This window comes from Vigna angularis, chromosome 1 (genome assembly GCF_016808095.1).
Source record: "Vigna angularis cultivar LongXiaoDou No.4 chromosome 1, ASM1680809v1, whole genome shotgun sequence".
Taxonomy (NCBI): Eukaryota; Viridiplantae; Streptophyta; class Magnoliopsida; order Fabales; family Fabaceae; genus Vigna; species Vigna angularis.
Genome location: NC_068970.1, coordinates 36,640,068 through 36,712,156, shown reverse-complemented (window position 1 = coordinate 36,712,156; position 72,089 = coordinate 36,640,068). Strand labels below are relative to the sequence as shown.

General features: G+C 34.3%; 3 protein-coding genes across 6 annotated transcripts; 2 read left to right on the top strand and 1 right to left on the bottom strand.

The window, feature by feature from the left end:
* Positions 1-8,515: 8,515 nt before the first annotated feature.
* LOC108324649 (uncharacterized) lies at positions 8,516-19,487 on the bottom strand. Its single transcript, XM_017557591.2, is given in 11 exon segments — positions 8,516-9,381; positions 9,479-9,585; positions 12,031-12,122; positions 13,089-13,181; positions 13,472-13,503; positions 13,505-13,531; positions 13,660-13,793; positions 14,288-14,370; positions 18,239-18,346; positions 18,522-18,613; positions 19,138-19,487. Coding segments are annotated over 11 exon segments (1,017 nt in total). The 5' UTR covers positions 19,345-19,487; the 3' UTR covers positions 8,516-9,339.
* A 23,833-nt stretch (positions 19,488-43,320) lies between these two features.
* On the top strand, positions 43,321-47,664 carry LOC108321396 (probable methyltransferase PMT2). Of its 4 annotated transcripts, none has more exons than XM_017553149.2 (7): positions 43,321-43,454; positions 44,356-45,007; positions 45,143-45,353; positions 45,529-45,823; positions 46,069-46,440; positions 46,667-46,744; positions 47,132-47,664. In XM_017553149.2, the coding sequence occupies exons 2-7, from the start codon at positions 44,363-44,365 to the stop codon at positions 47,361-47,363; spliced, it is 1,833 nt and encodes a 610-aa protein (XP_017408638.1). In that variant the 5' UTR covers positions 43,321-43,454; positions 44,356-44,362; the 3' UTR covers positions 47,364-47,664. The 4 variants fall into 4 exon arrangements, with proteins under 4 accessions (XP_017408638.1, XP_017408635.1, XP_052734988.1 ...); XM_017553146.2 differs by lacking the exon at positions 43,321-43,454 and adding an exon at positions 43,469-43,636; XM_052879028.1 differs by lacking the exon at positions 43,321-43,454 and adding an exon at positions 43,845-43,865.
* A 13,749-nt stretch (positions 47,665-61,413) lies between these two features.
* On the top strand, positions 61,414-62,709 carry LOC108327014 (uncharacterized). Its single transcript, XM_017560675.2, has one exon. It carries the CDS (start codon positions 61,414-61,416, stop codon positions 62,707-62,709), a length of 1,296 nt encoding a protein of 431 aa, XP_017416164.2.
* Positions 62,710-72,089: the final 9,380 nt, after the last annotated feature.

Here is a 72,089-nt window from a genome sequence, read left to right as displayed (position 1 = left end):
TTGGAAGACTTGCACAATATACCGTGGATAAGTCGTTAAGGACAGTGAAACTACACACCTCAGGAAATTTTGTTTGTGATTTTGTTAGCTTACTACAACAATCTTAAGGACTTATGGTTGACATCAACAACATGCCTTTGGAGAGCCAAACCATTGTTTCCGGAACCCAAACAGTCTTCAAAAAATCACTTCCGGACGTGTCAAAAGTCGAGGTGTTCTCTGGACAGAACTTATGGTGCTGGCAAGAACGCGTGTCCACCCTTCTAGACATGTATGGAGTTGTTGCTACTCCCAAAAGGTACGTACACAAACCTGATCACAAAAAGGAAAATAATTTTCTTAAATCTCGTGCCAATGAATCTAAACCCACTTAGCGTAGAGTAAGAAACGACAATCCTCCTAGGGCAAATATAGTCAAAGGAGATGACATATTGTTGCAGTCGTTTCACAAGTAAATCTAATGACCAATATGAGCAAGTGGGTGGTAGACTCTGGTGCTACCAGACATATATGTGCAAACAGAAGTGCCTTTACCTCTTACACTAGTGTAGGGGATGGAGAAGAACATGTCTACCTCGATGATTCCAGTACCACTCTTGTTCTGGGAAAAGGAAAAGTTATTCTCAAACTCACATTTGGAAAGACTTTGGCCTTGAGTGATGTGCTACATGTGCCATCAATCAGAGTTAATTTAATCTATGTAGCACTATTGGGAAAGGTGGGGGTTAAAGTGTCATTTGAGTCTGACAAGATCATTATGACAAAAAAAAATGTTTTCGTGGGGAAGGGATATTGTGATCTAGGACTCTTCATTCTAAATGTTTCTGAAAATATTAATGAATAGTTCTTCTACTTATATTGTTGACTCATGTGATATATGACATGCTAGATTAGGACATGTGAATTCCTCGTATGATTTGAAATAGAAATGACTAGGATTGATTAATATGCACGATAAACAGAGTAGTAAATGTGATATATGTGTAGAATCTAAATTAACAAAGAAAACATGTTTTTCTGTAGAACACCAAACTGAACTATTAGGGTTAATTTATACTAATCTAGCTGATTTGAAACAAACCATGTCTAGAGGAGGTACAAATTATTTTGTGACCTTTATAGATGATTATTCTAGATAAACCAAAGTTTACTTAATCAAACATAAAGATGAAGCCTTTGATGTGTTTTTAACCTATAAAGCAGAAGTAGAAAATCAATTGAATAAGAAAATTAAGAGGATTAGATATCAGATAGAGGTGATGAGTATGTGTTGTTTAATGAATTTTGTGTTAAAGAAGGTATTATTCATGAAGTGACCCCACCATATTCACTTGAGTCTAATGATGTAGTTGAGAGAAAAAATAGAACCCTTAAGAAAATGATGAATGCTATGTTTGTTAGTTCTGGTGCACCTGATAACCTTTGGGGAGAAGCCTTGCTTACTGCATGTTTTTTACAAAATATAATACCCCATAAGAAAACCAGTAAAACTCCTTATGATTTGTGGAAAGGTTACCAACCTAACCTTAAAATCTAAGAGTGTGGGGGTGCTTAGCTAAGGTGATATTACCCGATCCTAAGAAAAGGAAAATAAGCTCTAAAACCTCTGATTATATGTTCTTAGGTTATGCTGAACATAGTGGTGCCTATAGATTTCTAGTTGTTAAAACTAACATACTTGAGAGAAATTCTATAATGGAGACGAAAAATGATGAATTTTTTGAACATGAGTTTCCCTTAAAGGTTAGTGAGATGTTTCAACCTGTTGATGATAATGATAATAGTAATACCATGAATGAGGATTTGAGAAGAAGTAAAAGACCGAGAAAGGAAACTTCCTTTGGAGATGACTTTTATACTTATCTTGTTGATAATGATCCAAGAAGCTTTATAGAAGCTACTAGTGCTCCTGATGCAAAACAATGAGATAAGGCCACTAAAATTGAATCAATTCAGACAAATAATACTTGGACTTTAGTAGATTTTCCTAAAGGAGAAAAACATATTGGTTGTAAATGGATCTTTAAGAAAAAGTATCACCCTGATGGATCCATAGAAAAGTATAAGGCAAGATTAGTAGCAAAAGACTTTACTCAAAATCCCAACATAAATTACTTTGATACTTTTGCTTCTGTGACTAGGATTTCCTTTATTCGAGCATTGTTAGCTCTAGCAGCTATCCATAAACTAGTGATACATCATATGGATGTTAAAATAGCCTTTTTGAATGGTCACTTAGAGGAAGAAATTTATATGACTCAACCTGAAGGGTGTGTTGTACCTGGTCAAGAGGATAAAGTATGTAAACTCTTAAAATCCTTGTGTGGGCTGAAACAGGCACCAAAACAATGACATAAAAACCTTGATAATGTGTTGCTTTGTGATGGGTTTTCACCTAATAATGCTGATAAATGTGTGTACTCTAAGTTTGAAAATGGTGATTGTGTCATTATATGCTTGTCTGTGGATGACATGTTAATATTTGGTACATGCAATGAGATTGTCGCTAGAACTAAATTTTTTCTAGGATCAAAATTTGAAATGAAAGATATGAGTGAAGTCAATGTGATTTTAGGTATTAGAATCATAAGGAAGGGAGATAGTATATTATTATCTCAAGAACAATACATTGAGAAACTTCTTAAGAAGTTTGGGTTTTATGACCTGAAATCAATGAGTACCACTTATGACGCTAATTCTAAGTTAATGAAAAATAAAGGAGAATCATTATCTCAGCCTCAGCATGCCCAGATAATTGGGAGCTTACTGCACTTGATGAGATTTTCTAGACCTGATATTGCTTATGTAGTAGGTAGACTGAGTAGGTACAATCAATGTCCAAATCAGGAACATTGAGATGCACTTGTTAGGCTTATGAGATACTTAAGAGGTTCAAAGGATTATGCCATTGAATATAGTGGATTTCCCGTTGTACTAGAAGGGTACAGTGATGCTAATTGGATATCTGATTCATATGAGACAAAATCTACTAGTGGTTATGTGTTCACACTTGGGGGTGGTGCGATTACATGGAGATCAGCCAGGCAAACAATTATTGCAAGATCAACAATGGAATCTGAGTTTGTTGCTCTTGAGATGACTGGTAATGAGGCTAAGTGGTTGAGAAACTTCTTAGCAAACATTCCACTAGGAATGAAACCAACCCCATTAGTATCAATATACTATGATTGCCAATAGCTATAGCTAAAAACAAGAATTACAATGGAAAGAATAGACATATACAATTGAAACACAATTTGGTGAAGCAACTGCTAAAGAGTGGAACTATTTCCATTGATTATGTGAAGTCAGAACAGAATCTAGCAGATCCTTTGACAAAACCCCTAGAAAGACAAATGATATTAGAAACATCGAGGGGAATGAGACTTAAGACACTTGCAAGCAAACAAGTGGTGGTAACTCAACCTTTGTGATTGAAGATCCCATGAATAAGGTTCATATGGGTAAAAACAAGTCACTTGTTAGTTCTGATAGCACTAAATTAATTTTAATCATTTATGTCATTTCCTATGGTGTGTGTGTGTAAAAGTGCTAGAGACTGCATTATTGAAAGGCTAAACTTTGTCATTAAAATTCTATGTAGTGAAAGAATTTTAGTTTAAACAAAGTTTTTAATGATTTTCATATCCCTTTTGGGTAGTGTATGATTTGCAGCATATATTTGATGAAATCACCTATATGAGTGTCAAGTAGGGCCGCTTGCATGAGATCTTGGCATGATCTCTAGAGCACTCATGAATACCGGGCATGTGCATGGCCTAGTAAGCGCAACACAATGATAACAGCAAGGATTGTGGGAGTGTATTGTGATTGATAAACCTCTAACACACGTCAAGTGTCTTTGGTTCATATAGCTTGTTATACCAACTACATTGTGTGTTAAGTATTTCAATCTAAGACTGGTTCATATAGCTTGCTATACCAGCTTTGATGCATTAATCCTATGAGACCCAGAATAAAAGTTTCTTATCTTTCTTTTAATGTTTGAACTATTTGAGTCAAAGACTTTTTCATTCAACTTCTTTTGCAATATGTGGGGGATTGTTATAATATATTAATTATTGCAAAAGAACGTTAGGTTAGTAACGTTCTCTCCAACGTTCAGAAGTGATTTATGGATGCAACGTTCAATTGTTTTAAAGCTGCAATGATCATTTTCTTTATTGCAAGGTGCTTTATATGTTCTATAAATAGAGCAATTATTTTCATTCCAAAATACATCAAACTATTTCTCTCATCATCTCATTTTCTCATTCTCTCCTCTCTCTGCCCTTCTAAGAAAAGTCTGGGTTATTTTTATACTCTTTTGAGATATCCTTGCTAGTTTTGAGATCCTCGAAAATATTCTGGAAAGTTTCTGTTGTATCTTGGGGGACTTGCACAATACACCGCGGATACGTCCTTAATGACAATGAAACTACACGCATTAGGAAATTTTGTTCGTGATTCTGTTAGCTTTTTACAACATCATTATATATGGATTTTCAGACATAAAAAGAAATATAATGGTCATTTTAAGTCTTAAAAAGCTTGTCTTATAGGTGATAGAAGGTTTCAAATTACAAATGTGGATTATGATGATACATTTAGTCTCATAGTAAAACCCACTACCACTTGCACGGTTCTCACCATTGTTATGTTCAAATCCTGACCCATTCATCAGCTACATGTTCATAATGCATTTATACATAGTGATCTTCATGAGATTGTATACATGGTGATCTTCACCTGATCATGTTTATTGACTAAGGAAATCTCTTTATGGTATAAAGCAAGAACCTTGTGCCTAGTACCATTTTGCTAACTATATTTCTATCGTTGGATTCCAGCATAGTACTTCAGATCACTCTTTCTTCATCTACCAATGAAGTTCTGACATCACATACATTCTTCTTTATTTTATGAAATCATTCTCATCACCTCATCCTTTGATCCTCTCAAATTTATGATGACATTCATCGCCTCTGAATTTTCTATGAAGGATCTTGGTCCTTTGATTTATTTTCTCGATATCATAGTAACTAGACATTCAAGTGATCTATTTTTCAGTTAGAGAACCTATGCTTGTGACATCATTGCATGTGCCGACATGGCCTCATGCAAACCTTTTGTCACTTTGGTTGATACCAAGTAGAAACTCAGTACATCTTTTGACACACCATTTGAGGATCCCACTATATATCACAGTCTTGTTGGCGAATTCTAGTATCTGACTTTCACTTGCCCTGACATTTCATATATTGTTCAATAAGTATGTCTTTATATGCATGCCCCTTGTACCAGACACATGCTAGCATTGAAATGGATTTTGCGTTATGTTCAAGGTACCATACAACATGGTTTACTCCTCTATTTGACCTCTATTGAGAAACTTCTTACTTATACTAATGTTGATTGAGGTGGATATACTAATAATAGACGCTCCACATCTGGTTATTATGTGTTTCTTGGTGACAACCTCAACTCCCGGTCTTTGAAGCGCCAACACACTCTTTCTTGTTTTAGTGTAGAGGCTAAATACAAAAGTGTTGCAAATGTTGTTGCTGAATTTTGTTGACTCCATAATCTCCTCCTAAAGTTTCATTTTTCTCTCTCATAGGCTACTTTGATATATTGTGATAATGTTAGTATCATTTATTTATCTAGTAACCTTATGCAACATCAACGCACAAAACATATTGAAATGAATATTCACTTTGTTCGAGAAAAGGTAACATCTTCTCAAACACAAGTTCTTCATGTCCCTTCCCATCACCAGTTGACATCTTCACCAAAGATCCACCTCAAATTCTTTTTTATAATTTTCAAACCAGTCTAAACATTTGTGAGTTTTCCACTTAAATTGCGAGAGAGTGTGACAAAATCTAAATTATTTTTCTGAAATTAAGTCAATTAGTAATTAATTTCATGTAACTAATCTAATTAAATTCTTATAACTTGGTTATTAAATCTCCTATAATTAAATTGTACATGATTTAGATTATAATTATTATTTAAATTATAATTGTTATGTATACATACATATCTCCACTAAATGATAATTCATACATTTAAATTATTTTTCTCTCTTACAAACATTATTTTAGTTATAAAATATTTTCCGTCAATAGCTACAAAAATATTGCTAATTTTAACTCCATTAGACTAATTATAACTCAACCATAATAACTTTAGTTTCACGTCAATTAAAATAACTTTAGTATGGTTTTAGAGTTTCATATTTTCAATTGAGTCTTAGTTAAACTATCATTATCTTAAATTAGGTTTACGTACTTAATTTGGAGTCACTTTAGCTTGGTCTGAGCTAAAATTATATCAGCTTTACCACAATTAAAGCAATTTAAACTTTATTTTAAGAGAAACTTCAACTCAACCTGAAATAGAGTAACTCAACTTAGTCTCGAAGATAGTAATTTTTATTAAACTTCTAGCAAAATATTTTTAACTGAAATTTAGTTAAAGTATCTTCAAATCGATTCTAATTAGAGCAATTTTATTTTAATCCCTATCAAAATATATTTTATTCAACCTCCATTAGATCATATTTGACTTGACATTCTTTTAGTACGGTCAGATTGATTTTATTCAATCTCATCCAGAGTAATTTAAAACTTGCCTCAACTAGAGTAATCTTACCTTGGTTAGTTAATCTTTGGCTAAGTCTCGAGAAGGACAATTTTAGCTTGTCATCCACTAAAACATATTGGAGTAATTGGCATCTAAAGTATTTTAACTCAATCTCATCCAAAACTTTTTTTTATCTTGTTCTTAGTCAAAGTGATTCTAATTTAGCATCAACGAATGTCTAAAATATTACGAACACAAGACAAGGTTGAATTCTATTTTAATAGTTTTTCATAACCTTAATGTAAAAATAGTCTATATTATTCATATATATATATATATATATATATATATATATATATATATATATATATATATATATATATATATATATATATATATATATATATATATATATATATATATATATATATATATATATATATAAAAGGAGAGAATAAAATTCAAATTCTTATATTTGACATATATGATAAGTTAGTTTTTTACCAAATTAGTCAAATTTTACTAATACAAGTATTGTTTAAGATTAGTCATAACTAAAATATGAGTATTATTTAAGAGTTTCTTTAAGATAACCACTAGATTATTCATTGAGAAATTTCTCCAACCTTTTACAATACTTTCTGAGACAAGTCATTCTTAGCTCACACATAGAGAAGTGTTTACAAAGAATAATGAAGGTTTTGCAAGTCTGGGTCATATAGGTGAATACAAATATTCCAAAACAATAAAAGACGAAAAAGTAAGCTAAAATTTACTTTTGATGAAGAATAAACAATAGCAAACAATAAAACATATAGAAATAAGCTAATTTTGTATTATACAAAAAGTTTATAAATGCTTATTCTGTTATAAAAAATATTTTTCAATTTTATTTACTAAAAAGATCTATTGACCGAAGGAAAGACAAATAAGAAGATATATCGAGAAAAACTCTAAAACTTCTTTCCTTCACTAAATTCCTAAACAAGGCATTGTCTACTTTGGAAGAACTCTCAACTTCGTATGACACAACAATTTAAGATGAATCAAGTAAATACATATTATCCAAAAAGAAAACAAGTATATCCAACTTTTGAGATGTTGAGAAAATGAAGAGCATTAATTGTTGCATGAATTGCATTCAATACATCCATTATTATCATACTCATCAGAGGAAGAAAGTCGTTAAAATAAACTACTCGATGGGTAGAAATTACTCCAATGGCTACTTTCTTCTACAATTTATATAAAGCCTTTACCAATTATATATGTGTATACTCTCTCTCTTAATTTCTTTATTTTACATGTTATTCTCACCTTTACCAATTGAGAAGGAGAGACATTATATAATAACTTAAGAAGAAAATTTTCTTTAACAAAGTATATAAGCATTTTTTATTGATTTCTTTAAAAATGTAAAACCATCATCTTAAACATAGCCATGAAGATACTTGCAAAAAGAGTTCAAAAAAATTCTTAAAACACAATTTAACCCTCTTTCATTGTGTTTCTTCCTATTTTCACCTAGAGTATGCTATTTTATGTACTTTGACTTTTGTCCGTTATAACTTTAAGATAGGACGCGAAAAGTCCTATGGGTACAATATTATTGGTTATGAACATTCTTTATAACAAGAATATATAAATGTAGTTTTCTAATTGTGCATTTAAGTTTAAATGTGTCAAATATTGTGTTTTAGAGAACAAATACAACAAATCATTACTATGATAACTTTAGAACACTTATCAAACACAACTTTTGCTAAGTAGAAAGATGCAAGGTCTATACATAATTAAGAAAATATAGACAGACAATGTAATTGGATAAGATATACGCATGAAGAGACTTCTTAACACGGACAACGTAACGTAATCTTTCAGACGAAAACCGACATTTGTTTGCACTTATTAATAAAAACAAAAAGTATAGTGTGCTAATGTTGGATCTAATAGAATCTGATTTTGAAATTGACCTTGCATAAACTAAATTCACCTTGACCAAAGCCTATATCACTCAACCTTAAGTATAACACTCAAATAGAGTAGATATAGGCACTGGAAGCTTAAACAACATATAAGCTTATAATAAAAGGAAAACTAGATCAAAAGTAGAATCTCATCCTTGCTTAAAGTTATGTTGACTCCATGAAAGATTTGATTCAATGATTCCATCAACACAATAGCTTATATGGATTAAGAAGAAGATAAGAAATTAAGAACAACAAAAGATTGAATTACTAAACACACGGTCAAATATAATGGAATAAAGGACATGAGAAGATAAGTAAACATTCCAATTGAAAATGAGAATCCACTTAAGTGTTTTGGAGGATCGTTACTTCTATCTTAGAATATTGAGACAAGACTAAGAAAACACTAAAAGAATGTGTTAATAATAATGATTTTAGTACAACGAATCTATGAAATTATCACTTTTAATTTATAATATGATGATTTTATGATTTTTAATTTTTTTTTAAAAATATGACATTGATTTATCATAATTGTAACCATTAAAATTATGTAAAATGACATTTCTAACCCTTATTTATTAAAAATTTTAGCTTGGAACTAGAATGTTTTTTATTGTTGCTATTGAGTTAAGTAATATTTCATACTTTAAACTCAAAAGACTTAAGACAAGGTAACCCACTGACAACCATTCTTCATTATTTGTAAACAAAGAAATGGTTATGTATTCTAAACTGTATACATATGCTCAACATCCATGCATGGGAGAGAAGGTTTCCATCAAGTTACCTGCAACAATTCTCTGATATCGTACCCTTGAAGCTATAATTACAAACAGAAGATGAAGCATTCATAATATTGAATAAAAGATGATTGTAAATACTAACACAATTTGTAAACAAGGAGTGATAATTAATACCTGCAGAAAAGTAAGAAATAATATCACTCCTGAGTTCCAAAAGGCATGAATAGTGATGGGAGTGAGAAGGTTGTGAGTTTGAGCATATGAAAACCCCAAAGCAGTCCCTGCGTATGCCAAAATTTCTGTTATTTTTTTCAGAGTATGTGGAGTCACAATCTTTCAACAGAAAGTAGACGTTGATATTTTCATTTCTTCTTCCACAAAAAGTTACATAAATGTTTTCACTTCATTTATATTTTAAATGTTTGTACAGAAAATAATGAAAACAACAGAAAATGCAAGTGAAAAAAATGATATTTTCTAAATTATTTGTGAAAGTGTTAACTGTAAAACCCCAGAAAAATGGTATTTTAGAAGTGATGGTAGTCTAAAAATATTGAGACTCGATTATTTTAATATTAAACGGTCTTATTATAAATAGTTTTGTTATAAACGAGTTTCATTATTTTAAAACGTATCATCTCTCTAGAAAACACTTTTCTAGAGTTCTCTGCCTTCTCTCTAGAATTTCTCACGATTGAGTTATATGTTCGACGATCAGGAAATGCCTAGACGGTCCTGGCGTCGAGGGCTACAATCTTAACCGATCAGTTTCTTGTTTTGAGTCGGTAAGTCGTTTCTCCTATTTTCCCATATGTCTTTAACCTTGATCATGCAACGTTTTTCTGTTTGCATGTATGGGGTTGCTTTCCTCATCAATTTATAGCTCCATCTAGGTTTTAAGAGTTGTTTCCTATCACCAATTGGTGATTTGTAGGCGTTTCTAGAAATTCCTTGCGGTGCAAGCAAGCGGTTGAGGTTTCTGTGAGCTGTGCTGTTGATCAGAGGTAAGGGAAGCTAGATAATTGCTTTAATTGAAGTATGTGGTGTGAATTGATGGAATATGAGGATTAAATTGTTAGCTGAAAAACTGTGGTTTTGTGTTAGTGATAATTTAAGTAATTGGGTGAAATTCATGTTTTGTATGTTGATGGATGTTGTGAACATGTGAAATTTGTTGTGTGTATGTTTATGATGTTGAAATAGATGTTGTTAAAGTGAATGGTGCTAATTGAACTGTTAAAGGAAAAGAGTAATCTTGGTTGTTGGTTATTTGGTCTAAAATAGGGTCTAAGGTAGTGAAATGGTGAGAAATGGTTGATGAACTAATTGGATGAACTTTGGGTTGCTTATGAACTGGTTTGAGTTATGTTCAATACTTTAATTGTGAGAGAATTGAGTTAGGAGTGTGTGGTGGTTAATGTGTAGAGTTCTTGTTGGCTTAGAACTTGTTTTAAGGAAGTGTAGTAGTGAAAACTTGAGTTTGGAGTTCTGTGTGTAAATGGTCGGTTTGAATAGTCTTGGTAAGTCATATGGGACTCGTTAGTTAATTCGCACAGCGAGTTGTGTCGTTGTGCGAGAAACTCCTAGTCTCGCTCTGCGAATGGGGTGCGTTGTGCGAAAGTTCTGAGTTTAGTTTACTATCTTTTTCTATCATCTTGTGTTGTACTATTGTTTGGTCTGTGAAATATGTTTGAGAGTGTATTGTATTATATAATAAAGGATAAACATGGATGTTAACTACACATAAAAGTATGTGATTCAAAGGTATGAATGGTGATTCAAAGTGAATGAAAGTATGTGGTTTTTGAGTATGGTTGATGGATGTAATTCCATGATCCTCACGGAGAGGTTACATGGAGTGCCCTATGTTGTGTTTCAAAGTAAAAGTATGTTCCAAAGTGAATGCTCTTGTTGAGATTCAAGTATGTTTAGAATAATGCAGGAGCTCAGTCTTGGGGGTTATCCTGAAACTCCAATGGTCTTTCATTTTCAAGTAGAGAGGATTGATTCATGTCGTGAGGAGTATCAGGAGGTCCTAGTCTTGGATGCTTCCAGTATGATCCAAGGTGAGCGATAACGGACTAACCTCGTGAGTGTGGTAGGGTGAAACCCATTGGCAATGGTTTTGCAAAGCAGTAGAAGCCACCACGAGTGCACAACCCGCTATAGCTCGGCAATCATTCTAAGTCCAGACAGTCTATTCATAATAAGTGTTTTGCTTAAAGTGTTTGATGATTTTGTAGTGATATGTTGGTTGTATATAACAAGTTTTAAATGAGTGTATATATATGTATCGTTTCTCAATTGTACACTAGCTTACTCTTACTTTTTTGTGGTTTGTGTTTGTTTGTTGTTTCTTTTTTGCAATGATCATCTTAATGGTGTGAGTTTAGGGATACAATCTTTCAGTTGTCTCAGCAAAAGGTTAGGAGTGAAGCTTGCAGTGTAGGTGATGTTTTTATTCTTTAGGTGAAGAATTTTATTCTTCGTAAAATGGTAGTTCTTGTTATATCATTATCTATGTAATGTTCATGTTGGTAATTTTATATTACTAGATCGGGATGTTACATTAACTCAAACAGAAACATTTTCTAAAATCAATAAATGGATTGAATTTTTTTGTTAACATAAAAAGTGACATTTTCCCTTGTTCAAATTAAATTATTTTATATTCAATTCATTATTTCCATGTCTGAAGATCATGTTGTCAAGTATTTGCACGATACCGAGAACAAACAGCTGTGGAAATTCTCCTGGTGTGAGATGTGCAAGGGCAAACACAGTGGCGCTAATGATAACAGCAACTGGTGTAGGAACCCTACAGTGAAAGTGGTGAATGAGAAAAATTGCACCAGTAACAATCAATTCACAAAACATACTTAAACAACTGAGTTGTGGCATCCATGATGCATCTAATTAAGTTAAATCTACAAATTATGCAAACAAGTATATTCACAGATATAGATTATTTTTCACAAAGAAAGCGCAAGAGAAAGTTTAAGTTTTGATTTAGCCTAACATTGCTAATCCAAATAACTCAGACCCACCCACACACTGCTAGATTACACATTAAAAATAAAAATAAAAACCAAATAATATTTCCTAAAGATCACTTATCTCTCATACATAACATCACACGAAGCAATAGATTGTTGTTTCTCTTACTTTCCAATTATCCCACTTTCATTGTCTATCTCTCTGGAGTTAGCAGTCTCATTTTAGAAACCTTCAAATTCTCTTATGTGAACAGTATTTTGGAAAGCTCAAGTTTGTGTATAAACGATTAGTGCACTAGTTGAAGTTTTATGAACTAGAAATTGAACCTTAAAAATATCTAAGACCAACCCTACCTTCAATGTATATATACATAAGATCTCCTAAAGGTAAAATTCCATATATTAAAGTTACCCAGGTTGATTGAAGAACTGCCACCTAAAGTATGAGTCCAAATACACCCATATGATCAGAAACCTAACTGGAAGGAAAAATAGCAACTAGCTAGCACAAGGCAAACTTCACTATACACTCTAATCAACTTTTCCATTTTATGTCAAGGATATAAGCTAACTACAGTATAGCTGAAGCTGCACTGGTTGAAACCTTCTCTGTTCAATTATCCTCCCAATGCATATCTAATTCAAAAAGCAGAAAGTCCCACTTTCAAGGCAAGCTGTAGCTTCTTTAACATGTATTATCATGATATATGGGAATAAAAGAATGCTAAAGTCAAAAAGAAAAACAAAAAACTTAAACAACAAATCAACGGGTATGAAGGCAACAATACCACTTGGTCAGAGAAGTCATAAAGAATACTCGAAATACAGTCTCCTCAAGGAGTGGAGCAAGAACACCTGTGATGCCCACTAAGCACGTAGTACTACAATGAAAATGAACACAATCAATCACTGGCTTAAGAATCCAGGACACAGAACCTAGATGGAAACTTTTGACAAATTCCCTTCATTAGCAGAAGGAGGGACTATGATCTGAAATTACAGTCCACGACTGCAATGTCAACACAATGTTATGGTTTTGGATACCTCTGTAACTGTAATTTGGCTGTATACGCCATATTTTACTGCAAATGTCTGCAATTTCTGTAATCAAAGCATAACACTGAAACTTCAATTTAAAATAAGGGAACGGATTATGAATATGTTAAATTACTTGAGATTTGAAGATCCAATTAACGGAAGCAAAGCGAACAAGAGCATCAGTGTTTCAATACTAATGCTATTTGAAAATCAGTGACCCTAAATTGCCTCCTCCCATGCTACAAAGAAAATAGTTTAACAAGTAGAAACCAATAATTACATCTGCATCTGCCAGTAAAATTTGAAAAATAGAGTATAAACCTCTCTTTGTGGGGTTTCTCCACTGAAGGAAGACACAGCAACTCCGGTCAATGCAGTGGCAATTATGGAACCAACAAGTCCAACTCCAGCCCATAAAAGCCAACCCTTCTGAAGATTGAAAGGCTCCCTCAAATCTGTAACAATGTTTTTACCATTGAATGGGAAAAGCATCAGTGCCTAACATGTTTTAATTCTTCTAAATAGAAGCCAATTGCAAACTAAACTATGGATTAAAAAGAGATTTAAACCAACCTGATGCAACAAGACAGAAATACAGCAAGCTCATCAAGTCACAAACTGGTTTGTATTGGTAGCAGTGAACCTCGTCAAATTAATAATACTTTAATAAGCCTTAAGGTTCGATGCCAATCATTAATATAAACATTGATGAATAACTCTTGCTTGAGCACAGTGTCTATGATTGCAGACAGTCAATTGCTCTAGATGTACTAAAATAATAATCCAGCTTGTATTAAAATTCACGCCGAAGTTATATTAATATCATTTTGAGCTCTAGATTGGTTGTTGTAGCTATAGGCACTATTCTCAGCCCCGTGCAAAAATTGCTCACGTTAAAAACCTTTTGCCTGTTTCCAGATATAACTGAAATGTTCTTAAATGATAATACCGTATTTGAAGAAGTCTTCAGGAAGTGGCTGGAAACTGTTGGCAACACTATAAATTATTCCAAGTACAACAGCAGTGGTCATACTGCCAAGACAATAGGAGAAAATAAGATAGTAATCGATAACTTTATGTACTTTGTCTTCAATAACAGAAAAAAAAATTGGAATAAATGTCAGGTATAGACAGTAGAAAGGCCAAAATGTGTTCCATACTTTTATTGTGTATAGATTGATCTGGTTGACTCTTATACTAAAGTTTAAAGCTATAGGAAATAATAATAATAATAATAGTTCATGCAATTAAGAAATAGTATGTTCACTTATAATATGATAAAATGCATTTAGTATCCTTGAGTATCAATGTCTACTGAGTTGCACACCATTAATATTTCCTAGAATTTTAGCTTAGACCTAGGTCAAACCCACACAATCAATTTGCAAGGTAGTAATTGTCCAAACTTTATATACTCCATTTAAGTTATATCTTTAGTTGATGTGACACTAAACAACTCTTTAGTTGCAACTAAGGCAACATGCAAAGAAGTGGCACAACTAAGGCAGGTTAGGGGTCACCTAAATTAAGGTATCCTCCCGACACTCTCACTCATGCACAAGGTTGCTAGAGCGTGGTGAATGCAAGTAATTAGTAATAAATCTAGAATAGGCTTTGATACATCATAAAATTTGTGCTTAGAACCTAATTCATCCCTACAAAATTAAATTGCAAAATGAAGATTGACCAAGCTTTATAATCTGTGTTTAAAGCATATTATCAGTACGGGACTAAACCACCACCCGTGAGCTATAATTAAGGAAACTCCAAAAGAAGTCACAACTAAGGTAGGGCTAGGGTGGACCGCAAGTAAGGTCTTTTCAAGTAGGAAAAATTTGACCTGCTACTAAATGTCCCCCTAGTTCATCAAGAGCCTATATTACATAGACTATACCATAACACTCTCTTTCCTTTCTAAATATCTATTAGAGATCACATATCTTACAACCTCATCTTACAATTTGATTTTGTGAGATTGAGATAAACTTAAATTCTGTAAAAGCCCAGAAAATGATATTTTAGTAGTGGTGGTAGTTTAAAAATAGTGAGACTCGGTTATTTCAATATTAAATGGTTTATTTATAAGTAGTTTTGTTATAAACAAGTTTCATTAACCATCTTTCTAGAAACCACTTTCCTAGAGTTCTCTGTCTTCTTTCTAAAAATTCTAATTCCTTGATCATTTGTTAGACAATTAGAAAGTGTCTAATTGATCACGACGACGAGGTCTACATTTCTAGCTGATCAATTTCTGTCACAGAGCAAGTAAGTTTCGACTCCTTTTTCCTTTCTCGTTCCTAATCTATTTTTGGAAGAAGCAAGTGTCATTGCATGTGTAATCTTGCTTCTTCTACTCATTCTTGGTTAACTAATGTTATAAGGACTCTGTCCGCTTCCAATTTGATGTTTTGTAGGTGTTTTTAGACTTTTCTTGTGTTTCAAGCAATCGGGGAGACGTTCGTAGAGCTTTATAATTTCTTGTGAGATAAGGGAAGCTAGACCTTGTCTTAGTTTGTGTTTGTGTTATAAATTTTGGTATCTCTGTAAATTATAGACAATTTTGAGAAATTGGTATGATTGTGTGTATACTATGTATGTCTAATTGATGATTAATAGTATGATGTTGTGTATAATTGGTATAGTACGACTGTGATGCTTGATACTGTTATGATTGGGTGTGATAATGATGTTTTAGTGTTGGAAACTGAATTCAAAGTAGTTGTGAGGTGAAAGGGTTAAATTCTTGAGTTTTAAGTCTAAAAGTGGGGTTTTCATGTGTGAGTTTGAGAAAATTGGGGACTGGGATGAGGAAATTACTGTGAAGGTATTGTCATGAGGTCAATTGGGACTTGTTGGATGTATATGGTGATTGAAATCTGATGTGTAATGGAAAAAGGTAGTTCCTAGTAGAAGTTTTGATGTGTTTAGTGTAGAAAAAAGGGGGTTTTGAGTAGTGAGAATTGAAGGTAAGAGGTGGGGGACTGTTTTGGACAATTGGGAGTTGATTAGGAAGACTATTATGACTTATCTGGGCTGTTAAATGAAGAAAATCTGATGTAGAATTTGTTATGGGCATGTTAGAGGGAGTTATTAGGTGTTTTTGGATAAAAATGAGGTTTTGCATTGTGAGATTTTGAAACAACAAGTCTGGGAGTAAACTGGGATGTTGGAGTGAACTATCTAGTGTATTATGACTTATACATAAGATTGGTTTGCTGATATGGAAGTTAGAAAAAGGTAGAATTGAGTTTGGGAAGCTTAGGTAAGTGAAATTGGGTTTTGGATGACCATTTTGATTTAGAGATATGTTTTCTAAGGTTTTTAAATGTTTGGAGGGTCTTAGGGGTATTTAGAAGTTGGGGCTAAAGTGTGCAAAGTGAGAAAAATAAGTGTTGTTTGTTCTGATAGCACCTGAGCGCCCAAACAGAGCATTGAGCGCCTATTTTTAGTGGCCAGGGCGCTCACTCCAGCCCCTGGGCGCCCAAGCGCCACTGGACAACCCCTAAGCGACACTGCATCAGTTTTCAGGGTTTTCAGGGTTCTGGATATCAATTTTGGACGTTCTTTAGGTCATTTTGGAGGTTTTGGTCCATTCCGGAGCTATTGGTGAGGGTTTCAAAGTTGTTTTCCTTGTCTAAGTGTGAGTATCAAGTTGCTATGAAGAAAATTGTTATTGTGTGATTTCTGATGACTTGTATGGGTGTTTCTATTTCTTTAATGTATGATCAGTAGTCTCATGTATTGGTATACTATGTGAATGTGAAGTGATCTCTATGGTTTCAAAGGTATGGTATGGAAGAGAGTTCCAAGGAGGAACTTCTCAGTGGTGGTTTTAAGTAGTATAAGTATGAATATGGAATACTCAGTCTTGGAGTTCATCCTGACATTCTAATGGTCATCCATTCTCAAGTAGAGAGGGGTGAGGCATGTGGTGAGAATAGCAGGAGGTCCTAATCTAGAAGCTTTACCTGGGCCTAAGGCGAGTGATAACGGACTAACACTTGTGTGGTAGCTTGGGGTGGACCAGCTGTTTCACCACAACACGAATTGTCATAACTCGATATTCATACTAATCCGGATAGTCAACTCAAAAGGTTGTCATGCATAAAGTGTTTAGTTGATTTAGTGTGAGATATGTATCATTAAGTAAAATGTTTAATATGTTTTTGATTTATTATGAAAATGTTTTGTATCACTAGCTTACCCTTGCTTTTGTCTTTGTTAGTTTGTTTGTGTTTTCTCTTTTGCGATGATCACCATAAATGGTGTGAGCTTAGGGAGAACGTCTTTGCAGTCATTCAGTGTGAGGTTGAGAATGAAATAGCAACATAGATAGAGTTTTGTTCTCCAACTATAAGATCTTCTTCATCGATAGTATGTAGTTTCTGCTAAGTTAACATTTATGTAATGTTTTATTTTGGTAGTTTTATTCTACTAAAATGGGATGTTACAAATTCCACTTTCTAAGATGGTATCAAATTGTGAGAGAGTGTATTGGAGATCACACATTAACTATAAATGTGATTAAATTATAGTATATAATTGATGAGTGCAAACTTCACTTTACAAACTGGTTTTGTGATATTGAATTATGTTTAAAGTTCATATTTTAAGAATCTTCTACTCTAAAATTCAATAAAAGCACACATTACAAAGTAAGTATTCAAACATTTCACAAGTATGCAAGTTTTGAGCAAATGGGTGGCAACCAAAAACCTAATGCGTATCAATCACTTCCATGAACATCATGTGATATATGCTATAAAAAATGTGGTTTCACATCTTATTTGCAAGTCAATGACTAATAAAAAACACTTCACAAAAAAGTGGAAATAGTTTCACAATTTACCAACCAACTTCAAAAATTACGAAGGTAAGAGAGTCCAAAGGAGTATCATACCCCTGATCCAACAAAAGTATCTCTGCCTTGTCTTCTAAACTTAGCACATCAGGTTTGATCCCAAGATATGGGAGAGCAACTGCTTCAGTCAAACCTGTCAACACAAAACTGCCTGGGAATAAATTAATAGCCCAGCATACAACAAACAGTAACATAGAAATCAATTATAACATATAATAAATCAATTGACAGTGAAGATAAGAAGTCCCCAAATGTTATCTTCTCCGAAGATTTGCATTATTTAAAGTTCGATATGAAATCATAACAGCTACTCAAAACACACCCTAATCCACAAGCAAGAGAAGTCAATGAAACTGTTTGCCATTCCCAAGGCACCTCCCATCGCCTGAGAATAGGCCATTCCAATCCCGATTCCTGAAAAACGGACAAAAGATTACAGAATTTGATTAGAACGCACTGATAACATTACTATTGTTTATATTATCATCAATAGTACATTGTCATGCATGACAAGATTACTAATTAAAAAATATATTTAGAAAGATTTTTAATTGATTGGCAAAACAAAAAATATTTATAAATAATTTACGAAATTAAATTGTTTCATATATCATTGTATACAAAAGCAAACAACATAAAGATCTCTAACTCGTAGTTTCACTCAAATACACTCAATTCAGACATGCAAAGGGAATCATATTATGATAGTAAATTGGTATTGAATGCACTAAAATCCCAATCACCATATACCCACTTTAAAAAAACCGCTCTTCTAATTCTTCGTTTTCTCAGCCGATCACAAGTACCATATAAAATCAAACATATTTACTCAACATGCACGGAACTTAAAGCGCATAAGACAACTATTCCCACGACAATTTGTGAACTCAAATTCATAAGAATGAATAAATAGTAAAAGGGGTAAGAGAGCAGAGTGCCTTTTCTCCAGCGTTGAAGAAGCAAACCGAAGAAAGGGACCTTTTGGAACTCAAATTCAAGTGGTTGGGGAGAAGGGGGTTTCTGTGGAGAAATGCGTGGCTTTGTTTTAAGATGGTTTTGAAGGAAGAACAAAACTTGTGGGGACCGATGAGGGGGCAAGGTGATGGTGAAAACAGAGAAGAAGCAATTATTGAATTTGAAAGCATTATGTGAGGTGGAGACTATGAAAGTTTGAATCGCGAAAGAAGAACTTCTTTGTATGTTAATCCTTCTGATGTGTGCCCACGAGCAAGCAGCGGATAAGGCTGCTCACTACAGTTCTAGTTTCTGTACTTCAACTTCTTCAAAAATTCGGAATGAATTTCTCAATCAATAATATAAGGAAAAATATATATATATAATATCCACTAAAATTTCTTAAATTTTAATTTGAGTAATATTATGACATTCAAATAAAAGTGTAAAATGGTGATTTGACACATAATACAAAGTAAAATAGTTATAAAATTGTAAATTTTTGTTTTTTTTTTAAGAAAGAAGAGAATAATAAATAAAAAAAAGAATAATATCAAATGTAAAATATCTATATATGTCAAAAAATAATATTTCTTTTAATTTTTTTTAATTATTTTATTCAAACAAATCACTTTATTAGTGTACGGAATTTTAAATTCTTTTTTCTAAGTTACCTCATCAAACACAACTTGGACATGGAAGAAGTAATAAAAAGTTGACAAAGAAACAAGGAATTATACATGATCAAATTTGTAAACAAGTAAAATAAAGTAATTGTTAAAAGTTTGTCAAGAGAGGAAGTTCATAAAAAATTCAAGATAGATAAAGAAGTTAACATTCAAAGTTGATAACTAAGATGATAACTAAGATGTACAATATGTGTATTGAACATGTCTAAGCACACATTGGGCATGTCACTATAAGTAGTATTTGTTCGAGTATCCCTTGACCACTTAAGCTGACATGTATTCGGTTCAAAAGAATCCGACTAACCTATTGATATTGACACATTATGGTTAAATTGAAAGTAAAGGTCTAAACAGACTCAAGTAAGGTAGCTTATGTCCATCCAGGTAGAGTCATATGGCTTATGGGATCATCTTATAGAAGGAGCCTCCTTAAATAAGTTGGGGGCATTATGTAACGCCCCGGCAACTCACAGGGACCATCGACTTCCCCCACAGATCACCACCAGGCTTTCCAGTGTGCTTTGTCCTCACTCGCTCACTTTCCGGGAAAACTTCCCGGAAGGTCACCCATCCCAGAATTGCTCCAGGCTAAGCACGCTTAACCATGGAGTTCTTATGAGTCAGGCTACCATGGAGTTCTTATGAGTCAGGCTACCGAAAAGCAAATGCATTTTGGTGATATGAGTAGTCAAATCAATTCCTTTAAGCTATCCTTCAACTGTATAGTCTCATACCTATACAGTCTCCAGATCCCTCTCATTCCGGTGTATGTTAGCTTTTTGCTCTGGTTCGTCCTCGAACCACACCGTACTGGGAGAGGCTAGGCTCTGATACCATCTGTAACGCCCCGGCAACTCACAGGGACCATCGACTTCCCCCACAGATCACCACCAGGCTTTCCAGTGTGCTTTGTCCTCACTCGCACACTTTCCGGGAAAACTTCCCGGAAGGTCACCCATCCCAGAATTGCTCCAAGCTAAGCACGCTTAACCATGGAGTTCTTATGAGTCAGGCTACCGAAAAGCAAATGCATTTTGGTGATATGAGTAGTCAAATCAATTCCTTTAAGCTATCCTTCAACTGTATAGTCCCATACCTATACAGTCTCCAGATCCCTCTCATTCCGGTGTATGTTCGATTCATCCATGTACCCCTTCCACCCGAAGCTGCCAGGAGCCGCTCCTTGTCCGTGCCCCCTGCACCATGCTTCTTGCACCGGCGTCACTCCCCGCCCTCGTCTCCGTGCCCGGGTGTCACACATTACATGATGTTGATGCTTATAAAGAGCATGACGATATTCTTTAGTAGTAAGATCATGTTGATGAGTAGTATGAGGATCTTGTTCAAGAACAAGATGAAGTGGGTGAATTTCTAAGAGGTTGACATGATATATCACTCTTGACGAGTTATGTGAATCATGTTGCATATGCATTATGGTAGGGCTAGATTAGTACAATACTCAAATTTTGACAATTAATGAGTTGTTTGAATGAACTTTATATGTAATTATTTTTTGTAGGACCGATGGAAGATCAAGTTGGTCTTCGATGGAAAGAAATTAAATAAATTTGGAACATGACATAAGACAATTCAACATTTTGTGTTGAATTCCGATTTGATGGCCTTATGTGATATATCCTATGATTACACCAACAAAGGTTTGATATTTTTGTTCGTTGAGAGATGGCATAAGGGGAAACAGTTTCCATGTCCCAATGGGTGAAATGACTGTCACACTAGATGACGTGTCCGCGCTGCTACATATATCTATAGTGGGACAATTATGTTCAAATGAAGCGTTGGACTTTGAAGAAGCTCGGTCTACTATCATCAACCTTTTGAGTGTGGACCGCGCGAGGGCTATAACTGAGATGAGACAAGCATGTGGTCCCCAAATTAGGCTTAGCTAGTTGAGAGATGTTTATAATAAATGTTGTGAGCAGGAATAGCAGGAGTGCGCGAGACGGACGTACTTGTTGCACCTAAATTGATGCACCATTTTCACGGATAAGAGCGTCACACTGATCTCTGTATCCTACTTGGTTTTCTTCAAAGACTTGTACACATGTGGTGGATATATTTGGGGAGTTGTTGAACCAACCCACTTGTATGAACGACTTTGAGATGTTAGTTTTGTTGAGACAAAGCAATTAGTTAGATATATGACTTCTATAGGGACACATATATCTTGTGCTTCGATTTTTTTTTATTTTTTCATTATTGACCAACATTTAATTAATTATTTTGTAGACTTGAATTTATGAACACTTCTCTAGAATGGGAAAGAGGCATCTTCATTCAACTTATGATGAAGATAGACCTTGTGTCGATAGAGAGGCAAGTTTCCAACCTACTTGAGGTCAGGACACATTTGGATGAACTAACATATGATGGGGTAATGCGGTTCCCATATCAGCACATCAAGCTAATAACTATGTTTTCTGGTTGGATCAGAATCGGTACGATTGTTCACCGACATCTACCTGAACACGTGTTAAGGAAGTTTGGGTTTGACTAGCTGATCTCGCGGTCACTAAACAATGTTTCAGAGGCTAACATGGCAACCATTAATAATTCTTAGTTGCGCTTTGCGGATTGGTGAATGTGACAACAGTCTCATTTCCATCATTTGTAAGTATACCTTGTATTATATTTTTGTTTGATTTTTGTGACATTACAATCATTATTTTCTTTCAGAGTTAGTAGTGTATTTGCAAGCTTCACTTGACGCTTAGTCATATTAATAAGCAATGACTCTTTAGTTGGATTTAATATCCCAGCAAAAGGGTAACCAACTAAACTTTGTGTCAAATCATGGTTATGATATCTACATATAACCTTCAATATTCACCCCTCTCCATTAGAATTTGGCTTGCACCTTAACTTAAAAGGACAATCGCATTTTCTGTTGTCGTATATACTCTATTGAACATCAGGTTTTTATTTCCTGTACTTTCCACCACTTTCACATCCTATCAAGACAAATGTTTTCCTCTCATGTTCACCAATAGCTTTATCAAATCTTATAGTTATGACAACAAGCCCAAGATGAAAAGCAATCCCTCGAACTCATTCAATTAAGTCATCAAGTGTGGAAAATATTTCATCAATTGTAAAATTATTCATATAATCTCCCTCGCATATTTAATTTATGAAAGAACATAAATCTGACACCAAGCTCGAATTTACTTATGAATTCATCAAACTGAAAGGATAATCTTCCATCTTACAATATAACCACCTATAACATAACATCACGTGTAATTTCCCATTCAAATAGTATAAATACTATAGAGGAGCTATCACATCATTAATAATATAGAATAATTAACAAGACAGAAGATAAAAGTTTCATTACAAACACATAGTGTAATCATAGATTAAACTTTTTATACAATCACTAAACCAAAACTATATATTACAAAGATTCATCCAAACATACTTCACTTCTTACTGCACCTCATGTTTTACGATCTCACTTGTTGGTTTATTTTATGTTTATGATGTTTTACTTTCTGAACCTATACACTTACACGTTGGACCTCCATTTGGTAATTTGGTATTCCATTTTTGTTCCCTATAATAAAAGATTTAAAGAATAATTCTGATGTATTATTTCAAAGAGTAGAGTACCATATATATACATTTAAGGATCCTATAATCCTTCATCTATTAAAGGAATGACAGGTGCACAAATCTGCACAAATTATAATAATATCTAAATTATAACTAACACAATATTTGATTGCCTAATATCCTTTAATAGAATATTTGGCATATCTTAACACCCCCACTCAAGTTGGTGCATGGATATCACACATTCCCAACTTGAATAGAGACTCATTAAACAATCTTCTTGATACTCCTTTGGTGAGAACATCAGCCAACTGCAATTCTGATCTTACAAAAGGAAATGAAATTATTCCAGTTTCAAGCTTCTCTTTGATGAAATGTCTATCAATCTCCACATGCTTTGTTCTATCATGTTGCACAGGATTGTGAGCAATTGCTATAGCCGAAGTATTATCACAGTACAAACTCATAGCTTCATTTTGTGTAAAGCCCAAATCTGATAGCACATTTTTAATCCACAAAAGTTCACATACACCTAGTGCCATGCCTCTAAATTCTGCTTCAGCACTAGATCTTGCTACTACAGGTTGTTTTTTACTCCTCCAAGTTACAAGATTCCCTCCTACAAAGGTAAAGTATCCAGAGGTAGATCTTCTATCATCTTTTGAACCTGCCCAATCTGCATCAGTGTACCCTTCTACCTTTAAGTTTTCATGATTTGAGAACAAAATTCCTTTTCCAGGAGTGGACTTCAAATATCTCAAAATCCTTTCAACAGCATCCATATGAAGCTTCCGTGGGTCATGCATAAATTGACTAACAACATTCACTGCATAGGTGATATCTGGACGTGTATGACACAAATAAATTAATTTTCCTACCAGCCTTTGGTATCTTCCTCTGTCTATGCTTGCTGAATCTGAGCATTGAAAGAGTTTATGATTTTGTTCAATTGGTGTATCAGCTGGTTTACTCCCAAGCAGCCCAGTTTCCGACAGTAAATCAATAGTATATTTTCTTTGGCATAGAAAAATACCATGTTTTGATCTAGCTACTTCAATACCCAAAAAATATTTGAGGTTTCCAAGCTGTTTCATCTCAAATTCAGATGTAAGGTATTGTTGTAAACTAGAAATCTCATCTTGGTCATTTCCTGTAACAATCATGTCATCTACATATATAATCAAAGCTGTAATTTTTCCTTTTCCTCTCTTAAAAAATAAGGTGTGATCAGAGTTACTTGCTCTATAGCCAAAAGCCTTCATAGACTTGGTAAACCTTCCAAACCATGCTCTTGGGGATTGTTTTAATCCATATAGAGCCTTCTTTAATTTGCAAATCTTCATTCCAATTGAATCAGTCATGCCTGGTGGAGAATCCATATAAATTTCTTCTGAAATTTCTCCGTGTAGGAAAGCATTTTTCACATCAAATTGTAGAAGAGGCCAATCTTGGTTTGCAGCTAGCGACAAAAGTATTCTCACAGTATTGAGTTTGGCTACGGGTGCGAACGTCTCTTGGTAATCTACACCATAAGATTGAGTGTAACCTTTAGCCACAAGTCGTGCTTTATACCTCTCAATAGTTCCATCAACTTTATGCTTAATTGTAAAGACCCATTTACAGCCCACAGTTTTCTTCCCTTTTGGTAAGGACACAAGATCCCAAGTGTTGTTTTTTTCTAAAGCTTCCATCTCCTCAACCATTGCTTCGGCCCATCTAAGATCTGCCAAAGCTTCCTGTACATTACTAGGAATAGAAATTGAAGATAATTGAGATACAAATGATGCATATGACTGAGATAACCTGTGAGATGACACATATTTACTAATGGGATATTTAACTTTGGCTTGGACGTCTGGTTCATATTTAACTCGAGGTTGACCACGGTTAGAACGAGGTGGAAGAATATATTGAACAGTAGTAGACTCAGTGTTTGGTGTGCTGGTGGTCTCACGCAGACAAGAATCAATTCCATCTAAATTAGTATTATCAGAGATAGGATCAGAAGGTACCTCTGAAGAGTCAAGTTGAACCTGTGGAGAAGATTGAGCCAATTGGTTATGATCAGAAGACACTGTATTATCCAGAAAAGAAGGGTCCATATTTAGGATTGGCTCACTTCCTGCAGAATGATCCTCACACAATAATTTATCTTCACAATCAAACATACCAACATCATGATTATGCACTTCACTTTCATTGCCTCCCTGAAGTGGAGAATCAACATAAAAAAATTCATGCTCATTAAATGTCACATCCATAGAAATATAAAATTTCCTTGATGGTGGATGGTAAGCACGATAACCTTTTTGAGTTGATCCATACCCAACAAAAACACATTTGATCGCTCGTTCTTCAAGCTTTGTACGTTGATGTGGGTGTAAGTGAACATATATAACACATCCAAAAATATGAGGTGGTAAATAAACTATGGGAGGAAGGATACAATGATCAGACAACACATCAAAAGGCCTTCGAAAGTTAAGCACACTAGAAGGAGTTCGATTAATTAAATAAACGGCAGAGCTCACAGCCTCACCCCATAAATGAGATGGGACATTACCATTTATCAAAAGTGATCTTGTCACCCCTAATATATGTCTATTTTTCCTCTCAGCCACTCCATTTTGTTGTGGTGAATAAGGACATGTAGTTTGATGCAAGATGCCTTTAGAGTTCATGAACTTTATTAATTCAGTCTTAAAATATTCTCCTCCATTGTCTGATCGAATGACCTTAATAGATGTGTTAAATTGTGTAACAATAAAATGATAGAAGGAACGAACCACATCACACAAATCACTTTTATATTTAAGCAAATATACCCAGGTTACCCGAGTACAATCATCAACAAAACTGATAAACCATTTTTTTCCATTATGTGTAGATTGTGGGGTAGGGCCCCAAACATCTGTGTGAATTAATGAAAAAGGAAAATTAGTTTTGTTATTGCTTAAAGGAAACACAACACGATGATTTTTTGCCAAAACACAAGTTTCACAAAAAAAATCAGAAATATTGCATTTATGAAATAGTGATGGAAATAATTTTTTTAAATAACCAAAAGAGGGATGTCCCAACCGTCTATGCCACAACCAAATTTCTTTTTTGTTTTTATCTTGTATGTGATCATTCGCAAGACAAGTCAATCCTTTTTTATGGTTTGATTGTGAGACATTTTCAAGATAATACAGTCCTTCACTCTCTCTACCACTAGCAATCTTCTCCTTGGAATGGATGTTCTGAAAAAGACAATGGGTTGGGTAAAATAAGGCAACACAAGAATGTGATTTGGTTAACTTGCTGACGGAGATAAGATTACAGTTTAATGTAGGAACAAATAAAACATCAGGAATCGATAAGGAGGGTGAGAGGGATATAGTACCTATACCTTCAATAGGAGATGAGACCCCATTGGCATTAATAATAACAGTTTTAGAACAATTAGAGGAAAAATTAGTAAATATATGAGGATCACAAGTCATATGATCAGTAGCACCCGAATCAATTATCCAATCACTATCCTTAGTAACAACAAAAAGATTAAGGGCAGAGTTAGATATACCTGACTTGGTCACAAATCCGGCAGCCGTAGAAATATAACTCTTGGAAGCAGCGGAAGTTCCAGAATCATGTTTCTCCGATTGATTGTCACCGGAAGAAGCCATCAGAAATATTTAATGAAAAAAAGGCACTGATTCCTATATCTTAGAGGATATCAGTGTTGGCTCTTGATACCATAATAAAAGATTTAAAGAATAATTCTGATGTATTATTTCAAAGAGTAGAGTACCATATATATACATTTAAGGATTCTATAATCCTTCATCTATTAAAGGAATGACAGGTGCACAAATCTGCACAAATTATAATAATATCTAAATTATAACTAACACAATATTTGATTGCCTAATATCCTTTAATAGAATATTTGGTATATCTTAACACCCTACACATTTGCTTTTTACACATACACCCCTATTTATATTTTTTCTCACTTTTTGTTTTGGACCTTTAATTTTTTTTAAACACTTGTTCCAAGTTTTTCATACCCCACCTCACTTACTTTTTCGCACACCACTTTTTCACACATAAACATTTTTCTAAAAAAATATTAAACATTTATAAAAAATACAAAAATACAAAAAATTAAAATATAAAAATAGTTTTCTCTTTTAGTTTTTCGTTTTTTAGTTTTTAGTGTATGACCCTCACATCAATTTTTTTTAATAATTCCAAACATAGCAAAAATATAAAAGAAAGTTTTCAAAATTAAAAAAATTAAATCAACTTTTTCTTCATAGGTTTTTTAAGATCGACGAGATCTTTAATTTTCTATTGTGAATAGAAATTAGTAGGATAAGAACAAATATTCACTCAAAAAAGAAAAACAAAATTCCAAATTCAATTTTCCAAATAATTTTTGATCTAAAATTTAGTAAATCTTAATTTTTTTATTGTGAATAAAAATACGTATTAGTGATAATTCTTATAGGATCTTTTTGATTTAGAAAACTTAATTTTGTTTCTTTGTATAGTTTTTTCTTCTTATTTTAAGAAAAATAATAGTGTTAAAAACTACTAACACAGTCTATCCTTATAACATATTCCTGAATTCAAAATTTTGATTTTTAAAAATCACACCTTATTTTCATGGTTTTTCATAATTGTAACATCCCAATTTTCATAGTAATCTAGACCATTAGATTTATCTCATCTACAATAATACAACTTCAAAAAAGTATATAAGATGCTATTACAAGTATCCAGATATAACTTATAATAGCAAACTATATATACAATACATCTTGACCACTATGAGATATTATATTGAACCAAAAGTGTAATAGGTATTCAATAAAATAGAGACAAAAGCAACAAAGCTTCTTATAATATACCTCAACTCTAGCTCCTCCTAGCATCTGCTCACTAGAGACATCCTCATCTACTCCTACCATTAAGGTTATCATCGTAAACAAGAAGAAACAAAATAGACAAACAAACACAGAGAAGAAAGGGTAAATCAATTATCATAGTAAGTTTTTATACAACTTTGATTTTTCTGATTTGGTTGCATCTCAAACCTATCCAAATAACCAAATTAGTATCCTTGACACTAGAATTGATTCAAAATCATGTTTAGAACTAAAATTGAATACCAATTTGCTATTTGTCCAAGAATAAGGTACGTCAAATCATACCATCAACTCTAAAGCTCACAACTCAAATTCTACATATTACAAAGTAAATTTAATTAACCTAAGTGGTTAAACAAGTTACAAATGACTCAAAAACAGATCCCAAACAATTAGATTCTTCCCAAATTATCTCTTTCATATTTTCACCTCTCAAAACCCCTCCTTTTACACAAAAAAAAAGAAACACAAAACTCTACCTATTGACCACAACACGATGCAACATCAAATTCTAAACTATTATAATTTTAAATATATCAACTCAAGAGATCAAAATGGACAATATTTAACAAGAACTCACAATAAGACTCTTCTAATATCAAACAACACATATTCACTCCAAATTCATGAAACTAGGCTACAAAATAGAGATATTTCAGCAAGCTCACATTCAACCGTTCCATATACAAATTCTAAACCAAATCAAGCATGCAACATAATTTAAACATTTTCAATGTCAAAAGTGGTAATTAGTTTCCCTTACTTATTAAATTACTACACAAATTTATAAAACTCAAAACAACTCCCACATAGCAAAGGACATTATCTGCACCTACGAACAATGAAAACATGATTAGGGTACGCCATTATAACCATTAATTAGGAAAGAGTCTTATAGAATACTCAAACTTCATATGCAAAAACACTAAGGCTTGAATGTAAAGAAAATGAGATAGACCAAAGAAAAAAAATAAAAACACTCTTTTGGAGAAACTAATTATGTAGACTTGAATATCCCGTCGTTGTGATCATTTAAGTGATCTCTGATCTTCAAACAAATGAACGCATGAGAAGAACTCCTAGAAAGAACTCTAGAAAAGTGATTTCTAGAGAGATGATATGTTTTAAAATAATTAAACTATTTATATTAAAACCATTTAATATTAAAATAATCGAGTCTCACTATTTTTTAAACTACTACCACTTCTAAAATACCATTTTCTAGGTCTTTACAATAATATTTTAAAATAAGCTACAATTGACTTCAAAATTTATTACTTTTTAAAAAAACATTTTGCAATCCTGTTAGTTAGAAATATATTTTCCTATTAATGTATAAGTTATTTGAACATAACCAATGATCTTTTCAAACTAGAATAAAAAGTGTTTGAAAAATGTTGTTTTACAACTTACAAAAGTCTATTGCAACTTTCTATAAGAAGCCTATGGCCATGAACTTGGCTTTATATCTCACAATCTCACCTTTTGGATTAATTTTAACTTTATAAACCCCAATTGGTTGTGATTGGTCTCTTGTTGGCACAACTCAACCAACTCCCAGATTTGATTCCTTTCGATCAAATCAATTTCCTCCTTCACAACTTTCCACTAATGATCATGTCTCACTGTCTCAATGAAAATGATTGGCTTTGACTCTGTATTGAGTTCAAAAGGCACTAGATTTCTCCCTACTGTCACAATTTCATCACGAGACACCTTATAATCCCGAAGATAAGTAGGAAGTTATGAAACTCTTGATTATTTTCTCCCTGCTTGATAAACAAATTGTCTTGTTCAATTGAACTCTCCTATTCAAACATCACTCCACAAGAATTCAATTTATTTGTAATTATTGTATAGGTCCAACTTAATGACTCATCAAGATTCACATCTCTACTAACTGACATCTGTTTCAAAATAGGGTCATTAATTTGTATCCAACTGTCTCATAATACTCGATTAATATTTGTGGTGTACTTCTATCATTTAGCTTCTTTCTCAACTACTTAGACACCTATTGATAGTGTTCTTCTTAACCTACATTGGGCCAAAGCAAGAAGATGAAGCTATGAAGGTGGTAAAGGTGCTAGAGTTATGTATATGGTGGTGAAAGTCATGTATTTGAGGGTGGTGTTCACGATTTTGATGAGTATTTGTGGGGGGTGGATTTGTTTGATAGATATCTTGAGAATTTGGGCCAACTCTAGAGAAGGGTAGCTAGAGGAACCTCATGGGATGCTCCAGCCTTAACTTAGGACAAGATATGGTTGCTCAAATATTTTGGCATCATAACATTCTGATTTCTCCAAGTATTTGTACAAGGAGGAAGATACCTCTATTTATAGATGGAAATGTCTCCAAAGTAGACAAGAACCTAAAACTCCCTACTCTTAGAATGACATATTGCATTTAACAAAAGTTTTTCAACTTGGAAGATGACACATGGCCACACTACCTTTTAAAGAAAACTCTTCACTAAGAGTTTGCCATGTGGCCATGATGCCCTACTGTGATTCATCCTTCACTAAGCTAGGGTTACAAACCATGCACTACTTGACCCTTAATACAAGGTCTAGAATCACTTCATGATGGCCCTAGAGAAAGAGCTTTGCTTCAGTTGGCATATATGATTCTAGCTCTTCTTGAATGTGCTTGGGTCATGGATAGAGTGTATGCCATTATACCATACATCTTCAAAAGGATTTATCCTCAAATCTTGAAGTTGTCATGTGAACACCCTTCCTCCTTTTAAAGATGTTTGGCTTTCATCCCCCGTGGTCAAATATCCTTCTTGCATAGATGACTCTAACTTTTCTTGAATGTTCTTAGGTCGTGGCTAAGGTGTATTGATGACTTGGGCCCAAGCCCATCATTTAAGCAAAGATCCATTACTAGAAGAATGACAAATAAAGGCTTCACAATGACCTTGAAAGCAAGTTCGAAGCCCAACCAAAGGATCCAACAAGGCCCATTCCAGCACATGGAGAGGGGATATCACAAAAGAGGAATCAAGAAAGCCCACACGGGTTGCGCCCAGCGGCAACCCTGCAGTGCTCAGCGCAACCGGATCTGTTTCCCTCTTCAAAGCACGTGTTTATGGTGTTCATTCTAGATCTTCAACACCCACCTCATGCTTGTACACGTGGCAATAGATCCACATTTGTAGGACTCTTTTAGCACCGTAGATACCCAGAGTAGGAGCCGAATTCCTTCTATAAATTTACTCCTAGCTCACCTTTGTAATCACTTTTGAAATGATGAGTAAACTTTGTTGCCTTTGAAGCCAACCCTTACTCTGCCCAAAAGTCACCATCCTTGACCTTTCCTTTCCTCTCCTCTAGCTTCCTTCCAGGGATGGAAGGCTGTTTGAGCTAGCTCCACTGCCACCTATAGCTCCTGCATCCACCAACATCTACCACCGAATCCAAATTCTTTCGCTGCTAGTTGAATCCAGTGAGCCCACTTCACCTCTGCTCACAGTTCCATCATCCATCCGCTGCTTTATATCATCCATTAGCTGGGACGCATCCTCATCAAGTGGTATTAAGAGCCTAGGGTCTACATCATGCTCCAGCTGAGTATCTGTTTTCTTTCGTTCCATTATGTCAACATTTCCAGTCATGTTCTTTGATTCTGTTACACTATTTCATTGATTTTCCAATTTCCAGTAGATTCCGCTATTGGATTTCTTTGTTCCAACTTTTCATTGCTTTCTTGACTATCGTGTTAATCGGTTAAAATTATTGCTTTGAGTATTTTAATTTTTAATTCCAATCTGTCATGTTCAGTCATGTGATTTGCTTTAATTTTGTCAAACATCCTGTGTAATTTTGGTGCGTGGATAAATCTGCTTGGTTGATTGAATTTTTCAATAAGAGCACATTAGATGAGCAATGATTAAATAGCTCAAGTGCATCTTGAATTCCATCATAGTGCGGTGCCAATTGATGCATTATTTGATTCTGTTTTAAATCTGATTTCAGTTTTAATGAAACTGCACCGTAAGAAATATGCATTTCTGGATGTGTTTGACGTGCTGCAATAGTGTGTTGTGCATACCATATGAACAATTATTTGTCTAAGACAATCAAACCGGTTGCACTAAGAGGGAGGGAGGGGGGTGGTGAATTGGTGAAATACAAAAATAATGTTTTCTTTAAATCTTTTTCACAAAGTGGATGACTTTAAAAACTTTCTTGAAATGCAAGGAAAAAAACTTTGTAGTGCAGCGGAATATAATTGAATGAGTAAAATATAAAGTCGACTGAATATAACAGAGTAGGGATAGAAAGATCAAACACTGAGTTTTTATATTGGTTCGGCCAAGCCTACATCCAGTGTCCTTCCACCATAGAAAGCAAATGCATTACAATGATCAAAGTTTTTACAACAAGGCTTTTATAGAGACCTCCACGTCAAAAATATAAAACACCTCTCTATCCCTCTAATCAAAATATAGGCATACAACAAAAAGACCATCAGCAAGAATCCCTTCTTCTACTGTCTACACCCTTTGAGAAACCCCTCAAAGTCAAGAACGCTGCATATTCTTCTTCCTATAATCACAACAGGGAAATAACCCAATCTTCAGCAGATTGTCAACTCTGATATTTCAATAAACACCTCTTTCTACAAATTTGATAAGCTCTTTCAAGGCATAGCAATCTTGCTCTTCAAGAAATAACAAGATGATCACCACGGTCTTCTTCTTTGATTCTTGGAGCTTTTCCACGTTCTGTAAGATAGCACTAATCTGTAATGAATATGAAAATGTTAGAATTCACAAAAGTACTTACAGAATTCAAATTCACGTCAATATATAGATAAATACATCTCAAACGCCTTTTAGTCGACTTAGCTACTAATGCAGTCGAATATCACAATTCAGTTAAAGCAGTTAGCAGCAATCAATGCAGTTAATTGAATGTACAATTAATGCATTCGAATTACAATAAATGCTTGGTCAACATATTTGAAAATATAGACATTGTAACATTTAATACAAGCATTAACAGAATTTCAAAACTGTAACAGACTTCGTCGAATGGCTTGAGCACATAGTCGACTTTGTAACAGTTAAAAACATAGTTTTGAAAAAATTTCTCTTCAAAAATTCTCACAGCACACTTTGAAAAAGTTTGTGCAAAGCCACGAGTTTTAATCGACTTACTTCATAAAGAAGTCGACTTAAAACTGTTGTTTTGCTACACAATTTAAGCTCAACTAAAGTGCATGTGATTTTTCTTTTCCAAAACAATTTTCATGCAATCACAAATTAAATCTCACATATAACATAATGAATTGCAATGATCAACACAACACAAACATGTTCTCATATATTCATAATCATGAAAGTAATGAACATTGATAATGACATATTTTATCATGATTCTAATAATGAATTAAGAGAAAATGTCAACCATTCCTTAACTTTTTCCCTTGTAAATCCTAGTCTTCTTTTAGTTTATTAAGTGGTTGCACCTTAAGCTTTAATGAGATATTCTTATCACTAATCCCTGCTTTCATGTGCTTAAAGTAGTTGGAAGAAGTTTATGCTTCAAATGAAGACACTGGAAAGCAAGGAAAACAACACAAATGAAGAACCGGAATTCTACTGATGCTAGCTCGGGCGCCCCTGGCTTATGGGGGCTTGAGCACCAGTGCATCATGACTGTCATGCGCCTGAGCCCCCTTCTTCTGGGGGCTAGAGTGCCAACTTTGCTGACATGGCAGATTTACCCTATTTAACTCAAAGGCACGAAGAACTTGACATCTTTTTTTGCCCAAACACGATTTCTCTCATTTGGAGCTCTTGGAGGCGAGCTAGGAGCTGTGGGAACAATCCTTCTTCACCCTTGGGTCTTCTTCCTTCTTCCATTTCCACCACTATTGTAAGCTCAAGCTCTCCATTCATGGAGAGCTAGTTTCATTGTTGTTGGGGATTGATGTAGCCACTGAACTCTTATGTAAACTATTGTGTTTTGAATGAATATATGCATGTTTCAGTGATTGTTAGTGTTTAATTCCTTCTCTTAATACTTGTTGTGAAGTTGCTACCCATGGCATGATTTTAGGGTTTGCTTGACATTGGGAAATGTTGGGTGAACCTTGAACTGGATTAAACACCTAAAGGAAATAGTATCTAGGGATAGAATTAGGACCTTTGGTTGTCTTAAATCTCAATTCTTAATGCGGAAATAATTGTTAGGTTTTCCAAGGGATTGAAGCCTAATGAAGAAGTCTAGGCTTTCTCTACCAAGGGAATGGGTTTGAGTAATTTAGTAGATTAACATTGGCATATTAATGAAGAGGAAGTGATTTTCTATACATAAGAATGAAATAGGTGAAATCATACCCCCAACAATACCATTCCATATCATTTCTTTTCTTTCCATTTCCAAGTGTTTGAGTATCTAAGATCACTTTTATCATTTATGTTTCATGTTTACTTTAATTGCACTAAAACCCAAATTATGAAGCATTCTTTAGTATAAGTTAGTTGGAAATTATAGGCTTGTTTGGTGACACGAGTCTCTTGGGAAACGATATCCGGTCTTACCGGTTTTATTACTTGAAACGATTTGGTATACTTGCCAAAGTCTCAACAAACATGTAACACATAAACACATGTGTTATTAATTATGTGTTGTCATTATCAAAAACCGGAAACTCTGAGATTTTAGGTTCAGCTAAACCAGTACTCCCCCTATCAACAATCTCAACAGCAGTAAACTCAGATGAGGCATATTCACCTCTGTCATCATATCACAACACTTTAGTTCGACTTCCATTTTGGTTTTCAACCATCCTTTTTGAATTTTTTGAACAAAAAAAAACACTTCATTCTTCCTCTTTAACAAGTTAATCCGTATTTTCCTTGTGATTTCATCAATAAATGTGACAAAATTGGCCTACAAACATCAGAGTATATCACTCTAAGCTTCTTAGGTGTTTTGCTTGGACAAACTTCGAAAAATTTTGGTATAGCTTTAATAACGGTTTAAAATATCGTTATCTGTGATGTAATTTTGATTCTAAATACACCATTTTTGACATAGAAACTTGCTTTGACTCATGTTTTTGCTTTAGTTTTGTGAATAAGAGAGTTGAGGTTATACTTGATGATTTTATCACCAAATTCCCATGATTTTGTAGGCTATTGGAATGATTTGAAGGAAGAGTTAAAGTACCAAATAGTTGGAATGCAGAAAAGTCAACTAGAGTGCAGAAAAGTCAACCAGAGTGCAGAAAAGTCAACCAGAAAATTCAACCGCGAAGCTAGGGCGCCTAGTGGAGGCTTGGGCGCCAGAAATCGACATCCATCGTCCAGGCGCCCAAAAAGGGGCGGCCGAGCGTCGTGCGTCGTGGAATAGGCCCATTTTTTACTCTATTTCGACTCTTTTGGACTAGACCCTATTTCTACTCTTTTCCGACTCTATTTAAAGGACCTAGGCGCTCTAGGTTTGGTATCTCTGGCTGGAGCAACACAACAACACACTCTTCTACTCTCTGAAGGTGGATTTGGAGGCGGAAGCTTCCTCTTCTACTCTTAGGGTTTTACTATCTCATGCTTTTCCATTGTACATTTAGTTTCTTAATGTGTATGGGGAACTAAACTCTATTTGTTGTTGGGGAATCATGTAACCTTATGAACTCTCATGTATTTGAATTGATTCTTAATCATATATGCTTTATTCATTAATTGTTAGGGCATTCATCTGTTTTAATGCTTGCTCTATTTAACTCATTTAGTTGCATGATTTATGAATTGCATGAGTGCCGGGAGGTTCCTTACAATTCAAATTCTTGTTGAATTCTCCCAAGGGTAATATTTCTCAAGGATGAGGGTATGAGTACTTGGTTGTCTTAAGCTCTTGATCTTCAAACTTAATTTTCTAGGAACGCTAGGAATTGCACGAACTAGGAATTAAGGCAGGCTTATTGCGACAAGGGATTGGGTTATAAGTACTTTAGTGAGTGACGTTAACATTAATGCATAAAGAGGAATTCTTATATACATGAGAGGGAACTTGGTGAAATCTAACCCCAACAACATATTCATCTCATATTAAACAACATCCGTTCATCTTTTTGTTACTCTACTATTGATCAATTTGCATTCATATTTAATTTTCTGTCTTTGCATTTTAAACCAATGATCTCGTTTCTTTTAAGTCTTAATTAATCGAGTTATCACGTAATTGTTTAGTGTCGAGAGTCTTCTAGGATACGATATTTGGTTTTACCATTTTATATTACTTGTGCGATTCGGTACACTTGCCGATCTATCAACAAGTTTTTGGTTTCATTTCTAAAGATAAAAAATATTGTCAACAAGCTTGTTCGCATTGAATGCATTCTCTACATACTTCCTTTGGAATCACAATTGAGCGGAGCCTTGCAACAAGATTCTTGTTGTTGAGCTAATGTATATGGTGAAAATTTAGATGACGAAACTTGTTTTGCCATAACCACTCACTTCTATTACCTACACCAGCAAAAAAATTGTCTCCTTGTACTCATACCAACATTAAAACTTCTATTTTCAAAGATATTAACACAAATAACCAACTTTTTGTTTTTATCGTAAATGTTCAATTTATTCTCCTTCTATCCATGACAAAAAATTTTTGCAGAACCTTTCCAAGGCTCAATAAATTTGTTTTCAACCTTGGCACATATAGTGCACCAACAATTGTGACTTCCCTACCATTAGAATCTCTCATTACCACATGCCCAACACCTTATGAATTTAGGCTACTATCATCAACAAATATGAACTTACCTTGAGATGTATCATCAATATTAATGAACCAATCTCTTCTTTATGTCATATGCATGGAACACCTTGAATCAAGTAAACCAAGATGAGGTTTCTTTTGAATCAATATCACTAGTTTTTGTCATCAACATTCCTACATCACAATCTGAAGACACATAATCTTAGGCCATATTAGCTTGGTTTTTTGGCTTGTTCTTGTGATGGAAGCATGGTTAGGACCTTCAAAGGAATCATAGAGTAGCTTCGAATTATATTTCAATCTTTTTAATATTGTGTTTTGGGCTTTATTGGGCCTTAGTCTTGTTGGACTTAGGGTGCATAGGCACATAGTCTATAAGTCATTTTTAAACACTCTTGTAAACAAATTTGGAATAAACAATTATTGACATTTCTAGTGCATGTGTGCATGAGTTTTATGTTCACCAAGTGGCTCAAGTGGCAAATCCCCACCTTATCTCATGTAGCCATGAGTTTTGTTCATTGATCTCATAAGTGTTGCGGGTGACATTCTGATGTCTGGGAATCACCAGAAATATCCATGGGAGGAGCAAAGTATTTTTTATCATTCATTGATGATTATTCTCGAAGATTATAGGTGTACCCAATCAAGAAGAAGTCAGATGTGTTTGCAATATTCAAGGAATTTAAAGCACAGGTGGAAGTTGAAACTGGTAAAAGGATCAAATGCTTGAGGACAGATAATGGAGGAGAATATACAGATGGTGATTTTCTGGCATTCTGTAAGCAAGAGGGTATTAAGAGGCAATTTACAGTTGCTCATACACCTCAATAGAATGGTGTAGTAGAGCGGATGAATAGAACTCTTCTAGAAAGGACAAGAGCTATGTTGGAAACTGCAGGATTAGCCAAGTCCTTCTAGGCAGAAACAGTCAAAACCGCTTGTTATTTGATAAATCGCTCACCATCAACAGGAATTGGTGTAAAGACACCAATGGAAATGTGGAAAGGAAAACCAGCTGATTATTCTTCTCTATATGTATTTGGTTTTCCTATGTACTTGATGTGTTGGACCCAAAATCTAGGAAATGTATATTCTTGGGTTATGCTGACAATGTTAAGGGGTATCGGTTGTGGGATCCCACTGCCCACAAGATTATTGTTAGCAGAGATGTAGTCTTTGTAGAAAAACTGCAAAGTGAGTAGAAAAATGACAGCACACAAATAGACATTACTTTAGTACAGATAGAGGGAAAGTCTAAAGATAATGATTCTTCTGAAGTAGAACCAGAGCACGATGAACAAGAACCAAATGAGGTCAATGATGAAGATGCTAGACGAACAACACGTCAAATGAAGAAACCATCTTGGCACTCAAACTATGTTTTGGAAAGCCATGATGTGTACTGTCTCTTAACTGAAGAAGGAGAACCATCAACCTTTCAAGAGGCGTTGAGGAGTTCATATGTTTCTCAGATGGCAACAATGCATGAAGAAATAAAAGCCTTACATAGGAACAAGACATGGGAACTTGTTGAACTTCCAAAAGATCGAAAAGAAATTGGAAAAAAATGGGTATACAAAATCAAACGAGATGGCAATGATCAAGTGGAGCGATATCGTGCAAGACTGGTGGTCAAAGGATATGCTTAGAAAGAAGGCATTGATTTTAACGAGATATTCTCGCCAGTTGTTAGACTTACCACTACCAGAGTAGTGTTGGCAATGTGTGTTGCAGAAGATTTACATCTGGAACAGTTAGATGTAAAGACTGCTTTTCTTCATGGAGAACTTGAAGAAGAAATATATATGCTCAAACCAGAAGGTTTTGAAGAACAAGGCAAAGAAAACTTGGTTTGTAGGTTGACCAAATCTTTGTACGGTTTAAAGCAAGCGCCAAGGTGTTGGTATAAGAGATTTGATTCCTTCATTATTAGCCTCAAATTCAACAGATTAAGTTCAGACCATTGTACATACTACAAGAGGTCTGAGGATAATGATTTCATCATTTCGTTTTTGTACGTGGATGATATGTTTGTGGTAGGCTCCAACAAAGTTCGAGTCCAAGAATTGAAGGCACAATTGGCTAGGGAATTTGATATTAAGGACTTGGGACCTGCAAACAAGATTTTAGGGATGCAAATTCACCGAGACAGAAAAATCAGGAAGATTTGGCTTTCACAAAAGAATTATTTTTGAAAGGTCTTGCGCGCTTCAACATGCAAGATTGCAAGTCAACTTCTACCCCACTTCTTGTTAATTATAAATTATCCTCAAGTATGTGTCCTAGCAATGAAGTAGAGAGGATGGAAATGTCTTGAGTTTCGTATGCATCAGCAGTGGGAAGCCTAATGTATACCATGATTTGTACAAGACCAGACATTACACATGCAGTGGGAGCAGTTAGTAGATTTATGGCAAATCCTGGTGAAGAGCATTGGAATGTTGTTGAGAGGATCCTTAGATACATCAAAGGAACCTCAGATGTTGCGTTATGTTTTGGAGGATCGGAGTTTACTGTCACGGGTTATGTCGACTCAGATTATGCAGGTGATCTTGATAAAAGAAAATCTACTACTAACTATGTGTTTAAAATTGCAGGAGGAGTGGTAAGTTGGTTATCTAAATTACAGACTGTTGTAGCTTTATCCACCACAAAAGCTTAATACATGGCAGCTACTCAAGCATGCAAGGAAGCAATCTGGATTCAAAGGTTATTGGAAGAACTCGGGCACAAGCAGAAGAAAATGACTGTATATTGCGACAGTTAGAGTGCTTTGCACATTGCAAGAAATCCAAGCTTTCATTCCAGGACAAAGCATATAGGGGTTCGATATCATTTTGTCCGAGAAGTAGTAGAGAAAGGAGATGTAGATATGGAAAAGATATGTACCAAAGATAACCTAGCAGATGCTATGAAAAAGCCTGTCAATATTGATAAGTTTGTATGGAGTAGATCCTCTTTTTGGTCTATCAGAGACGTAACATGGAACTGACAAGGAAGACAAAGTATTGTGAAGATATGATTGATTCAATCAAATCTTCAAGTGTGAGAATTGTTAGAAGTTGTTTGTTAGGAGTTGTTAGAAGTCTCACATCTAAAGTGGGCAAAGACTTCCCTCCTTCTTATGCATATATATAGAAGTGTAAGGGAAGGTGAAAAATGCACCAAAACTTCTTGTATCCTCCTTGCGTTAAAGAAAGTGTGTTGTAATCTCTTCCATCTAGTAAATATTTATCTTGGTCTTGCCCTTGGTATTGAGTATTAGTAATAATTTTTCTCATCTTTATTTTAGTTGAGAGCTTATTTTATTAGTGTGATATCTATCAATTCTCACTTCCCTCCCAACATTGATCCTGCTCGTGATGTCATATTAAACCAATCTAACAATAAATTTAACATCCTAAGATAGACATGTGAAATTAGTGTAACAATAAATTTAACACATTGACATATAAAAGAGAAAAAGAACTAAACATAAGAAACAACATGAAATCATATCTCCATTATATCATTGAAAACTAAACTAAGGTTTTTATATACAAATCATATGTGTAATAGTATTAACAAAAAATAGAAACGGATAATGTATATCTTTGTTTGACAAACAAATATTTTACTTCTCAATTTCACCATGATGTAATTTAATTTTAAAAAAAAATTAGGGATGAAAATTGAGAAAGAAGAGAGACATAAAGTTATGAAGATAAAAGAAAAAGAAACCCAAGAAAAAAAATACAGAAGGCCTACAGGTGAGTTTTATACATAATCTAAATTAAAAATTATTTATAACCACCCATAAAAATAATCGAAATACTTTTTATTCAATGTTTATAACAATTAATAAAAATTAAAACATTGTTATCCATATTACATTACAAAATTATTTTTATGTTTTGATAAGTATATTTTACCAAAATAATATTTATATACATTTTTTTTTTCATTATATGGATAATTTTTTATTATTATGAAAAAAATATGCACACATAATATCTATTAGTCCTGAGGTAAAATAATATATTTTACCAGTATCCGCTAACACACCTAATCTGAACGTTGTCATTACACTATTATTTCCTTTTGTTCTATAGAAGATGAATTGGGACTTTGTGAGTAAATAAAAACAATTCTTTATATAGATAAGAATAAAAAATATGGAATAAATAATTGAAGCAATGGCCCTCTCACACACAAATCTGTGCTTTTGTCGTTTTACCATAGAATATTATCATTTCACTTTCCTTTCACACTTTCATCTTCTGTCGGTGGCTACTTAAACCCTAAGTCATAGTACAAATAAAATTATTTTCCAAAACATCTTACAAATATTGTAATCAATAAAGAAAAAATATTAAATAAAAAAAAACTTGAAGAGAGAAAAAAAGTTATTTCTAGATTGGTTGCCAATATAATTCTTTATGACAAAATAATTAAAATGTGAAAATAAGTTAATCTTGGACTAACACTACTCATATAATAATTGCTATGACATATCATTTTGATAATTTTCTATGCAAAATTTATCCTAAAATTATAGCCCGATCTTATTCTTTTTTAGATTAAATAAAATTTAATTTGTAATAAATGCTTGTTTTATTGTGGTAGGATAAAGTATTCTATACCTGGTACTCTCCTGTCAATAAATAAATATATACAACCTCGATTTCTGAACCTATTGCATCACACTTGTCTCTTATACTATACTTCAACTAACTGTTAAGATTTTAATTTCTTAATTTGGAAACTAAACCTAGGATTAGGTCAGTACACATACATAACAAAAAAAACATTTTTGTCCAAAATAACAACTTTAGTGCTTTTGTTATTAAATATTTTTAAACTAATGCTAGTCACTTTATCAAATATAAACCATAAAATAAATTTGTTGATTTTTTATATTTTATATAGATTTTACTAGTTAAATATTTGTATTTATTTTTAATAAATTATACTTGATGCATCTAAGATAATGTCGACACACTTCACAAACAAAATCATAGTACAACATTTTTACATTTGGAACAACATTTTAAAGTTTTGCATGGTATTTAATCACTCCAAGAAGTTTAATTGTTGAGAAATAACATATCAAGCTTTGGGACCAATAAAATTACCCTTTTTTATTAAACTTACATTAAAAATCAATTACTATACTCTTATATTATTTTGATCAAGACAGTGCATAAAACAAAGAAGAGGAAACAAAAACACACCCAATATTTCAAGCACACACCAATTATAGCTGTCCATGAATATCTACTGAACTATTTCATCAAGTAAAACATATTTAATGATAATTTGGTCATGTTACTAAGAGACTGCAAATTTTCTACACTTTCCAATACATGCAATAATAATATTCTTTTAAGAGGAGATAAAGTTATTCAAAGAATAATTTTTAAAAATTAATTAATTTTAAATAATATTTGAAGATAAATATTTTAACTCAAACAAGTAAAATCAAAATGAAATTAAATTCACCCTAGATGCAACTAATATATTTAATACAAAATATTTTAAAATATTTTAATACTTTTTCATGAAAATTAAATAAGAAAAAATCATAAAAAAATTAAGTAAAAACATAATGTTAAACAAATATCCGACTACACACAATTTAATTAAAATAACTGCAAAGTTAAAATTTTCCATTTGATTGTTTAACTAAAAAAAACTGAAAAACCTCTTTTTTTTTATTTGCTATCTCCTTTATTTTAAAATTATATACTTTAATTATTATATTATTTCAAATCTTTGATTACAAAAAAAAAATAATAATTATAAGAGAGTAAAATGAATTAAAACACTTAAATATAATGATCTAAAGGTATTTTTTTGTCCATAAAGTACAATTAAAAACAGATCACATAATTGTATTGTTTAGTAATTAAATTTATCTACCAATTTTAGTTTAATAAATTAATTTAACTATTTCCAACTTTCAACTACTTTTTATTTATTTTTTAACGAACTCTTGCAAGATGAATTTACTTATTCCCTGTTTATTTCTTATTATTTAATATTTAAGATATATCCTAAACTTTACATGTACCAATCTTCAGAGGAATCACAGAAGGATAAGGGATTGGTGGGTAGGATTTACTAATAATCACTGAAAAAGAAAAATATAAAATGAAATAAAGTAAAAGTGTACACAATCTCATAATTTAGCAGCAGATGACAGAGAAGGGATTGGTAGCTTTATCTTTATAATTTTCCCATTTTTCCTTGTATGTTGGTTTTTGACTGCATGTAATAAGTTATCTCCAAGTTTACAAAATACTAAAACATCTTCACCAGAATTCACAAAGGTCCACTTTTGTATAGTCATATGTTTTAAGTTTATACTAAAACTAATATAGCATTTCTAGCCGTGGTAGGTTTTTATTGCTCTCTCTTTCCCACTCTTTCTTCTGTGTAGCATGTACGAAATTCATTGTTTTGTTTGATTGCTTAGAAAAAGAAAACATTTCTCAAATTTTTCCTTGTTCTTTTACTCTTCTCTCTTTGGAATCCCAGATCTCCAAACTACTGCTCTTCCCCATTTTCATATGCTCAGTAAGAGATCTTAACTTCTATCAGCTACTTTTTCTTCCTTTCTTCTACTTATTGTCCTTGTCGTTTTGAATTCTCATTCTTTCTTTTTGGGATCCAAGGTTGAGTCTTTTATGCTTTATTATGTAGCTGAAGTTGTTTTTGTTTACTTTGCTTTCGTGGGTATTCATGTATAGCTCTTAATTTGGTGGTTTCCTTCACTACAGGAGTTGGTGTTTCTTTCGCCTTCTGGGTTAGTTAAGATGTCTGTATGTTGTTTTCTTTTATGTTGGTCTTGTTGTGGGTGTTGTGTAAATTCTTCTATTTCCTTATTGGAGAGCCAAGACAAACAAGTGAAACTTACAGAGCTTAAGCTTCACACTGTTGAACAGATCTGGAGTTCACTTTTAAACTCTCTTATTTTCTTTTTTAACAACTGTATTACTGACTAGTTAATAATTTCTTCAGGGTAGTGATTGAAAGTGGCTTGGTTTTGTTGATTGGTGTGATTGGAAGTTTCTTACCCTCAATGCTAGTTAAGTGATAACCGATGAGTTGATGATCAATAGTTGGATTTTTTTTTTTCTGTATGATTGCATCATAAACTTGCAACGTGTCTGTTTTCTTCATTAGAAGCAAAAGTTATCTAATTTTGACATGAGATTTTTATGCTAGATCTTGAGTGGTTGTTGTGGATTACAGCCTTGGTATTGCAGTTCTGAATAAGAATTGATCCTTTTCAGGTTCTAAATGGCCAAAACAAGTTCAGCTGATGGTAGGACTAGAAGCTCTGTACAGATCGTCATAGTAGTTGGTCTGTGCTGTTTCTTCTATATATTAGGAGCGTGGCAGAGAAGTGGTTTTGGAAAGGGAGATAGCATAGCTTTGGAAATTACTAAGACTAATGCCGAATGTGATATAGTTCCAAATTTAAGTTTTGACTCCCACCATGGTGGAGAAGTTGGTGAAATTGATGAAGCAGAATCAAAGCCTAAGGCATTTAAACCATGTGCTGCTCGCTATACTGATTACACTCCCTGTCAGCATCAAAAGCGTGCCATGACCTTTCCTAGAGAAAACATGATCTATAGAGAGAGACACTGCCCCACAGAGGAAGAGAAGTTAAAGTGTATGATCCCTGCACCCAAGGGGTATGTTACACCATTTCCTTGGCCAAAGAGCCGTGACTATGTTCCATTTGCTAATGCTCCCTACAAGAGCCTTACAGTAGAGAAGGCTATTCAGAATTGGATCCAATATGAGGGAAATGTGTTCAAGTTTCCTGGTGGTGGAACACAGTTTCCTCAAGGTGCTGATAAATATATTAATCAAATTGCGTCTGTGATACCTATAACTAATGGGACAGTGAGGACAGCGCTAGACACCGGTTGTGGGGTATATTTTTCATCTCAAATTCCTGATGAATTTTGTAAAATCTCCTTGGCTGTTCTTGTACATTTTAATTTTATAGCTGCATGCCTGCATTATTACTTTTTGGCTATGTATTCTTATGTCAGGTTGTTTGCTCAGGTTGCCAGCTGGGGTGCATATCTTTGGAGTAGAAATGTTATTGCCATGTCGTTTGCACCAAGGGATAATCATGAAGCACAAGTTCAGTTTGCTCTTGAAAGAGGTGTCCCTGCTGTCATTGGCGTTTTGGGGAGCATAAAGTTGCCCTATCCATCTAGAGCCTTTGACATGGCTCATTGTTCTCGCTGTTTGATACCGTGGGGAGCAAATAGTAAGAACTTCACATTAAATACTATCTTCTTATAAATAATCTACTTGTAAATAAGAAACCACTGGCCCTGCTTTCCCATTCTTGTTTCTCCTGCTTCTGATTGATTTTTGAACTTGCATTGTTTTATTTGTGTTACTAACTGTTTAAAACTGCATTTTGGGCTATTCATTTGCAGATGGGATATATATGATGGAAGTTGATCGTGTTCTAAGACCTGGTGGTTATTGGGTGCTCTCGGGTCCTCCAATCAATTGGAAGGTTAACTACAAAGCCTGGCAGAGACCTAAGGAAGACCTCGAGAAAGAACAAAGTAAGATTGAAGAGATTGCTAAGAAACTTTGCTGGGTGAAGAGGTCGGAGAAGGCTGAAATAGCCATTTGGCAAAAGGTTGTAGACTCTGAATCATGTCAGAGGAGACAAGATGATGACAGTGTGGAATTTTGCAAGTCCTCAGATGCCGATGACGTCTGGTATGTTTGCCTCATTTTTTAGTTTTATAATTTAAATTTTAATGGTTTAGTGTTGATATTGCCTTTACTTTTTTCTACCAGTCATGACAACAAACATACATGTACGTTTATGCATAAACCTAAATTGATGGGATAAAAAGCTGATATTTATACATAGTTCTGTCCTTTAAATGTGAGCACTGCTTAACTTTGTCCTGAAATTAAGTGGTGTACTGAGTTGGAATGGCTTTGTTCTGTGGCTATAGGTATAAGAAAATGGAGGCCTGCATTACTCCAAGTCCTGAAGTTTCTGGTGGGAATCTCAAACCATTTCCAAGCAGGCTTTATGCCATTCCTCCAAGAATTGCAAGTGGCTCAGTTCCTGGAGTTTCCTCCGAGACATACCAGGATGACAACAAAATGTGGAAAAAGCATGTAAATGCTTACAAGAAAACTAATAGACTGTTGGACTCGGGAAGGTACCGTAATATTATGGATATGAATGCCGGATTGGGTAGTTTTGCTGCTGCTATCCATTCTTCAAAGTTATGGGTCATGAATGTTGTGCCTACTATAGCTGAGACAAATACACTTGGTGTGATATATGAACGAGGACTAATTGGCATCTATCATGATTGGTATGGTTTCATAAGTTTATCCCATTTTATTCGTGTCTGCTCTTAATCTGAATTATTGAAATACATTTTATGACTATTTTCATAGGTGTAATATAATATCATGTGAAGTTGTTTGCTGATGCTATATCATGTGCTTTTTTTGTATTGAATTGTGATTAACCATAGTTTGTGAATTTTTAGCAGTCAGTTTTGTTAAAGATCTTTCTTCGGTTCCTTTTTCACCCAGGTGCGAAGCCTTTTCCACATATCCACGAACATATGACCTCATTCATGCTCCTGGTCTCTTTAGTCTGTACAAGGATAAGTAAGTTTTCTTCTATCACTATTCAACTTGTTAACTTATAATTGAAACTGCAGTCACGTGTTAATCCTTATCTGTGGCCTGCTTAGCTTGTGATTATAGTTTAGATGATATCATATTTCTGTCTTTTTGTTTCATTCAGTAATAGATTTTTGGGCGTGTAAATTGTATTGGAAGTCTAAAATAGGACTCATGAAGAAGTACCTGTTAACTGTGTGATATTGTTGTAATATAATCATGTCCTATAGAGTATATCTTGTAATTTTGAGGTTGAGATATTTGGACTTGGCATACCATTAGCAGAAACACTAGTTATTTAGTTGACTTTGCTTATAGCAATTGTGTGTACATTTCCTGTGCCTCAATCATGTGTGTGAGAATCAAATGCAGATGCAATGCAGAAGATATTCTTTTGGAGATGGACCGGATTCTGCGACCAGAAGGAGCTGTCATATTCCGTGATGAAGTGGATGTGTTAATTAAGGTAAAGAAAATAGTTGGAGGAATGAGATGGGATACTAAAATGGTTGATCATGAGGACGGTCCTCTTGTTCCTGAGAAAGTTCTGATTGCTGTTAAGCAGTATTGGGTTATTGGTGGAAATTCCACATCAACACAATAATCACTGAACCGAAGCTGAAATTCTGGTTTGCCCTTTGGCTACCAGTACCTTTCTGCATACCATTTTCACAGAATTCATATGGTATTTGGGCTCAATTGGTCAATGCAACTGTGACAGAGTTAGAGGTTAAAGAAGTTTTGCACAATTGTCACTTACCTAAGTTTATATGTTGTTAATTTATTGATGAAGAAAGCTACAAACCTATGATTAAGGTTTATGCCACTTGGCAATTTTTGGAGTAAGTTACTTATCTTGTACAATGTTGCATTCAGAAGTGAACACCGTCTCAACCTCTTTCTCACTTCCTCTTTATAGTTATATTCATTAGGTTTAATAATTTGAACCCTATATTTGCACGTGTTTTCTTTTAGTCTTTACACCTATATAAACTCTAAGTTTTAGTTCTTAAAATGAGTATCTTTCTTTTGTCTTTTTGCCCTCATATTTGTTAAAGTTTTGTGGTTGAGTTTCTATATCTAGAAAACTCTGTTTTAGTTTTTAATCAAGGAATGATTTTTAATATTTTAATCAACTTTGGTAGTTTAAAATTGTCTCAAAATTTAAACAGGTGATATTTTAGGTAATTTGTTAAAGCACTTACTATTTTTTTTTCAATTGTTAAATTGTCAGAACTTAAAACTTTGAGATGTTGGTAAGATGTGCAGTTATAGGAGGTGATTTCTGATGTAAGATATATCGAGTATCTGAAAATTTAGCTGTAGTTGGATATGCTTAAAGTGACTATATGCTTTGGTTAGGCTGTGACATTGAATGGCCTTATAAGGAATATGGTAAAAATTATATCGATGCTTTGATTATTTCTATAGGGAAGAGATGGACAATGAACAAAAAGGAAAAGAACAAATTGAGGGGTTTAATGATTAATTTTATCAACTAGGCTTGAATTGAGCTAGTTATGATTTTAAGCTTATCTGGTGTCATGAACATAGTTTCTTTGGCACATTAAATCACATTCATTACTTCAAATTGACCCACTACTTGAAAATATGACTCACTTAGTCTTTAATAGCTTTTTCTTTAATTGAAGGACAACCCAGCACAAAGGAATCATAACACGGTCGGCAGAGGGTCTTTCTTATCCATTCTTGATTTGATTTTTTGTTAGAATGTGCCATAAACAAATAATGTGACATTTTGTCAATGTGTGTCTGGTTGGGACTGGTTGCTTGAGTTGCAGGGCAATTAATACCTCTGCCTCTCGCATTCAACATATTTGTTTTTAGGGGTTTCATTTTTATCACCCAAGAGAATTTTTTTTCTTTTAATAGATTAATTAGAGTTTCCAACTTCAACGGCTTCAAGAATGAATAAATATTTTCAAGAATTTACATACTATACCCTAAATATTGCTGATATTGTTTTATTAAATGTATCATATATTATTCAGTTGAAAATTTATATAAAAGTAGAGAACAACATCGACCATGTATATAATAAGATGTGTAAGTTTTCTTCTAATTTTTTAGTTTTCTGTTTTCTGACTCTTTGTGTAAGGGAAGATTAATCCATCAAGTCAATCTAAATATAAATAAATCTTAAAGAATTAGGTAAAATTTGATAAATAAGTTTAAATTTAATTGATTTCATTATATATATATATATATATATATATATATATATATATATATATATAAACATTTAAATTCATATGGGACAATGAGCATTTGTAATGTGAGATTAAAGTGTACATACTATATATTTGAAAGTGAATGTTGAAGGTGTTGAAGGCATTTTTATGAACATAAGGATTTAGGTTTACATTTTGTAATTGGTAATTTACTTAAGATTAACATATTTAAATTAAATTATTCTTTTTGGACTTTATTGAAAGAAGGTGAAATTAAGCTGATTAGATATCAACAAGGGTAAATAATTGTATTTATTTAAAAAAGAAGATAAAACATTTAATTAAGTACACACTATGAATTTGAAATGTTATTCTTATTGAGTTGAAGATGTTAAGATGTTCAGTTCTTTCATGATAACCATGCAAAGATACCACTCTACCAATCTTAAATACTTGTCACATGACTTTTTTATTATAAACTAGAATAATATAATTCATACTTGTATAAAACATACAAATACTCTATCATGATGATCATGCAAAGAGGCTACTCTATCAATAATTAAAAAAAATATATATCATACTTGATATTAACATACACAAATATATCATACTCATATATATTCACAAAATGCCTTGGTGAACTACACTATGTTTCTATGCAACACGAATGCTTGAGACAAATTTATATGCCTAAAATTAACTATGTTATGCATGTAGAAGTGTATAATCACTCAAAATCAAGAAAATCACAATCAAAACTAGTAGCAAGCATAATGTATCACTACATAGTTTAATAAATACATGTATAGGACCTTGTATGAAAATATAAAAACTTGGGAAAAAAAGATGCAATATGTTAAAATGAGAAAAATGCTATATTAGAACTTTTAATGTAAAGGAGGGTACTCTACCAATCTCAGAAACTCATCACATGATCAAGGACACTCTACCAATCTCAGACAAAACTAACAATAGAAGAGCAATCCAAGGAAGTCGATTTTAAGTAGTTGTTTTGTGTAATTTTGGCCATTCAAATAGTGCAAAAGTTAGGTGAATAAGTAGATGATATTTAGAATAAAACAAAACAAGTCCATAAATAAATAAAATCTAAACAAATTGTTTGGTAAAATTCCTTTAAGAACTAAAATTGTGAATTATGCAACAGGGTTGGAACATATTTGAATGAGTATAACTATGCATGAGATGTATTTAAAATCACTAATATAATGAAACATCAAATTTGGATCAAGTAGGAGACTACAAATTGAATGAGAAAACAAAATTATAATGAAGAATAAAAAATAGGTGTAGAAAACACTAGAAAAGACTAAAGCGTGTAATCTAAAACAGAAACAATATGCAACATATTCAAGGTCTTACTTTTGCCAATCTAGACTACTAAGAACTCAAATAATGAGTTCTTAGAATAAGAAGGTCAGACATACCACTAAAACACATAGTAAGACATGTTTTTAGAATTGATAAACTGCAACAAATAACAAATAACCAAACATTCATGATCTAGCGTTGAGCTACACATCAAAAACCAAAACTATATTAAAAATAATAATATTAACAATAAAATTTAATAGTAATTAAAATCATATATCAGTATCAAGCATATCAAACAAAACTAGAAAATTCAAAAATTAACCGTCACAATTGAAAGGCTTTGAGGTTAACTTGGATTCTAGTGCTTCATGAGAAAAACACCAACAATAAAAAAGGATAAATTTTCCCTTTTCAATGTGAACCATAACCATACATCATCAACGAATCCTTTTAATCAATAAAACAAAAAGGGACGAAGAAAACTTTACCTCCACGACCAATGAGGATAGATAAGCAGTGTAGCCACCAAAAACTAGTGTTGATTTCTTTCCCACAAACCTTACTTCGAATTAGGTTTTTAAGGCATTTGTATTGGGAAAATAAAAATATGGGAACACAAATTTTGGGCGAGAATCAAGGTTGGGAGTGGTCAATTTGAGAAAAACCAAATTCTTAGAATGAGTAGAACATAAATGGTGAAATGGAGAATGAGTAAGGAAGAAGATGTGTTTGTTGAATCATGAATTTTCATTTCAATTTTGCAACACAATTACCAACAACATCAATCCGTCGACAATGATCCATCAGTAAACAACTGTCATAACCTCATCGACGAATATTATAGTTGAATATTTGGTCCACAATTTCACAACTCACTTATTGACAAATGTTTGCGTTAGTAAAGAAAATGTCAATATATGTTGCTAGTTTCCCTCGGTAACTGCATATTACCAACAAATCCATTAGTAAATTTCCATTGGTAAATTCATCATTTATAGTAGTGAAAATTTTGGACTTAATAGAAATGATGGTGATTTTCGGAAGTTAGTTGCAATATAATCAAATTACATTGTGGAATGTTTCATTGTATTAGACAAGATTTCATATGATTTACACCACTTAAAATTATAGTGTGTAGGGCTAACTTTGATTGTACACATTTTTAGGTGATTAGCACTAGTACCTAGGCTAATTAATAACAAATTTACTAATTTTTTCTAGATATAGCTTTCCATATTTTCTAACTACTTTTAGTAGCATATGAAAAAAAACAAAATAAAAGAATGGGGTAATGCCTGTAGCCTTGTTTATTCATGGTTCATAGAATATAAATTGAAAAATTTTAAACCCTTGGAAGTGTTGAATAACCCTTAGCTAATTAATTACCCCATAGGTTTATACCTAGAAACCTATGAAAGGAGAGACCCTAACATTATTAAGACTCCATCTTCCTCCTCTCCATCTAAACTATTGTGAGTCAAAGAAAAATATAGAGTTTATGTTGCTCTTTATGCACCTAAAAACTTACCATGTCCAAGTCATTTCTAGATAGACCAAGGTAAGAGAAGAAATAAGTTTAGCCACACTATATTTTTCTCTTTCAATCACCTTTAAACTAATTTAAACATCTCTTTATTTTCTTATGTTTCTAAGAAAACATAGACATAATTCTTGAAAAAAAAACAATTCTTGAATTACATACCTACTAACTTAGTAACCATAACTCAAGATAACTCAATACATGAAGGAGTCTTTCTTTTCACTTTCCCTCGCCTTCATTGATTTAACATATATGTTCATGATATTGTATTTAAGTTTTGTAGCACATTCTTGAAGAGTTTGAATCATATATGTTCATGGATAGTGTATGTGATGCCATATTTAGCTTAAAGATATCATATACAATGATTTTAACCATATTGAAGAATAAATAGATGAAAATCTTAAGAAGATATACTCTTATTGTGGTAATGAGTTTGAGCTTAATATGTGTTATAATTGACTATTTAAACTTTTGATTTGAATTTGATATAATAGTTATTAAAAGTCATTTGGATTATTAAAATGTTTTTAAACTTGTTGGATTCACAGACAAGAACATTTTAGTTTACAAGCATGTATAAATTGATTAAAAATATTTAAAACTTAAAATCTTAAAATTGGCTCTATTTTATTCTATTAAAATGTTATTTTAATTGATAAAAATAAATTTTATGAAACTATTTTAATTTATTAAAACATAAGTATTTGAAATCCAAATGTTAGTGCTTTTAAATTTTTAAAAACTTATTTTGATTGATTATTGTTCTTACATGATCAAATATATTCTATAAGAGCTCTAACAAGCAATTTAAATACTCCAAGCTTTCAACTCTAGGGGTACTTGTATGCTCCAAGGGTGCTTGTCTTCTTGGTAAGGGTTATGTCTGCAAAAGATACTACCATGCTTAAGTCAACAAAATGTATCAATAAGTAATAAATTTGATAATTAATGAATGTAATTAATGTACCTCGTAAAATGTGCTATTTATACTTATTGTTCATGGGTCCTTACCTGGATAGATCTGGGCCACGTGGCATAATTACCTATGAATATTGAGTTATCGTAATTAATTATGGATTTTCTGGTTTAACTTGTAGATTAATGTGACTAATAATGCAATTGGTATACTGTCATGGTCAAAGGATACTTGGATATATATGATACATTAGCCCCCAAGCTTAACATGGTACATGTTAAAGACATGTGGAAAGTTTTTGTGCCACTAGGTATCGATACTCATCATATATGTGAGGATACTAGTCTTTGGCTTATATCTTGGTATTAACTAGATTGGTACGTGACCCTCGACTTACTAATTGTGATACCAATATTCAGTCTTCGTCTTAGTTGCAAAGAAAATGTATGTTTCTTTGGTTGCATAACCATATAGGTATAATAGCCCTAACCTCGAGAAGTGAAGCAATTAACAGGTTGTAATGATGAGGCATTATTTATAATGAGATGAGAAGGTGAAAGGTTGTTAGATTGAAAAAAAATTGGAGACACAGAGAATGTGAAGAGTTATGACCCTTGACCTTTAGATTTGAAGAGATCTAATGGTTGAGGGAAGGGGTGGGAAGGTGAAAGTTCGTGAGTTATTCTATAAATAGAGGGCTCATTTGCCCCAATTGAGCACCAAGTTTGTAAGAATTTACTATGTTGTCGATATCTTGTGAGAGAAGTTCATCATGTGAAAGCTGACTAGTAACAAGTATGTCAGATAATGGGTCAAACATGAGTTATGGAAGGAGTCAAATAGAGATAGTAGTCGAATGTCGATGTCATTCGATGCGTCATCATCTAGGTCTATTGGGGTGGAGATAAAGGTGATTACCAAGAATAGGAAGGATCCTTCTGAGGAGCATGTCAACTTCAAACTACCTTAGATGAGGGGGTAACTAGTGAGTAGATCCCTTAGTGAGGAGTGATTTTTCCAAACTCAGGTGGTCAAGAATATTGAACTCTTGGCTGAATAGTATATATACGTTTAAAAGTGTGGTATATGAGATATGCATCCTTTAAGAGGGTAAGTGTCATAGATAATGTTTGTCATGGTCGAGAGTAGTTTAGGAAGGATTTTTTCTATGTGTACATATCCATTTTCCTATAGCTTTACGTCCGATTATCTTTTGACAAATTCACAATGAGTGTTCTCCTCTTTCAAATGTCAAACCAACACAACTTCATCCAAATAGTTAAGGTTGCCTTTAGGAATTTAGATTAATATGTCGTGACCTCTACCAATCCCCATCATTTGATTGTTTCCTTCACTTTTACCTTACTTGACTAAGGGATTTGTTTACCTGGCTGTCTCTAGTAAGTAGGCCAAGTACCAGCTTGCTTAGTGCATATTATGATGTAAACTTGTCTGGCCGATCATATTTTTATGATGAAAACAATAATCCGAAATTGCCCTTTTATTAGACCACTAACTCCTTTAGGTATAAGGAATGGCCGAAGGACATTTTGTCCATGGAGATGAGAGGATAGTTGGAATTTGAAGCAACTTCCTCGCAAGCTACCTATCAAAATCATTGTTAATGTTTACTTGTATCTTGAGCTAGTTACTAATCTATTCGGTAAGTATAGAGTAACTTAGGTATTTTTTTAGCAAATTTGAAGACTTTGTGGTGTTTATAGGTTACATGGACCGATGATGACATGTTCCGAAAGTTAATGAAACTAAATGGTGGAAGAGGCAAAGAAGATCAGGGAAGCCTAGGTGCCTAACTTGAAGGGCTTGTTGGTAGAAATACACCAACTCCAAAGCGACACAAATAAGATTGTGCCTCCAAAGAAACTAAGGATTAAGCTCTTTGCCCAAGCTAGAAGTTCTAATTCTAGGGGCAAGGTTCCTGACTTGGGTGGTTTAGAGAGCCCCTTCATCAATATGTTCAAAGGCGTACAAAAAGGCTTGAGGGATAGTGAGTTGAAGGTGGTGGAGACTAAGTCAACCACTCTTGTGTGTGTGATCTTACAGCTTTAGAGTTGATCACTAGTGCTTAGTTGCATGGTAGCTAATTTTTTGTAGAAGGAAATGGCCACAAGGAGAAAACCAAGATGGTCAAGGACTTTGCCAATCTTCAAAAGAAGTATGAAGCTGATAAGCAGGCAAGGTCTGAAGATAAAAAGGCCTTTGAAGAGAGCAAAAAGAAGATGAAGTCTTGGAGAACAAGATGCCTCGACTTCGAGAAGAAGTTAAATAATGATAAGAAAAAGCTATAGAAGGAAAATAAGGAGTTGAAGGAGACGATTGCCGTAGAGAAAGAGGCCCAAGCAGGAACAAAGGTCGATTTGGTCAAGTTGTAAAAATACATAATATTTGAGCATACCAATGGCTTCAACAAAATGCTTAGGTAGGTCGTTGATACACTGTCGTTGAAGCTATCAGATTATACTACTTTTCAAGGCAACTTCGGTATTGTCAAGTTAGTAGTCAAGAAAGTAAATAGGGTTAAAGTAACCCTGAGTCGTCTCCCAATGAATACAAAATTGCTTTTCAATATTTGACTCTTATGATTGCTATGCAATGCTCAAGAATAAAAGTTAGAAACTATGTTACTAAAGTTAATGTTTGGAGAATGTTTGAAGAACAAATAGGAAACTTAGAAACAATTATAATGAAATAAGCTAATTTCGTTGTTTTTCCAAGATAGATTCATCATCGGTTATTCACAGATCATTGTTCAATTGATTATTGTTCGGGTTTCAAATTAATTAAAGTATATTCTCAATTAACTTGAGAACGATCATACAATCAACCAAAGTAGATCCTCAATCAAATGCAAGACCTTTGTAGATTATTCATAATGAATTCAACCAAAGTACATTCTTAATCAAATCCTATTGTGTTTAACCATGTCTATTCTTAAATCTCCTAACCAAATTAAAAGCTAATTAATCAAAGTAATTTCTCAATTAATTATAGTTGAAATTATTACCACCAATCAAAGTACATTCTCAATTGATAGGAAAAACTCGTTTAATCATATGAAAGTTCATAAATTCAATCAAAGTAAATTCTCAATCAAACCTAGAAACCCTTGAACTCATATGATTAATATGCATGTAGATTTAAACACCTTATGATGCAAAAATCATTGCTTTTAATATGATTTAGAGATGACAGACATAGAAGAAGAATAACTCAAATCATTGCTTTTAGTCCTAGAAGCTTAGTCCTCCATGAATGGAGTAGAATACATGATAAAATAAAATGATAGGAGTGATGGATGCTTGCTTCCAATGGAGGAGTCTGAGTGAATGAATGAGTTGTGATTTTTGTCTCCCCTAGGTCTCTTTATATAGGCTCGATTGGGTTTGGACTTTGAATCTTTTGTTGATAAAATCTTTTATCCTATATATAATATCTTCCAAATATTCTACAGATTTAATCACTTTTTGAGAATATTTCATAATATCTTTTTTAGATTCAAAAAAGTTTGGCAAATATTATCGGTTTATGTTTACTTTAAATCCAATCGTCACATTCACTTTAAATCAATCATTTAAGCACAAGAATCTCATCAAAATTTTAAATTTTAAAGCATAAGTGTAGGCATAAATATGCACTCATCAACCCCGTTCTTACTAGGAGGTGTCATCAAAAGATGCAAGATTTGACATGAATAAGAACATCTACAAAGGTCGCATGATGTACATAGATGATATAGTTGGAAGAGATAATGAACAAGGATGTCGTTGTTGAGGATGCATCTGAGGAAAAAACCACTAGGGTGAGCCCTTCTATTGCTATCGACCACATGAACAAGGATGAAGAGATGGCAAACCTTAAAGATATAATAAAACAATTAATTGTATAGGCATTTTTTAACTATTTTAATTTTTGTTGTTTTGTTATGGCCGAATATATTAAAGCCAAAATTTATATTAACTTTGTCAGGTTACAATTGTTGTTTGCTTTTGTTTGCCTTTCATAACTTTCCATATGAATTTTGAGTGCTTAGGCCGACACATGTTGAGTCGAGTAGAGTATTCCTTGTTGTTATGAAATTTTCATTTTTAATAAATTAGAGGTTTTTTAACTTAGGGAATTTTTTGAAAGGTTCAACTAGGATCGCATAGGAAGGCGATAGGGAACTTTATGAAAGGTTCGACCAAGAATTCCTAGTTAGGTTGTAGAGAACTAAAAGAAAGGTTCAACCAAGACTATGTATGTAGACAATAGAGAATTGGATAAAAAGTTCAACCAGGACTAACTATCTAGACGACAAGAAACTATATGAAAGGTTCAACTACGACCAACTAGGTAGGCAACATGGAGCATGAAAAGTTCAACCAAGACTGTCTAGGTAGGCAGAAATGAACTACATGAAAGGTTCAATAAAGACTACCTAGGTAGACGATAGGGAACTTGCTTATGGTAAATGTGATAATCAATGCACATAATTAATTTTCCTCGTAAAATGTGTTATTTATATTTATTGTTCATGAGTCTTTACATGAATGAGCTTGTAACACATTACTTAGTTACGTGTTAATCTTGAGTTATCATAATTAATTGTGAATCTTCTAGTTTAACTTATAAATTAATCTGGCTAATAATGCAATTGGTATGACTTGGCTTAGCCGAGTAAGTATAGATCGAGTACATATCGACTTAATAGATCGATATATATTCAACTAGGATTAAATTCTATATTATTATGATAAAAGAGTATTTAAAACGTATAGAAATTTTTATATTATTTAATTTTTGTTTTGTAAATGTGTTGATTAAGGTTATCAAAGTTGATACACAACGTGTTGTTCTAAGGTCTCGTAGAATTCAAAACCTTAGTTATTGAATATTTTATTTATTGTAAAATATTGAAAGTTTGTAAATTAGTTTAGTCAATGTAACTACAAAACTAAATGTTTCTCTTTTACAAAAGTGAATTGGTATGTAACATTATTCTAACGTACTTTCTTATAAATCTTGTTACCGTAAGATCTTATTCGAACAGCCTAAAATGTTGAGACATATATACAAAATCATCTTGTACTATTTTTAGTATTTTAACAATTTCAATGTTATTATTAATATTGATTATTGAGAAAAAGAAGTTAATTGTGATATTTTTAGTATTTAAACAATTTTAAATGTTGGTATTTATACTTTAGATTTTAGTTTAATAATATGAAAGAAAATTTATACATAATTTTATGATTTTTTTTTCCAAAAATGTTTTACGACCACTAATTGGTGTATTTATCTCTGCGCTTTACATACTGGATATACATTTTAAAAAAGTTCATTAACCTGGGAAACATATTTATTTTGTTGATCAAATATCTGATGTTTACAACGCAGAGTTAACCAAGATATTCACCTGCTATAACATTTATAAAACTAACAGAAGAGATACATAGAGATAACAGAGGATAAAAATAATTTAAAGAAAATGACGTCATTAAATTATTATAATATTTTAAAATTGTTTTAGGATGAGAATAAATTTATATGTGTACCAGGGGGTGCCGGACGCCGTACGGAAGGACGCCCACATAGACGGCGCCATATGTACTGATAGTGGACGTCTACCCAAAGTAGAACGTCCGCCCGAGACTTGACGTCCGCGCAAGGTAAAATGTCCGCCCAGGAATCGGGACCGAACGAGCGGCCCAAGGTTTGACGCCCATTTAAGAAGTGGACGTCCGCCCAAGGTTGGCGCGTCCGCCCAATAATCTGGACCGAACGTCCAGCCATTCCAGAATCACGCGTTCGCCCAAGATGGGACGTTCGCTCAAGATGAGACGTTCGCCCAAGGATTGGACGTCCGCCCTAGAGCTGGACGTCCGCCCAAGGAGTGGACGTTCGCCCAAGAGCTGGACGTCCGCCCAAAATGGGACGTTCGCCCAAGATGGGACGTTCGCCCAAAATGGGACGTTCGCCCAAGATGGGACGTTCGCCCAAGATGAGACGTTCGCCCAAGAGCTGGACGTTCGCCCAAGGATTGGACGTCCACCCAAGGATTGGACGTCCGCCCAAGGATTTGACGTCCGCCCAAGAGCTGGACGCCCACCTAGGGTAACATCCCTGACCGACCATCATTCCCAACCGACGCACTTTGCTGATTACACGGTTATACGCTAATGACACATTAAAGTCCTTAACGAAGATTAAGGTATTATTGGGCCGTTTCCAGGCCCCCAAAGGTAAAAGCCCATTACGATCAGTATAAATAAAGGTCTCAGGTATGATTTCTAGACGGATTGCTTAGAACGCAACACATGCATGCATTATTCAACGCCCTGTCATATTACTGACTTGAGCGTCGGAGTGCCTTTAGCAGGTACCCGGCCCCTCCCCAGCTTGGAGCAAGGAGCAGCGCTTGGAACAGGAGGGCGTCCCCCCGGCCTGGAGCAGAGAAGGAGCGTCCGGATTGGAGGACGTCCGCCCGGCTTGGAGCAGAGAGCGAGCGTCCGGATTGGAGGACGTCCGCCCGGCTTGGAGCGTGGAACAACGATCGTCCATCTTGGTGCCGCCCGCCAATGCAGCTTGCTTCGGTTCGTTGAATTCAGCAGTGTCCGCCCGGTCCATGTATCTTCGCCGCCCGCCCGTTCGTCTTCGACAGTAAGTTTGTGTGTTTTTACAGGGTCCCCGCCGATCCAGTCGAAACAATATGTAATCCTTCATTTCATTTAAGTATCTTTCGAAATGTAGTATTTATGTTTTTCAATCCCAAACAACATCTTTTATCGATACTATATACATTTTTAGTTTGGTACATGATTTAATCTCGACTTGTTTAAAAAACAAATAGCCTAAAGTTTACAAAATAAATAAAGCTAATTATATAAATATAAATGATTATGTCATAAATATGTTTGTTTAAAAGTGAAAAATGTTGTAAGCATAAGAAGATGATGGTGGGGTTGAGATTGCACGGGCACAAAAATTCATAAGTTTTAAATGCCATAAATAGAAAAGACTTATTTAAATAAAAATGACAAATTGATTTATAAGATAAAAAATTTATAAATTTATTATCTTACAAGATTTGAAGTTTTAGGCTAAAAGTCGTATTAATTTTATTTTAAGTTAAATTCAAATTTCATTCTTCATATTTTGAAATAAATTTTCATTAAAGCTCATCATCAACTTCATTAGACTAATTTTGATGTGTATGAATGTTTATAATGTGTATATACGACTAACAAGAATATTCATAAACAAAGTCACTAATTTTATCTTATCAACAGAAAAAAACAGTGACATTTGGTAGGGATATTGATGCGAAGAAGTGACATTTGGTTTTTTCTTTCAGAAGACTTAAACTGAAATCGTGTGAGGATCCCAGCCTCAAATTTTGTCTATGTTATCGTGAATACCAATAATACATACGTCGTGGAATTTGGCATTGAATGAGTTTTTATAAGAAAGAAAATTAATTAAAAATAAAACACTAGGGCAATTATTACATATTACTTATATGTTTCGTTATACGAAAAATGTAGATTATGAATGCATGTAATTTTTGATAAATTGTAGACTACGGTTCAATAATAATTGTAGCCTATTAAATTGTTACGAGGATATAGATTACGACTTTTTTAAATAATCGTAGCATAAGCTACGGTTTTACTATCAATCTGTTAGGGTTATTTAAAATAATTAATTCTAGTCTACTCTTGACTACTAGGGTAAAATTTGGAAATTTTACTTGGTAACGTGTCAGACCATGTTGCATTTCGTTGTGATTTCATCTTTTCTAATTCATGTTGTTATACTTTCTTATATTTTCGTCCAACGTTGTCGTTGTTGTATTACTTGTGGGTTTTCCACACATTGCTTGTAGGGTTTTCATGTATTTTCCTCCATTTTCATCCAATACATTACTTCTGAGGTTCACAATTGTTACTATGGGTCTCGACAAAGCTCTATGTGGTCGGTCGTCCTCCATGGTCGGTCGACAAAGCCTTCGGCTCGGTCTCGACATGGTCTCACGCGGTCGGTCTCGACAAGCCTTCCGTTCGGTCTCGACAAGCCTTCCGTTCGGTCTCGACAAGTCTGTCTCGACAAGGTGTTACGCGGTCGATCTCGACAAGTCTTCACCGATCAGCCTCGAGAAACAACTAAGAAGATAATGATCGAATGCTCCCATGAGTGATTGGCAAATAATTGAAGGAGAAAGTGGAGGGCCTCCCGTTCACCTAAAGGGGTAGCAACTGCGAGTGGTGGGTCCCTCCACCTCTAGTGCGCCAGCCATTACTAAACACCATCATTACCTTCTCAGTGGACTGGGCATAAAAGAATGATTAGGGAATATTCCCTAAAATCAGATAAATAGGAGAAGGTATGCATCTTTTCTGATAGAATGATATACGGATAAAAAACCCATTCTGACTTGAGCGTCGGAGTTTTCATTGCAGGTCCACCCCCCATTACACCAGAGACCGGCAGCAGGAAGAGAAGCGTAGAAGGGAGGAAAGGAGCGTCAACCGCAGGAGAAGGAGTGTTTCAGGACTGTGGCGGCAGGAGTCTTCCCCGTTCCAGTTCAGCAGAAACATTTTGGCGCCGTCTGTGGGGATCGAGTGGCATCCCCATGAAACCACATAAAACCAGAGATTGAAGACACCCAATGGTAACCACAAGAAATATGGAGGAACAGAGTACCAGAGATTTAATAAGAGAGTTGCAGGCCCAGATTGAAGCACGGGCGCAGATTATACAAGCGCAGGCACACACTCAGCAAGAGATGCGGCGGAAGCATGAGGGGGAGATGAGGGCGCTAAGGGCCAAACGGGGACCTCCCAAGCGGTCCGCCTCGAATCGGGAAAACGCCAATGAGGCAAGCCACAATCATGTCAGTCCGAACGGTCGGGCTAAAAGGGAACCGACACCCTTGCAGGTCGCCCGACCAACTAGTCTATTGCCTTTCACGATAACAATCATGCAGACGCCAATGCCTGAAAGGACTCCCCCCGTATTAGATAAGTATGATGGTTCGGCTGATCCGGACAACCATTTAAGAACGTTCAGTAATTCAATGGCGTTCTATACAGACAGCGACCCTATCATGTGTAGAGCATTCTCATTATCACTAAAGGAAGAGGCCTTGGAATGGTACCATACTCTTCCTCCCAACTCAGTGGATTGCTTCGCTACTGTGGAAGACCTCTTTAGGAGACAATATGCGTCCAATCGAAAACAGGAGGTAACACCAGTGGATTTAATAAACACTAAGCAGGAGAAAGGAGAAACTTTGAAGGCCTTTATGAAGAGATATACTGAAACCGCGCGACGAGTTAGAGAGGTAGATCAATCTTTTATTATTAATAATCTACCTTCGTGTATGAGACCAGGATATTTTGCGGAGAAATTGTATGCACGGCCGCCAAAAACGATGGAGGAACTCCAAGACCGAGCAGCTGAATTCATCCGAATGGAGGAAATGCGTTTGTCGCAGAAGAAGCGACAACAAGAAGGAGATACAGGCGGAAGTGGAAAAGACGGTAAACGACCGTTCGGCAATAACGATAAGAATAGAGAGTTTCCCAGGCCATTCAATTTTCACCATTATACGACACTCAATGCACCCAGAGCAAAGGTTCTTGAAGAAGCCTTTAGAGCGGAACTTATCACACCTTTAAGGAAGTCATCTCCAAGAAATGCAGACGAAAGAAGAAGTTGCCGATATCACCAAAATCATGGACATAATACAGAAGACTGCATCACGTTAAAAAATGAAATAGAGAGCCTTATCCGGGCAGGACATCTACGAAGGTATATAAAGGAAGCAAGACACGACCCCCCTAAGGAGGGATATTCGAGAAGGAACCCCGACCGGTCGAGCAGGAAAGACGAACGACGGCATGGCTATAGTCGCAATCCCAGTCGTAGTCGGGAACCGTCGCTTCGTGGAGTGATTAACTAAAAAGAAGTATCAACAATTTTACTATTGTCATGTTTAAATTCGGTCTCATTTGATTCATGCTTTTGTTATTAACTTACGCTTTTATAAGAACCTAATATAGGACGATCAATTGCTCCCGAAGAGGCTAAATAAAATCATATTCAATGAAAGTTGATAAGAGGTAAACTCCTCTATAAATATTTGAAGACCGACGGTAAATCCCGCTCGGATAAGAGGTAAACTCCTCTATAAATATATGAAGACCGACGGTAAATCCCGCTCGGATAAGAGGTAAACTCCTCTATAAATATATGAAGACCGACGGTAAATCCCGCTCGGATAAGAGGTAAACTCCTCTATAAATATATGAAGACCGACGGTAAATCCCGCTCGGATAAGAGGTAAACTCCTCTATAAATATATGAAGACCGACGGTAAATCCCGCTCGGATAAGAGGTAAACTCCTCTATAAATATATGAAGACCGACGGTAAATCCCGCTCGGATAAGAGGTAAACTCCTCTATAAATATATGAAGACCGACGGTAAATCCCGCTCGGATAAGAGGTAAACTCTAACAAATTGAAGCACCAAAATCAAACTCTTTAAAACAAGGGGAGCAAACCTCAAACTCATAAGTCTTATAGTTAACCGTTCGGCTAAAATCCAAACGCTTAACTCAGACTTGGGGGGCTTATGTTACTATGGGTCTCGACAAAGCTCTATGCGGTCGGTCGTCCTCCGTGGTCGGTCGACAAAGCCTTCGGCTCGGTCTCGACATGGTCTCACGCGGTCGGTCTCGACAAGCCTTCCGTTCGGTCTCGACAAGCCTTCCGTTCGGTCTCGACAAGTCTGTCTCGACAAGGTGTTACGCGGTCGATCTCGACAAGTCTTCACCGATCAGCCTCGAGAAACAACTAAGAAGATAATGATCGAATGCTCCCATGAGTGATTGGCAAATAATTGAAGGAGAAAGTGGAGGGCCTCCCGTTCACCTAAAGGGGTAGCAACTGCGAGTGGTGGGTCCCTCCACCTCTAGTGCGCCAGCCATTACTAAACACCATCATTACCTTCTCAGTGGACTGGGCATAAAAGAATGATTAGGGAATATTCCCTAAAATCAGATAAATAGGAGAAGGTATGCATCTTTTCTGATAGAATGATATACGGATAAAAAACCCATTCTGACTTGAGCGTCGGAGTTTTCATTGCAGGTCCACCCCCCATTACACCAGAGACCGGCAGCAGGAAGAGAAGCGTAGAAGGGAGGAAAGGAGCGTCAACCGCAGGAGAAGGAGTGTTTCAGGACTGTGGCGGCAGGAGTCTTCCCCGTTCCAGTTCAGCAGAAACAACAATGCTCCCAGGTTCTCCACGTCCTAAGTTCTCTTTCTTCTTTCGTTCTTCATTCGTTCCACTCATTCCTCTCGTTCTTCTTATATATTGTCCTTGACACTCATTTTGGTTCATTGAGTGAGGCCCCATTTTTGTCTGTTTGCTTCCATATTCAACTACCACCCATTGTGCTGCCACACATTGTGGACTACCTCGCAGGTTCATATTTTATTCATTTTTTTATTTGAATTATTTATATTTTATTATGTTATTTAATTTATTTTTATTTATTATATAACGTTAAATTTAATTTTTTTGAAATTGTTATTTTATCAAGGGAACCTAGTTTCTCGTTTGAGATTCAATATAAAAATTATGTATTATCTCCTTTGTATTTTTGAAAAGAAATTGTATATTTTTTTAAAATTAGGATAAAAGGAAAACAATTTTAATAATTTTTATGTATTGAATCTTGAATTGTCTAGTTGGACAGAATTAATCACTTTGTAATAGTGCAATATGTTTTAATATACATATTTAAATTTCATAAATATTTGCTAATTACATTTTGTATTATCTTTAGGTGCATATTTGATTGTGATTTATAAACACTTTCATTTCATGTAACCTGAAGACCAATACAAAATGCTGATAAAATTTCATAAAATTTAAGATATGTTGTTTAAAATTGATATGTACCAATGAGATAAAAAAGAGTGAATTTTTTGAATGGGAAAAGGTCACACCGTAATACAAAGTGAGGTGATAATTCATTTAGAGAATAGTAAAATTGTTCATAGAACTTCAAATCATACAATTAAGTTGAAACTAACATCAAGATATGTGTTTGATAAAGAAAAAGAATGAAAATCCTTGTGCTAGATACAAGGCAATTGATGAATAAACTTTGTGCTTGTTTGTTGAGAGTGTTTATTTGAGGGATGGAAGTTTAGAACTTGAAATCATCCTTTCACATTTCATAATTGATACAAGGTGAACTAATTCATTAAATTGCTCTCAAAAGTTGTAGGGTGTCAAGACAAAAACCCAATCCATCATTGCTTAAAGTAAAACCAACATATAGTGTCTCGTGGGGTTATAGAAAACTTGAAGAAGCAATAACTAAGAAAAAGGAGAAATAAAGACCTTCATGTTTTGAGGATGATATTGTTTAGTCTCGTTCACCCGTATCCCATCATTGAGTTCTTACACATCTGACATTGCATGACATGTGTCATACAAAATTGTAAGATATAACTTCTCTTTAAAAAGTATTATGATTTTATATAGATTACATGTTAATTTTCTTTTGTATATTGCGAGACTCCTTGGTTGAGCAAAGCTTCCAAGGTATTTTCATTACTTTCATTCCTGAAGGTCGTCAGGACATACTTATTGTTGATATTGGACAACCTGAACACCCTGGAGGTCTGCTTGTTGATGGATCAGGAGTTAGCATTCGATAATATTTTGTAACCTCTTACCACCAGTCTTCTAGCTCACTTAATGTTGAGACTATAGAAATGTTGGCGGAGCAGATCACATATAGGGTTACAAAAACCATGAATGAGTCAATCACTCAGCAGGTCACTCATTCTCTCACTGAGTTGATCATTGAGAGGGTCACTCAACAGGTTACTAGAAGACATATGCAATAGTTCTAGTAGCAGTTAGAGAGCATGGGAATCCTCCATTACAACCTTATATGCCTCCAACAAGTAAAATTAGCAATCCCTTTATGCTAAATTAAATATTAATAAATGTTTTTAATAAAATTTCACTCTACACCCTTTTAGTGATGAAATTGGCTCCACAAGCCAATATCAGCTACATGTTGAGGATGATAAGGGGAAAATACTAGTGACCCTTCAAAAGATATTTGAAGGGGCCACAATATTGCATAATATCCAACTATCCCTCGATGTTGTAAAGGTCATGGTAGAGCAAGCCATCAAATGCTTTCATTCGTATGCCAACAAATGAGATATATACTATGGAACAAGTAGTTAACTCTTTCATTCCCTAGCCTAGACATTTGGTTTATTCTTCTTCGGACCACCTTGTACGGACTTTCATTACCTACATTTTTCTATTGTATGGTTTTGTTCAATGCACAAGCTTCCCTCCACGCATTTGAAACAAGTTGCATATTGGAAAGAATCTCAATCTTATAAGCCTTTTTCTTCTAACATACGTCTATCTTAACTAATGTCTTTGTCCATAGTGTAATTGATGCACATAACATGATCAATAGCAGACCGAAAAGAAGCTGACATAGATGTCCCTCATGGTTAGATATTTTGGTTTAATTATAAATGGTTGTTTGTATTTCTTCCTTATTTACTTATAATTGTGGGTATTATGTTATGCATTAACTAACAACCATTGTTTGTGTAGGTATTCAAACAATCAAATGCCAAGTACACTAGTTCAAATAGGTGTGTGTGTGTGTTTTGTTTATATTTCTTCCTCAATTACTTATTATTGTGGGTATTATGTTATGCATTAGCTCGCAACCATTGTTTGTGTAGGTATTCAAACAATCAAGTACCAAGTACACTAGTTCGATGTATGTGTGTTGCATCGTGTAACTTTAAATAACTTATACACTATATTTAAAAGAATAATTATGTAAATTAATAGAAAACTGAAATATATATTTTAATTTTAATTTAGGTTTAAACTCTCGAATGATCGTCGTATTTGTAGGGGAATCTCAAGTGAGTTCTCTTGTTGAAAACGGTCTTAATTGGATCCTAAATTTTGAAAAATTGAGTCAATTATGCCCTTTCTATTAAGTGTTGACAGACGACGTTAAAATGTGATGATGTAGTGCATAGTAAATATGTTGAGGTAGATCATTTTATTACGTGAAAATAATTAAATTATGATATGGAATTTAGTATAGTAAAAGAAAAAAAAATAAAAAGATTCTGGAAACTTCAAAACCCTAACACCCTGCCCCTCCCTCACTGCCTTCCTCCGCCGTTGCTTCTATGTTCAACCCGATGTGGCCTGAAGGTGTTCCTAAATTGAGTCGGTTCAAGCAAGATTAGATTGCAGAGAAGAACCATTGAGATGATGTATTACGAAATTGCTGATGCCTTAACAAAATTCGACATTCAATTATACGCCCATCTTCATCGATCTTCATCAGACCAAACAATTATTAGATAAATAGAGACAGAGAGAGAGAGAAAAAATTTGCGATGTAACCATACAACTTCTCCATCCAATCCAAAAGCAAAGTTTCCAATTTTTCTTCACAACATAAATACACACATACATTTAAACCCCATTGCGTTTAGATTCTACTGGTTTTGGTTGGATTTTGTTTACTTTTTGGCCCAGAGCCTCTTTTGTGAAGATTTGATCTCAAAGGGAGATATAAAGATATGGGGGATTCATTTAGGTGTTGGGCATCCGATGAAAGGTTGGTGTCGGCGATGAGAGACAACGATTTGGTTGAGGCAAACATGCTTCTAGAATGCAAGCCTAGTCTTGCAAAGTACTCGACTTTTGGGGCCCTCAATTCACCTCTTCATTTTGCACCTTCTAAAGGCCATAATGAGGTTTCAATTTCATTTTTTCAACCACCCCTTTTCGTTTTTCTCATTTTAATCTTTTGAAGTTTCTGTCTTTACTGTTTTTGTCGACCTCCTTTTAATTTTCTAGGCTTCTATGTCTTTGCTTTTTGATTTTCTTAATCTGGGTTTCTGTTAGATTGTGGCGTTTCTTCTTGAAAATGGAGCTAATGTGAATTCAAGAAATTATTGTGGGCATTTACGATTTTCGTTTTGGTGTTTTATTTTTAAATGTGTGCTTAACATGAAAGGTTGATTTTGGGGCTTATTAGTCTTGTGGGTGTTAGTTTTGATTTGATGAATTTACTCTGTTTAATTGCAATGATGTTATGAATTTAGGAGAACTTCGGTGTTGGAAGGTTATGTTATGAAAGGTTATGAGTCCCAACACCACCTCCAAGTATAATTCCAAGCACACTCTATAACCTGCACAAAAGAATTAACCCCTTTTTTGTTAGGCTCATCATCTTCTTTGAGCAACCTGCATAAAAGAATTAACCCAGATCTCGAACCAGAAAATGCAAAACCCAGCACCCAAAATCGCAGATCTTCATGACATTAGTCGTTGGACACCGAGAAACCACAAGCCATCACTTTCATCCCATCTCACGAGTGAACTGTGAGTTTCAACTTCGCTCTTCTATCACCTCTATCATCATGTCACGATTTGGGTTTGGGTGTTGTGCCTTTTTTTGGGTTTGCCTCTTTCTAGGTTTCAGGTGATCTCTGCGGTGGTTGGTTGTGGCGCAACGACAAGAGTGGCGCGATTTGCTCCATTTAGGTTTCGTGCAAGTTTCCGGTAAGGTGGTTGCCATAGTTGACAGCGACGCATGGGCTACGTGGAGTGTGGTTGAAGGTCGTGGTATGGTGGTTTCTGTGGTGGCTGGCAGTGGCGATGAGGGTGGCGGTATAAGGAAGGAGAAAGGTTTATGTTTAGCGAATATGATGCTGACGTGGCAACTGTTGTGAGAGGGATGATGAGTTAGCATGTTCTAAATTTAATACACAATGACACGTCCTCTAAAAAAAATCTGCTAACGTCGTCTGCCAACACTTAACAGAAATGGTGTAATTGACTCAATTTTGCAAAATTTAGGACCCAATTTAGACCGTTTTCAAGAAGGGGACCCACTTGAAATTGCGCTACAAATACGAGAACCATCCAAGGGTTTAAACATTTAATGTATAAAGACGTTTAATCTATATCTTCTTATAAGTATTTATCTAACAAGTTTGTTCAAGCACCATCAATTTTTGTAGTTGTTAGAGGATTCAGTTAACTAATTTACACAATAACAATTTTAACTAGTATTTTAATATTTAGAAATATACAATTGATATATATACATATATATATATATATATATATATATATATATATATATATATATGTGTGTGTGTCATATTTTATATCTTTCTTCTTACATAATATCGTTGTTAAATATTAAATTGAATTAATTATTGTTGAAATTTATATAACGGAAGAAGATATTGATGCATAAACAAGTTACGGTAGAAGAATTTGAAGTTAGCATCAATTAGATATTATTAGACTGAATTTTTTTTCGATTTTACTTTTGTTTTATTTAAGTCTTATCATATTATTTGAGTTATTAATTTGATTTATTTCATATTATTTGATCCGAGTTAGGACTATAAAAATCCATAAAATATCCACAAAAATATCATATGGATCAGGGTTAGTTAAGGTTTTTTTAAACAAGAAAAAAAATATTATTTTTTAAATATATTATTAAACAAAAATTTCAATAAGAACGGTCTTGGTCTGCCCGTACTATTCTTCATCTCATTTGAGTCTATTACAAACTTCTACTAAGTTGACCTTTCACAATCTTCGATCTAGGTTATGAATAAAAAGTTTACGTCTGTAGGTATCTATGGATAAAATTCGTCACGGATTGTTCGTATTTGCGGATATTTACTATCCGCGGATTGCGGGTAGTGGGTATTTTAATACTCGCTTATAAATGGGTTGGGTGCGGGTATTTTATTTTATATTTAATTTAATTTGTATTATATTTTATATATTTTTTGTAATTTTATTTAAAATTTATTTTAATAATTTGTAAAAATATATTTTTTTAAATATTTGCGGGTATTCGTGGGTATCCACAGGTATCTACGAGTTTTAAAATATCCGTGGGTATTTTTTAAATGGATATTAGTGCGAGTAACAGATGGATAGCAAGTGGATTTTCTTTTCTGGTTGGGTTGCGGGTAGGAACTATCTGTGCCAGATCCGACTCGTCATCCCTAATCTCGACCTTCAAACGAGAATAACCTATTTAGACTATGTGCCCAGGCTAACCCCTAACTATCTTTAATATGTGCTTGCATGCCTCGACCTTTGGCCTATGATGACCAGTTTTGACCTTCGATCGGGATGATTTGTCTCAACCTTCAGTCTAGGCCAGCCTGTCTTAACCTTCGGCCTAGGCCAACCTATCTCGACCTTCGAATCATTACGACTTTCACCCCATGAGCCAAAGGCAATCTCAAATTTTGATCTAGACTTACTAACTCGACCTTCGCCCGTGAGGTCCATTTCAACCATTGGTCTGGGATGGTCTGTTTTGACCTTCAACTTAAAAATGGCCATCTCAAATTTAAGCTCAGAACAACTTGTCTCTGCCTTTGGAGTTCGATGTCCTATCTCGACTTTTAGTACGAGATTACACATCTCAAATTTAATCTAAGGATGACTCGTCTCAAATTTGACCCATGACGGCATGTGATGATGATAGGAACGACTGCACACTTCAAGCGAGAGTGCACCACGATCCATAATGCAACAGCAGATTGGAGGAGAATGATGGAAGTTTAGACGCGCGCCAAGTGTTTGATGTAAGGTTTTGTGGAGTTTAGATGTGTGTATAGTGTATCTCAAGCTTAGACAGCCTTCCAAAGGGGAAGGAAGCTAGAGGAGGACGTGCTAAAGAGGCACAAGACAATGAACTCGAAGCAAAGATGGCAAGAAGAATCTCAGCAACATTTCTTTATACATTCAAGTTGGAAAGTACATGGAGGTGCACCTCTCTTTTATAGGTGAAGAGAGAGCTATAAGTCTTAAGTGCAAAGCTTCTACAATTACTAAAGAAGAGTGCTAGTGACTCTACTCAAGCTTGGAGCACAAGGTTTTCTCCAACCATATTAAAAACATTAAAAACGTGCATGAAGAAGAAAGCTGGTCCGCGACCGCTGGACGGCAAGGTTGAGTGCAGCTCGAGCGCTAGCAAATCCGAAAGGTACTTAAATTTCACCCTTCTTTGCCTCCTTTGCTCTCTTTAGCTTGACAAGCCTCCTAGGATGCATATGCATGGTTTCCAACCTTTATTGGTGACCCACAAAACAATATAAATGCATTTAGTAAAAAGAAATCCATCTAAGACTTAGATAAGGAAAGAACTTTAGAAATCCTTATTCTATTTCCCTTTCTTTAGTCTTATTTTAAGTTGTTTCTTCTTTGGATGGAAAGTCCTAAAGGAGTTTCCATCACATGACCTTCTACACGAGATTACTTTCTTGATCTTCTACACGAGATTACTTTCTTGATTTTGACCTCTTTGATTGAGAGTGAGGCTAGTAACCATTAGCCTAAGCTCATTTATCTCTTGTCGAGCTAGTTGAAACTCAGATTGAGTTCTATTAAGCTCGGCTTTAGTCCCATTAAGTTGAGCTTGAGTTATGTGAAGCTCCTCACTTAATTTCACTTTGTCACAATCATTTCTTATACTGCCTTGCACACTTGAGTGGCTCATACTTATGAAGTGAGAAAAGATTTTCACAAAAGTTTGAAAAACTTCCACAAGTAGAGAGTCTAAAAAGTTCACAAATCTTTTAGATTTTTTTTGTGTGAATGATTTCTAGAAAGATTCTAGAGGTAAAATGAACCAAATAGCTCCGAAGAGTGTAAAATGGACAAGCTTAAGAACCTTGTCCTTCCTAGCCAGAGTGTCTTTGGTCGTTTCTTACCTTAGTTTCTAGGTAGAAATCTTTCAAAAGTTTTGGAATGCAAGAATGAAATGCACCTAGAAACTAAATAAAGGTTTATGTATATGAAACACACACTTATATATCACGGAGACGTAAAACAGAAATCATTCAAGCAAAAGTAAAGAAAGTAATGCAATTGTAAAGGAAGAATGCTAGACGGCCTAAGTAAAAGTGCAAGTGACACTTGGAGCCCCTTGACACACTTTCACACTAAGAAGTGGAAACTAAGCTATTACGATGTTCAATGGTGCACTTGGAATTGCTTGAAAAGCATTTTCCCAAAGCACTTGATTTGTAAAAAGAAAACAAAGTAACCTTAAATGTTCCGTGATATAATGATTGAAAAGTACATGAAAATGTGTTTACAAAAGAACAGAAAAAAAATGAATCTGTAGTGGTTGGCTTGTGTGCAGTTCAAAATTGTTGAGAAAATGTGTGGTGTTTGGTGTTGAAATGTTGCTGGACCAGCAAA

Bases quoted from the DNA above. Each gene is read 5' to 3' on its own strand.
- LOC108321396 (XM_017553149.2), top strand. From the start codon at position 44,363: ATGGCCAAAACAAGTTCAGCTGATGGTAGGACTAGAAGCTCTGTACAG. The intron at 45,354-45,528 runs GTAAGAACTTCA...ATTCATTTGCAG, and splicing joins GATACCGTGGGGAGCAAATA to ATGGGATATATATGATGGAA. The intron at 46,441-46,666 runs GTATGGTTTCAT...TTTTTCACCCAG, and splicing joins ATTGGCATCTATCATGATTG to GTGCGAAGCCTTTTCCACAT.
- LOC108327014 (XM_017560675.2), top strand. From the start codon at position 61,414: ATGGTAACCACAAGAAATATGGAGGAACAGAGTACCAGAGATTTAATA.